Here is a 56,626-nt window from a genome sequence, read left to right as displayed (position 1 = left end):
AAATTCCCTAATGGGGTTCAATATCATGACCTTGATGCTAGAGATGATCAATGCGAACCCGACCCAACCCAACCCATCCCAAAAATGCAAGGGTTTGGGAAAATTGTTTGGACCCAAATCCGATTATGACTCAATTCTTTGGTTTGTAATGGATTTTGGGCAAGTTAAGAATGACATTTTAGTTCAATTTTTGGCCTGAAAAACCCTTTCTTTTTTGGGCACTAAAAGTGGCCCGAAATTTGGCCAACTCCTACTAATAGGCAAGTTTTTAGGATCGGTTCGGCCCGAACCTGACCGTCTTTTGACCACATCTAATTGATGCCAAATCTTAATCACTAGGTTAAACCTAACTCGGTATATTTCTTTTATTTGATTTACACTTTGTTATCATCATAGTCAATGAAAAGAGTGGCCCGGAATTTGGCCGGCCCCGACTAACGGGTAAAGTTTTAGGGGCGGCACGGCTCGAACCTGACTGACTTTTAATCACATCTACTTGTTGTCAAACCTTTATCACTAGGTTAAATCTTACTTGGTATATTTATCTTTATCTAATACACATGCTTTATTATCATCATATGCAAAAGAAAATGTGAAGAATCTATGAGATGAAGATGAAAAATATGAAAGAGAAAAGATAAAAGTATGAGACAACAGTTAAAATGAGTTTTCAACCAAAAAAAGAGTTTAAATAAATATGAAATACAACACATTAGGGTTTGCTTGAACTAAAAGTGTGGGTGATATGTCACATTTATATATAATTTTTAGATGTATTTTGATTGCATTTATAACTCATTTTAGAGCATTTAGGTGCATAATGGCATGAATTACGTAAGTTGTGCTCTTCTACTCCCCGTTTGCGTGTTTTGATCATTTTCAGGTTACTTTGATGCAAATTGATTATGATTACCTAATATCAAGCCTATTAATCATTGAACATGAAGATATCTTGCACAAGGATCATAATGCATCTGTTTGGGACAATTTCGAGTTAGAATGAAGCAAAGAGTTAGTGAAAGAAGTGTCAAAACTAACACCTATTCACTATTTTGATCATAACTTTTGATAGAAAATTGATAATCAAGAAATTCTAGTTGGGTTGGAAACTAGACTTCAAGGGATTTCCAATGATAGGTCACACTCCCCAATCTGACTTATGGTTTGAGAGATACAGCCTTCGCAAGTTGACACAAAATCATAGTTTTTCCGCCCGGTCGACCGGGCGAAATGAAATTTTCACAAGATGCAAGGCATGTTAATTAGCCCGGTCAACCGGGCGAGAAAGGAGCCAAAATTTCTTGTGCGCCCGACAGGACGGATTTGCTAATTCGTCGTAACTTGTCAAACATCGCCGCCCGACCGGGTGGATTTTGTCCGGTCGACCAGGCGGGTTTTTGAGGCGGGTTTTTTAGCCGGCTTTGTAAAAACTATAAATAGGTTTTTAGTATTTTCGATTAGATTATCTTACTTTCTATGTTTTTAGGGTTAAACACTTAGTTTCTCTCTCTAGTTTTGTTTGAACTTTTATATTACAATATTATAGAGATCGTTGATTTCCTTTTCATTGTTCTTCAATCATTCGGTATTCTTCTTTACTTTCTTTAATTTAATGAATTCTTTTACTTTGATCATGTTTGTTGAGTTTATTATATCATGAGTGAGTAGTCTATTTCTAGGGTTTAGAGAGGGAAGCCATGTTTATACCTTTTTTATTGTGGTTTGATGTTCTTCAATAATTGGATTGAATTAGAATAATTCCTTTGATTTGTTATTCTTGTTTAATTCATGTAATTGCGCAATATCATGAGTTATGTTTAGCTAATAAGAATTAGAATCGAAAGATCGTATTCATTAGAGGCTTGTTACAATAGGTAGATTTGATTATGTTGAGCGACCGTACTGGCATATGTTAATCTAGAGAGTTGTTAATGCCTGACCAAGGATTAAGAAATACCATTTATTCGAACCTCAATCCAAGTGTTGTTGAACTATATTAATTGATTAAATTGGTATAAGCATGGTGGACCGATCGATTGCCCTAGGCTTTTAATTATTTGATAAATTCCCTTTTCTGTGTTTATGTTTATTAGTTTAGTTATTAATTCTCAATCATTTCCTCTCTGAAGTAGTTAGATAATTGAGGACAAATCTGTAGAACTCCTCTCCCTGTGGATCGACCCGTATTTGCCAGTTTCTGCTAAACAGACACCGTGCACTTGCGGTATATTTTAAAACACATCAGTGGGGCAGTCACATTTAAAAACAATATTTAAAATAATTTGTAGATTAAGAAAATCATTACAAGAAAAAAAGTTTATAGATTAAAATTAACAGAGGAAATAATTTTAAGATTAATGGTTTCAAGATTAATAAAATCACAAGTAAGCCTACGACCTAGTTCTTTTGGGCTAAAATTTGTTAAACTAAACTAAATTATAATGGAGCAAAACTAAATTGAATCCGGACCGACTTGAATGGGGATGAGGGGATCAGTTGAAGAGGTCTAGAAAAACAAGGCTAGGGGGAGCTCCAATACCTATTATATTGTCGTTTCGTGTTAGTTTTTGTTAGCTCAACATAAAAAAAATAATAATTAAATAGTACTTTTTTAAAAACCCATCAGTAAGAAGAATGTTCTTCTATGCTACTCTCGAATAATCCCCAACCCCCCACCCTAACATTGAAATTTGTTTCCACCAAGATTTAGACATTGGTCTTTCATGTGAGATATAAGAAGGCACACCATTCTACTCAAAGGTCGTTGGTAAAATGAGGCAATATAAAGAGAGATAATTTCACTTCATAAGGCCAACCAGGTTCCACCTTAAAACATTACCCTTATTTGAGTTATAAATCCGACAATCCCCTATCCTTATATTGATATACATATAACGAATATAGGTTGACCTAGTTAGTTGGAAGTCGTCCTTTCATTATTATGACATGTGTTTAATTTGCCCTTACAAAATAGAATCCATAATTTCTCCCCATTGTATCCCACCTATTTTATCCCCATAATTGTTATCCAACATACCAAAATCATGGTATAGAGCTTGATAATAGGATTTTATGGAAAATAAAAGAAAGTCAATGAATATTGTTTGGGTGATTGAATGAATAAGATTTTTGTATTTTTTACTTTTTTGGGTAATAAAATGAACAGGGTTTAGTTCTCGTGAAAAACCAAAAACTTCTTACTACTAGTATTAGGCTATGTTTAGTTTACCTGAAATTTTCTGATCTGAACTTATTTGATCTGAACTTATTTGATCTGAACTTATTTTTTCTGATCTGATCTGAACTTATTTTTTCTGAACTGATCTGATTACAAGATCTTATCTTTTAGATTTCTCTCAATATATAAGAAAAAATATAGTCATGTGGAGTCTTGTTTGATTCGTCTCAATGAGTACTTTATTAATATTCAATTATTATAATTTTTACTAATATGTAATGAAAGATATTTAATAGTAAAAATGAATTTTTAAAACTGACTGATCTGATCTGAACTTATTTTTTCTGATCTGATCTGATCTGATTAGATCTGAAATAAGCAAAAATAAGCTGAACTGAACATAGCCTTAGTTTCTCTAGAAAAACTCCAATAAATAAGCAACGGTATTAAAAGGGGGTGTGGAGTAGAGTATTAAATTAGGGGAAAAAAGAGTATTAAATATTTATAATGTGTTGTGACCTTATGTGGGGGAGTGGGCCCTAAAATCTTAGGCTCAAGTCCCTATATGGCTATATCATAAATATACTAATGGAGGGCCTCGACCTCGGTACGGTGCAACATGCAGAAAAAGATAGTCTTCTCCAATTGCGTGGCATTTCATAAACATAAAAAATATAAATCATATAGTTATATTTAATAAAATAAAGGGTTTTTCTACGCTGTGCCCTTATGTTAACAAAATTCTTCGTTGTACTTATTTTTTGAGCTTTTCCCATTGTATTCTTAAACTTTTAAAATATCACACAAAATATTTTTATTAGTAGAAAATCCTACTCCAAATCTCACTTAACCTTCAATTTCTCATATCATATTCCAAACCTTACTCGATTAATAAGGGTAAAAAATCCTACTCAAAAAGTAAGAAAGTACCAAAACCGACTGTTTGATATTATGTATAAGGATATTTTGTATAATGTTTATAAAGGTTAGGGTATAACATGGAAATTTCAAAAAGATAAGATACTCCATCCGTCTCAATTTAGTTGCTACATTTTGACCATAGGCACTATTTACGTCATAATTTTGATTAACTTTTACTCCATATATATAAGAAAAAACATAGTTAGGGCCTGTTCTCTTCGGCATAAAACAGCTGAACTGAACTGAACTGAACTTATCAAAGCTGAACTGAACTGAACTGAACTTATCGGAGCTGAACTGAACTGAACTTATCAGAGCTGAACTGAACTGAACTGAACTGAACTGAACTGAACTGAATTGAATTGAATTAAATTGAATTGAATTATATTACATTGAAATAAATTGAATGTAATAATAATAAATAATATTTTAAACAATAATAATATGAATATTAATATAATTATAATGATAAGTAATAAATAATGAATAATAATAAGTAGTATTTTGAATATCTTTAAATGATAGTTATAAATAAATAATATTAATAATCATAAATTAATAATAATAATAATAATTAATGATAGTAATGATAATTAATAATAATTATTTTATATTATTTTTATTAATATATTAATACTTGACGATGATATATAATAACAATAATATCTAAAAAGTAAATTAATATTACTATTTTAATAATTAGATTTAATAATTTAAAAATATTTAGTAATAAAAATAATGATTGGGTTGGACCGCGAAAATTACATCATAAACCGTCTTGACGCGATTTGATTGGTTTATGGGCTAAAAAAGGTGGGTTTATTTGTGCTTTGACCTAAACCATGTTCCTCCTAATAATAATAGTAATAATAATTAGTAAACTATAATAAAAAAATATATAGAAACAACAACAACAATAATAATAATAATAAAATAATATATAATACTTAATAGTAATGATATATATTAAATAATAATAATATAATAATAATAATAGTAATTAGTAAAATAAATTATACCAACATAATAATAATAATAATTAACAAAATGGTTATAAAAGAATAGAGCTGAACTGAACTGAACTGATCTGAACTGAACTGAACTGAACTTATTGGAGCTGAACTGAACTGAACTGAACTTATTGGAGCTGAACTGAACTGAACTGAACTTATTAGAGCTGAACTGAACTGAACTGAACTGAACTGAAAATAAGCTGGGGAGAACAGGCCCTTATGTTGGATTTTGGGCCTGTTCTCTTCGGCATAAAACAGCTGAACTGAACTGAACTGAACTGAACTGAACTTATCAAAGCTGAACTGAACTGAACTGAACTTATGGAAGCTGAACTGAACTGAACTGAACTTATCAGAGCTGAACTGAACTGAACTGAACTGAACTGAACTGAACTGAACTGAACTGAATTAAATTGAATTGAATTATATTACATTGAAATAAATTGAATGTAATAAATATATAAATAATATTTTAAATAATAATAATATGAATATTAAATAATAATTATAATGATAAGTAATAATAATGAATAATAATAATAGTAGTATTTTGAATATCTTTAAATGATAGTTATAAATAAATAATATTAATAATCATAAATTAATAATAATAATAATTAATGATAGTAATGATAATTAATAATAATTATTTAATATTATTTGTATTAATATATTAATACTTGACGGTGATATATAATAACAATAATATCTAAGAAGTATAATTATATACTATTTTAATAATTAGATTTAATAATTTAAAAATATTTAGTAATAAAAATAATGATTGGGTTGGACCGCGAAATTACATCATAAACCGTCTTGACGCGATTTGATTGGTTTATGGGCTAAAAAAAGTGGGTTTATTTGTGCTTTGACCTAAACCATGTTCCTCCTAATAATAAAGTAATAATAATTAGTAAAGCTATAATAAAAAAAATATATAGAAACAACAACAACAACAACAATAATAATAATAATAATAATAATAATAATAATAATAATAATAATACTTAATAGTAATGATATATATTTAAATAATAATAATAATAATATAATAATAATAATAGTAATTAGTAAAATAAATTATACCAACATAATAATAATATTTAACAAAATGGTTATAAAAGAATAGAGCTGAACTGAACTGAACTGAACTGAACTGAACTGATCTGAACTGAACTGAACTTATTGGAGCTGAACTGAACTGAACTGAACTTATTGGAGCTGAACTGAACTGAACTGAACTTATTAGAGCTGAACTGAACTGAACTGAACTGAAAATAAGCTGGGGAGAACAGGCCCTTTGTTTGATTCATCCCAATTTGTATTTTCAAAATATATAAGTTTTACTCATATATGTAACTCAAGTTATTGGTGTTTGAAGTTGTATCTCGTAAACAATAATAAAGCAAATGTAGCAATTAAATTGAGACAGAGAGAGTACACATATAATTCCGTAAAACATAAGGGTTGTACATGGAAAAACCCTAATATAAAATAAAGGTAAAAATTTTTAATCACAAGTTGACATAAACATCGCAATTATGTCACAGAGAGCACTGAAGAAAGAGATAGAGATACAATCTTTTAAAGAGAGAAAAAAATAAAATAAAAAGAGTACTTTTTGCAAAATGGTGAGAATGTTGGAAGCATGGAAGCAAAGTAAAGGCTAAAAATGGCGGCAACTATTTCCTTACTTTCTTCTATTTATTAAATCTTCTTTCATCTACAAAAATTTACTCCACACCCAAAAAAAAAAAGAGAGAAAAAGCAAAATTTCTTTATTTGTTTCCTTTTATAGTTTACTTCTTCAAGTGGGTTGTGACCAATTATAAGCAAAAGATAAACAAAAAGCAAGAATTTAAAAAAAAAAATTAGTGGGTGTTTTTTTTTTCTTTCTAATTTAAGAAAAAACACAATTTTTAAGGATGAAAAAGAATACTACTGGAAATAGCATTAGTAATGAAAATGGCGTTTCAAGGAAGAAATTCCAAGATGGTCAAGTTGTTGTAGTTGAGTTGGGTTTAAAGTTGCAGCAACAACAGCAAGATCAGAGCCGTTCATTTTTGTGTAATCAAAGTAGTAGAGCTGTTGATGTTGTTGTTGATGATGATGATGATGATGATCATGATCATAATAATCATGATGATGTTGATGTAAATGGTGGGTCCACATGTAATGTGTATAACAATATGATCAGTGATAATAATATTAATCCTATATCATATTCTGTTGTTGGTGATTCTTCTTCTACAACAACAACAACAACAACAACTTCTGTAAGAGGTTTACAGCCTTTTGATGTTTCTTCATATTACACTTCTGCAAATCCTTTCTTCAAATCTTCAGGTACTTTTTTTTTTTTTTTTTTTTTTTAAATTTTCCATATTTATTTTGTTATTTTTGTTGAAAAGATAACTACTTTAGAATGTTTTATGCATTTTTTTGTTCACATTTACATTAAAGATTACAACTTTATAATACCCACTAGTTTAAATTACATTATTATTAATGTGGTGTTAATAAATTATTATGTTATATGTATGTTCTTCAAGATCAAGGTTTTATATAGGTGCTTAAACCAACACAAGATCTAATTTTTTTTAATTGTTTCTCACTTCTCAAGATCAGATAATTTTAATTAGTAGCACTCCTTTTTGAAAAATCAATTTTCTATTCTACAACTATGTCCCTATTCACTTCAATATTTTATTTTTTTTTTTTTTTTTTTGAAAGAGAAATTTCATTAATTGAAGGCCAAACGGCATCTACAATAGATATTAAAGAAAAACAAGATACAATTAACAAGATTAAATCAAATTCGTCTTCAAAGAAACTATAATGAACCAAATCGAGCAATACAGCGCAGCCCCCTTGTATTTGCTGAATCAAACAGCTATTGATGAGGAAGTCTATCATTCTGACATAGTTTGGGAAGAACATTCTTGATGAACCATGTTAACCGTATCCGAGATTCCAATACCTTCATGTTGAGTCTCGAACTTCAACCAATAAGAACAATTTCTCATACCTAAAAACAAAAAAACTACACTCACAACTCCCATAGGGGAGAAGGAGATCTCCACAACGGAGACTAAAAACCCCATAACAGGGTTTGAAGATATCTCATAAAGAGATACTAATTTATTCAACAAAACAAAAAATGAAATAAAAACTGAAAATAAAAGCGGAAAAGGGGCTTACCATGGATGAAAGCATCCATGGCAGCCCCTAACGGATGAAAAAGGGGTAGAGGAGGCTAGGGTTTTAGAGAGAAAAAAAAAGAGAGGGTTAGGGTTTTTTTTACTTCTAGCGAGTCATGAGATATTTAGTTATCCACTTCAATATTTTATCATAATATCCTTTTTGCTTAGAAAAATGAGAACTTTACAACTTTTTTGTCTCCTCTAAAAGATGAAAACATTGTACTAAAAAACAGAGCAATTCTACAACCTACATTAGGTATTTTTAGTACTTACAAGTTACATGTTCATGTTAAAAAGGTAGAAATTTTTGTTGTTTTTTTTTTTTAATTTTCAAAAGAATTTATAATTTTTACTTATATATATGTACTTGTGTTATATTTATTTTGGGTGTGGTGGGTGCAGGTGGAATGGCTACAACAACAATGGGATTTCCATTTACAGCAGCACAATGGAAAGAGTTGGAAAGACAAGCAATGATTTATAAGTACATGATGGCTTCTCTTCCTGTTCCTCCTGATCTCCTCTATTCTGCTTTCGCCACTAATTTCTCACCTCCTTCCACTTTTACCCCTGCCTCATATTGTATGTCACTTCTATCTTATCTTTATTTGCATGTTTATTTTGTGTGTATGACAGTACGAGTGAGGTTGAGATGGTGGAGTAGTGGTATCGCTTTTCATCTCATATCCCTCGTGTCTAGGGATATGAACCATTTTTTGTGCGTGTCGTTAATATAATAGTATACACTAATGTTGTATATTGAAATCAAAATTTCGCCATCTTAATTTAGCTTGTACCTTGATTTTTATATACAACATTTGTGATTAAGTATACAATCCAAAGATGTTATGGTAAAAATGTTCATAAGAGTTGTGATTAAGTAGATTTTTGTAGTAGAAAACTAACATATTGTTATTTTTTGGGTTGTGAATTGATTGGAAGGGCAGTTTTGGGAAAGTATGGGAGTGGAATAAGCATGAGATGGAGTGGAAATAGCAAAGATGCAGAACCAGGGAGGTGTAGAAGAACAGATGGAAAGAAATGGAGGTGCTCAAGGGATGTGGCGCCTAACCAAAAGTACTGTGAGCGTCACATGCATAGAGGACGTCCCCGTTCAAGAAAGCATGTGGAACTTCAACAACAACAACAACAACAACAACAACAACAACAGCAACAACATCAGCAACAACATCAGCAACAACAGCAACAACATCAGCAACACCAACAGCATCATCATTCTGTGTCCATCAACAACAAAGACAATGACAATAATGCCCCTACTAAGAAGACTCGTTTGACTGATTCATCCCCTTCAAACCCTCAATGTGTTGGATCTTCTGTTCAACCTTCTACAAAAGCTTCCATCTTTAATCATCATTTGGTCTCTAATTCTAACCCTTTTGAAGATTCCAGGTGGGTTTTCTATGTTTTTGAATATGGGTATCTTAAATAGGGCATTTCACTAATGTGGTGTTTGAATTAGGTTTTTATGCTATATCAGTAATTTGATTGGAATAAAAAAAGAGAGTTTTCTTGCAAATTATTGTTCTTTTTTTTTTTTGATGGGTGTGTTTGACTTAAGTTTCTATGCTAAGTCAGTAATTCAATTGGAATAATGGGTGGTTAGAGGGGAAAAAATCATGAGTTTTCTTGCAAATTATTGTTCTGTTTTTGTGTTTTGATGGGTGTGTTTGACTTAGATTTTCAACCATCTACTATTTTTAGGGATAGAAGTGATGTTAAAATAGTGATTTAAGTGTAGTAAATGGGTGATCAAAGGAAACAAATCATGATTTTCCTTGCAAATTAGTTGTTCTGTTTTGATGGTTGATTTTGAGAGTTTTTGGTGTTTTAGGAACTTGGGTTGGAGTGATGAGCAACAATGGAGTCAAATGGTGCAGACAAACATGAATTCCTCAGTTTTCCAGCACCAATTTAATGGGGAGCCATTGAATTTGAATTCACATGCTGGTTTCAATCCTAAATCTGATGACTTGGGCTTGCTCGAAAGGCCCTTGATTGATGCTTGGAGCAATGGTGGTAATGGTAATGAACTTTCTCTTGCCTCCTCAAATGGAGGAAACTCCAATTCCATTGATGAAGAAATGTGCCAAATCCATATGGGCCTTGGGCTTATTGACTCATGGGTTACTTCCACCACCACTCCTGGAGGCCCATTAGCCGAAGTTTTAAGGCCTGGTAATCCAGCAATGTCAGATGTGAGTGAGATCGAGTTTATCACTCCACCAGCCACAGCAGTCTCGTCTCCTTCTGGGGTTCTTCAGAAAACTCTTGCTACATTTTCTGATAGCAGTGAGAGCAATAGTCCTATTACATGCCATAATAACTCCAAGGCAAACTCAGATATGCCATTTCACTGGTTGAATTAGTATGTTTCTTTTTTCTCATGAAGCACATTGTGTTGTTTAAAGCTTCAGTAAGAATTGGTAGATAAATCCAGGATTAGGTGGCTGTTTCTTGCAACTAATAGCTGGAAATTTTGTATGCTTTTGTATGTTCTTTTGATGTGTATGATTTCCAACTGTGTAGTAGAATTTTGATATTCTGTTGCTGGAAGAGCAGAAATATTAGTTAGTATGTTGAGTTTGAAGGTGTCTAGATGTGGTTGCTGTATGAATAACACTAAACACTGAAGCATTTGGTGGTGAACAACAGAATGCAAGGATATTAGTACCTTATTTACTACCTTGTTTAGCACCAAACGGTTTGGTGTTTTTCTGCCTCTTGCTTATGAACTCTATAATCTGCTTTTTAAAATGTCAGAGTTTGTGAAGCGAAAATGTGAAACTTTCAAGTCAGGCTAAACATTGGAAGATGTTACTATTGAAGGATCACTGGGTAAACCGTCAAACTATCAAGGACTAAGTTCTAGAGAGTTTGTCAAATAAGTACTATACAAGAGTTATAATTAGACTTCACATTTCAATACAAAGGTTACAATTAGATTTATTATCTCTGCACTCTTGGAGTATTTCTGCAAGATGGTGAAGCTACCTCTTCCGAGGAACCAAAAAGCAAGCGCTTCTTTGCATATCCTGCGCCTTCTCTCTCAGGTGTAGAAGGTTTTTGTTCTCTAGGCACACTTTGTGACCGAATACGAGCTTTAGCAGATGCAGTTTCTGCCATGTAACTCGGCACTGCAGCGTTGTTTCTATAAGAGCTGGCCAAGCGCGGTGTCTGAGACTTCCGGTAGATTGATGATTCCTCTTCTCTAAGGCATCGCGGGCTAGCAGAATGAACTCTTAGATGTTTGAGTTCGGGTTGGTGTGTTTTGATGGGTGTTTGGAAATATGAGTATGCGCTAGAATTGATTTGTTGGTGAGGATTTCCCTCTCTGAGTTTGAGATAGCTTGACAGTAACCTGTGGTTTGCACTTTCTACTTGAAGTATTCTGATGGGGGTTCTTTGGTCACAAGAATATCTGCCTGGTCTTTCCCATTGAGTTTCTTCCCTCCAATCTACAGCATTATCTAGTTTCGCTTCTGATTCGGCCTCCATGTGGGATTTCCATATCTGCCCATGAAACAATAGTCACAGATTATCAGTGGTTGGATTGATTGGTTTCGAAAGATTTGTAGGCAAAGAAAAGGGTGAATGTAGTAAATATTTATCTCGATTATAACATGATTCTCCATTATCTTCAACAAAGGCACAAGATTAATGGTGTTCTGTTGAACGTATGAAGTTTCTATTTCTTATGTTGTATTATGTAAACCAAACCAATACTTGGAAAAATGAATAAAAAGGATAACCTTGTCAGAGAAGGCACAAGCAAGATCTCTTTCAGAGTTCCAACCAGCTTTCTGAGTTATTCCAAGCATTGAGATCGAGTCGATTTCTTTTTCGACACTCTGATTTTCATCCCAATCTCCTTCCTTTGACTGCATTACGACACAGTCAGTAATAATACGCAAGAAACAGAGATAACTCTGAAGTTAAACTGGTAGATTACGCTGCAGAATTCTCGACATACCAGGGGAATTTTGTCAGTGAAAGAACTAGAACTAAGGCTTCCCCCGTGTGAGATTGAATGTCTGCGACGTTGATCACAAACTCTCGCTTGAACACGAAAGAGAGCTTGCATTCGCGTCAAGGTTAATGTTGTTCTCTTCCTTACATTGTGCCCTCTTACTAATGCTTGCAGCTTTACCAGCCCTTTCAGTGCCCTTAGTGCTCTTCTTGCCTTTAAAAAATTCACACCAGTTGAATTTGCATTTCAAACTTGTATCTGAATTACACTGTCAAAAAGCTAATAATGCATGATACTATAATGCTCAAAGATTTTATTTCTTCTCATCTTTGAGGAACATTATCAACACAAGGCCGAAAGCATAGAAAATCATCAAGAATCAATTTAATCAGTCTTGGTTCAGTAAAATCAGGTGAGGAAAATATAACCTTTAGTATTAGTCCTGTGAATGCCATCAGGTAGTATAAGTGTGTAACATTGGTTAAAAGAATTAGCCTAAGCCATAGTAAAACCACATTATTAGTAATTCTAATGATTCAACCACATTATTAGTGTAAGTGTGTAACATTGGCCTGTGAACACGAAGGAGAGCTTGCATTCGCGTCAGGGGAGTTATATAGGGAGTTAGGGACACAACCTACCAGATATCCTCTGAATGTTTTCTGAATGGTAATAGCAGCTTGGCTTTCTTCTCGGATCAATATGCATGGCCTAGTCATCCTAATAAACTCCACAGCTGCCTGAGCTGTCGCGACAGCAGCCTCAGCAGCTGCTGCAGTCGCTATTGCTACCTCGAGTGCATGCCTTTTGTCCTTCTCCACAACCAAATCTTGTGCTCCACAACCAGCATTTTCACTAACATGACTTACATTGTTAGTAGTTTTTGTCACGTAATTTGGATCCTTGGTATTTAAGGATTTTCCAAAAATCCATCTACGCTTTCCTCTTCTCTGCATAAAACAATCCAACTCTCAAAAACATTAGTATAACAAATTTAAGAACAATGTAGTAGTGATTAGAACCTATGAAGCACGGAAACCTCTGAAAACACCGCGATTTTCATGCTAATGAATCCTGAAAATGGCTCGAACATATATTAAGAAAACTACTAACTATGAATGAAAATGATCACCTTTTCTTGTTCTTGTTGTTCAGAATCTTCACTTCTACAACTTCTTTTGTCACTGTTATTCTGCTTATCTTTGCTAGGTGACATAAATGCCTTCTTTACTGCACTTAACCATGTTGAACTTCCTCCACTTTTCCTCATAATTTTGAGCACTTTGGTTTCCTGATGTAAGGAAATGAGCAAGATTTGTAACTCTAAAGTTTATGTTATACTATAGTATAGTCTATAGTAGATATGCTTTGGATGCTTTTGAGTTTAAATTGTTAGTGCTATTAAAATGTAAAAGTTGGTACAGAGGAATAATTGGGGATATCATATATTATAAAAATATCATAAAATAATAATGTGTGTTAGTGAAAATGTGATGTCTTTGTATACTAAAATTAGGATGAAGTAGATTGGTACTTGCAATATATGCCTAATGTTTAAAACAACTTCTGCAAAACAAAAAAGTGTACAAGTTACTCTGTCGGGGGCATTGTTACTTGCAACAGTGAATCAAAGATTAAAGAGGTTATAGTAGACAGTAGTTGAATTGAACTTTAAAATTCAGTAAGTTCTGTCCAATGACTACAAAAAAAATAGTTCATGTGAAGAAAAAGTTATAATTTACTCTTGTAATATAAATGCTTACTGTAGTACTATTTTTGGGACACAAGACCAAGTGCATTTTGTTTTCTTGAGAAGAAATTTCCCTAAAAATGATTAATATGGTTCCCCCATAGTAATATATTGGCCTTTACTAGCTCCCCTTATATATCAACTCTAATTTTATCTCAAAATATATACGTTAATACAAATCATACAATCATACCTTTCAATTTTTTTTTCTTGTTTTATAAAATAAATCTAGAGATGTGTTGTTTGAGTTGTAACATAATGTAGTGTTGGGTATATGGTAGTATATGAAGCTCATGGAGGTGTATGGGTGTGGAGATGAGGTTGCGTAGAAGAAAAACGTCATTTGGGACATAAGACCAACTTTGAATGGACATATCTTTCAATCTATAAATGATTTTGAGGTGATTCAAAGTGGAGGTGATAGCTTGTTCCGAGAGCTTTCCAATGATAGGTCATACGTCCAATTCCGGTGAGAAACGAGAAAGTTATGACGATTTTACGAAGAACTGACAAAACTGACGGGTTCTGTCCGCCCGCGGGTTGTCGAGCGCGACCGCGGGGTGTCGAACCGCAAAGCCTAATTTTTTCCGGTTTTTGGTATTAATGAGGGTATAAATATAAACCCTAATTATGTTTATTCATTATTCATCATCTTTAAACACATAGTTTGAGAGAGAGAAAGCTTTAGAGAGAGCTCTTGAGTGCTTTTGTAATCTCTATCAAACATTCATCGATTCCTAGTGCAGATTCGTGGTTTTTTCTCCCAGTTCTTGGGTTTCCACGTAAAATTTCTGGTGTGTTCTTTCCTGCTTTATTATTTGATATTCTATTATTGTTTGCTATTATTCTTAGATTGATAGTCAATAGAACTTACAAGTGGTATCAAGAGCTAGGTTTGATTATTGTCTAGATCTAGAATAATTAACAATGGAGGATTCAAAGATTAGAATTGAGAAGTTTGATGGGACAGATTTTGGATATTGGAAGATGCAAATAGAGACATCTTATATCAGAAAAATCTTATCAACCTTTGTCTGAAAAGCCTGCTGAGATGGAGGAGGCTAAGTGGAAAGTACTGGACAGACAGGCACTAGCGGTGGTGCGTTTGACATTGGCTCGGACTGTGGCGTTCAATGTCAAGGATATCAAAACAACGGCTGGATTGATCAAAGCACTGTCAGATATGTATGAAAAGCCCTCTGCAATGAATAAGGTATATCTGATGCGCCGTTTGTTTGGTTTAGAGATGAATAATGGTAGTTCTGCTGCTGAACATATTAATGAATTTAATTCATTAATAAGTCAGTTATCTTCGGTTAATATTGCCTTTGAGGATGAAGTGAAAGCCCTAATTTTGTTGTCCTCTTTACCTACTGCTTGGGAAACTGTTGTAACTGCTGTTAGTAATTCCTCTGGTAAAGAGAAATTGGTTTATGATGTTGTCCGTGATCTGATTTTGAGTGAGAGCATTCGAAGGAAGGAGAGTGGAGAATCATCTGGAGCATACAGTGCAGAAGGTAGAGGGAGGGGAAAAGGGAGGAACTTTCAGGGAAAATCGGAGTCAAAGGGGGACCGGAGTAAGTCAAAAGGCAGAGCTAGTGTTACTTGCTGGGGGTGTGGTAATGAAGGACATTTAAAGAGAGATTGTCCTAAGAAAGTGAATGGGAAAGGGAAGAAGAAGGTTCAAGAAAGTGATGATGAAGAAGAAGCATCAACTAACTTGTTTCTGAGTACGATTCCGATGCTTTGATGGTAAGCATGGATGATCAGGAAGATGGTTGGGTGCTCGGGATCATGGGTCTTGGATTCGGGTTCTTCTCATCATTCCTCACCATGCAAGGAGTTGTTTCGGAATTTCAAACCGGAAAACTTGAAAAGGTCTACCTTGCGGATGGCAAGGCAGTGGAAGTCATGGGGAAAGGTGATGTGAGTGTGAAACTCACTCATGGTGGCTCGTTGGAGTTGAAGAATGTCAAGTTTATCCCAAGGTTGAAGAAAAGCTTGATATCGTAGCCCAACTTGCTACATCGGGTTACAAGGTTGTGTTTGATGGTGGTTCTTGGAAAATTGTCAAGGGAGCAATGATCATAGCTCGTGGGGCAAGGACTGGAACACTTTACACCATGAGGAGCACAACAAAGGGACCGGGATTGGGATGAGAACTTCATGTAAGGTGTCGTTTGGTCGGAAAACTATCGATAGTGGGCCAAGGGATGAGAACCGTGGTGAAGCGGTATCCCGGTGGCAAATTGACCGGTAAGCGAACAAGGTGAAGACGGCACACAAGCATGTAGTGCCGGAAATCCTAAGTGGAACAAAGGGTGTATTGTTCGAGTGGGAGCAATGTGAGTTTGTTTTCATAACAATGAGAAGCTTCTTTGGCTTAGGTGGTAATTGGTTTTATTGAAGTTTGATGAGACTTCAATGTGCTTCTTTGGTTGGAGAGGAAGTGATTATCTTCTTTAGTTGTTAGGAAGGGATCTTCATTTGGTTGTGCTTGTCTCTAAGGTGATCCGACCTCCGGGGTAGGAGGGTGTGTAGGTTCATGGAGTGATGGTGCAATGATTTGGAGTTTAGTGATTAAGAATACAAATCGGTGTAGACTTTGATATCTTTTGAATTGGAGTTGGTGCAAACTTCAATGTTAGTTTCCTTGGTGTAGAGGAGATGTTGTCATGGGATGCTTGATGTATGTCATGGTTTGGACACGACTCAGATTGCTTTTGCAGTGGGAGTTGTGTGTAGGAAGATGAATGAGAGGATGATGAAGGTATGAAGTTTTCTTCACTTACACCTATCTCCAAGTGGGAGATTGTTGGGTATATGGTAGTATATGAAGCTCATGGAGGTGTATGGGTGTGGAGATGAGGTTGCGTAGAAGAAAAACGTCATTTGGGACATAAGCCAACTTTGAATGGACATATCTTTCAATCTATAAATGATTTTGAGGTGATTCAAAGTGGAGGTGATAGCTTGTTCCGAGAGCTTTCCAATGATAGGTCATACGTCCAATTCCGGTGAGAAACGAGAAAGTTATGACGATTTTACGAAGAACTGACAAAACTGACGGGTTCTGTCCGCCCGCGGGTTGTCGAGCGCGCCGCGGGGTGTCGAACCGCAAAGCCTAATTTTTTCCGGTTTTTGGTATTAATGAGGGTATAAATATAAACCCTAATTATGTTTATTCATTATTCATCATCTTTAAACACATAGTTTGAGAAGAGAAAGCTTTAGAGAGAGCTCTTGAGTGCTTTTGTAATCTCTATCAAACATTCATCGATTCCTAGTGCAGATTCGTGGTTTTTCTCCAAGTTCTTGGGTTTCCACGTAAAATTTCTGGTGTGTTCTTTCCTGCTTTATTATTTGATATTCTATTATTGTTTGCTATTATTCTTAGATTGATAGTCAATAGAACTTACATGTAGTACACTCTTGTAGCTGGTCGTCAATATTTAAATAGATTTCTAAACAAATAAAAAGAGTAAAAAACTATAGATAAGAAAAGAAATTCTATCGAACAAAGAGGAACATTTGATATGCACGATGCGTCTACACCTAAGTGACTAACAAATTTATCTCTCTTGATATGTTTATTAGAGAATAGTCCTTCATATACCATGATTCATATCCAAATACTAAAAGAATTACAAAGACGTTTTTCTTGTGACGAGGATCCATTCACTTAGTGAATGGTAAACCCCGGGCTACATGGGTGAAACCCACACCCCATGTAACCAGGTCAGTCTAGAGGGTAAGGAGGAAGCAACTACCACATGAATACATTGTTATGGTGATAAGTGTCGAAGACGAAACTTGATGTATCACATGTGGCGTTCAAACCATCTTGTTATGGTCAGGAGGGTAATTACCAAGACTTTACATACATGCAACTATGCAAGTATGTGGAGGGAGCAATAGAAATATTGATAGTGAGACAAAATGTTGTTTGTTTCAAAAGCAGAAAATATTTTTTACCTAAAGAAAGAAAAAAGAACAGCCAGGCCAGTATACTCCTAAGAATGAGTGTGTGAGAGTTAAAGGTACCTCGAGAGCACTGAAGGCTGAATAAAGAAGGAAAGAAAAGAGAAAGAGAAAGAGAAGGGGAGAGATAGTGAGAGAAGAGAGTAGTGAGCTTTAATTTCCTTTTATAAAAGGTATATACTATTAGTGATGTCTGAGAAAACTCTCATGGTTTCACGTGTAGTTTTCTTTAGTAGGACTAGTATTTTTAATGGTACATGGCTTGATATTTGTATGGAGTACTATGAAGTATGAACCAAGAAAAGGACAATTATTTGAGGTTGTATCAGCATTGAAGTACCATTTCTTTTGTCTTTTTACATTGTTAGTTTGGTGAGTGACATGCTAGCTGTAGGACTCAGTTGCTCAGATTGCTTTCTTGTAGATGGTGGCCTGCACTGGTGGGTGTGGAATGTGGATGCTTCAGCCTTCATGTTAGATCATACTTTATTGGTTTCGCAAAGATTATTCGTTTTGTTTATTGTAATTAGGAGTATACAAATTCTGGTATGAGCTAGTTACATGTAATAAAGTGCACAACCAACTAGTACATGTTCGTCGAGTGGTTTGGTTTGTATCTCACAAACTTGAGGTTGTGGGATCAAACTCCATTAGAGGCACTTTGGAGGTGGCAATTTTACTTTACCATTCCCCCTACTCCCAAGGAGCCTTGTCTGCAAACCTGGATCAGGTTGACCTGTGCGAGGTTCCTATCCGATTAGGACGCCTTCTCCTTACCTTTGAAAAAAATGTAATAAAGTGCAAAATCTATTTTAGAGGGAGTACCGAACTATAAATATTGGCTGGTTCTTAATACTTCACATTTCTCTCAGAAAACTCTCACATAAAATATATAATTATTTTACTTATTTTAGAATAAAGGACAAGGCCGTTTTTAGATTTTTGTGGCCTTATTCTTATAACAAAATGTAGCCCCTATTATAAGTAGAAGGGTGACTTGCGAAACTTTGGAAAAAAAGGTATCAGTAATAATATAAAAGAGAGAAAGGAGTATTCATTGTACGTAATTGAGAAAAATATCATATCTTTTTCTAGTTGGGCTTAACATTAATATTTGGCCCTTAGAAAATGTGCTCATGTGTTGTAGACCTTTATGCACATGCCAAAATTCGACCTTGATATAGGAAGTATATAAGTGCACAACTTTAATCTTGACTGCACGTAAACCTTTTAGAAACTAGAAGCTAATAACACACAAACTTAGTGAATAACCCAGTAGCAGTCTTGTGTTAAAAGAGAGTTTGGCTAAATATAAATTTCTCCAAAGAATACTGTTGAGATTAATATTATTAATATATATTTATTTTCAGCTTGTATGTACAGCTGGCACAAGTTAGTTGCAAGATAGTTATAAGTTGTTAGAAGGTTGTTACACTCTTTGTATATATATGATTCTTTCTTCATTGAGAAGATCAGATTCTGGAAAAATAAAAACACAACTTCTTTCTTGCAATCTCTCTATTCTATTTCTCTCTCTAATTTCACAATTGACATTGATGAAATTCTTCATGGTATCAGAGCTACGGAGCTCTAAGTCAGTGTTTCCGCATTTTTTACACTGATTCTTCTTGAATTCTCCTTTCTTCTAAATTTCTCTATCTTCTTTCTTCTTCTTTTCTATCAAATAATGGCAAATTCTTCTGATTCTGTATCAAAATCAAGTTCAGAAAATGTTGTATCCAGCTACAACGATCCTTATTTTCTGTCAAATAGTGATAATACTAATCATTCTATCACAAATCATACGTTTAATGGCAATAATTTCATCAATTGGAATCGTGCTGTTAGAATTGCTTTGATTGCAAGAAATAAACTCGGATTTCTTGATGGCACATTACAGAAACCTGCTATTGATTCTGCTGATTATCAAAAATGGATTCGAAATGATCATATGGTCATGTCATGGCTTTCCAATTCTATGGAGAAATCAATTGCTGAAAATTTCCTATTTGCTGATTCTACTTTTCAGTTCTGGAATGAAGTAGTGGAAAGGTATGGACACACAAACGTTCCTCAATTATATAATCTTCACAAAACTTTGGTGAAAGTTGAACAAGGAAAACAATCCATTGCTGAATATTACAGTAAAATGAAAAGAGTTTGGGATGAAATTAATGTTTTAGAAGGTTTTCCTGATTGTTCTTGTGGTGCAATTGCAACATGTAGTTGTAATTTGTTGAAGAGAATTTTAGAAGCTGATCAACGTATGAAACTCATTCAATTTGTTTCTGGATTGAATGAATCTTATGACTTATCTAGTCAGAATTTACTAAGTAGTGATCCATTACCTACTGTAAACCGAGCTTTTCATATCCTTCAACAAGTAGAAAGACAAAACATGAACAATTTCAAGGTTGACAAGGTTGAAATGAGTGCATTATTAGCATCTCAAACTTCTACTGGTCAGAATTATGGTGGTCAAAATGGTCAGAATTCTGGTAGCCAGAGATTTCCTGGAAAAAGAGATTTTAAGAGGATGAAAACTGATAGGCTGTGTGATCATTGTAAGATGAGAGGCCATACCATTGACAGTTGTTTTAAGCTTGTTGGATATCCAGAATGGTATTCCACTTTGAAAGGGAAATCTCAGCCTAAGCTGGCTGCTCATGTTCAAGAGGCAGGTGTTTTAGGACATTCTCCTCTGGAGTTTGACACTTATGATCATACTGGAGCTGTTTCTAATACTGGTGGCATGGATTCTGCTGTAATGAAGAACATGTTTCAAGAATTTGTCAAAATGATGCAGACCAAGTCAGGAGACTCTTCTTCTCAGCATTATACTGCAGTTAATTTTGCAGGTATTACTTATGTTTCTAATGCAGCTTGTTTAGCACATGATTTTGATTCAACATCTTGGATCATAGACACTGGTGCTACTGATCATATGGCAGCAAATCAGCATTTATTTGCATCTATTCATGCATTAAAACATCCAATCAAAGTTGGTTTGCCTGATGGTTCTCAAAAACTTGTTAAACATGCTGGAACAGTTCATCTCACTTCACATATTATCTTGAATAATGTCCTATTTCTTCCTGAGTTTAAACACAATTTACTTTATGTTGGAAAATTACTTGATCAAAATAAATTGGTAGCTCAATTTGATCAAGATCAATGTGTTTTTCAGGACCTTCACACTAGACAAATAAAAGGATCTGGCAAGAGATATTCTGGACTTTACAAATTTCATGCTGTTTCTACTGCTCATGATGTTTCTACTACTGTTGCTAGCTATAACTCTTTTGTAAATACTAGCTATAGCAATCCTAGCTTACCTATTGTTCACAGCAGATTAGGACATCCTTCTATTCATACTTTGAAACATTTACAATTACCATATGATGGCAATAAATTGGATGCTTTTGATTGTGAATCTTGCATATTTGCTAAACATCATAAAATGCCATTTCCTATTTCATCAAGTATAGCTGAATGTTCTTTTGATCTTGTGCATATTGATCTTTGGGGTCCCTATAAAACCCCTTGCTTATCTGGAGCTACATACTTCCTTACAATTCTTGATGATCATACAAGAGTGACTTGGACACACCTTCTTCATTCTAAAACACAAGTTCCTGGCATCATATCTGGTTTCTTGGCATATATACATACTCAGTTTGGCAGAGAAGCTAAATCCATTAGAAGTGATAATGGTACAGAAATCATTCAAGCCTCTTGTACATCCTTGTTTATTGAAAAAGGCATTATTCATCAGAGAAGTATCCCTGGTAATCCACAGCAAAATGGCCGAGTTGAACGCAAGCATAGACACTTATTAGAAACTGCTAGAGCTATTCAGTTTCATGCTTCTCTTCCTACAAAATTCTGGGGTGATTGTCTACTTGCTGCCACTTACCTCATAAATCTTCTTCCTAGTTCAGTGTTACATTGGCAAACTCCCTATGAAGTCTTAATGAAGAAACCTCCTTCCTATGCTCATCTCAGGACCATAGGTTGTCTTTGTTACCCTGCTCTTAAAACACATGACAAATTTGCTCCTAGATCCAAAAGATGTATTTTCCTTGGATATCCCTATGCTCAAAAGGGCTACAAACTTTATGATCTTGCTTCTCACAAGATTATTCTTAGTAGAGATGTGATATTTTTTTGAAGATCAATTTCCTTTTCACACTTCTAGTTCCACATCTCCCATTTCTACTTCTTCTTGTCCTCTTACTACTATCATGGATGTTCCTTTTGATACTACTCCATCTAATATTCCTCCTTTTCAAAATGATTCTACTGTTCAACCTGTTATTTCTCCTTCTTCTTCACCCTCAGTTAATATACCTACTACTTCTTCTCCTATTCATTCTTCTTCTTCTATACTAGATACTAATGCTACTTCTTCCCCTACTCCACCTATTCTCATTCCTTCTTCTTCTACTATTCCTGTGAGACAGTCTTCTAGAATTTCTAAAATTCCTGACAAATTTCAGGATTTCATTGTAACTTTGCCTACTTCCTTATCTGCTTCTCATGAATCTTCCTCTGATTCCTTGGCTTTTAAAGTTTCTTCTTAACCTACTCTAGCTCATTTAGATGGTTCTTCCATTCAAAGTCTTTCTAATATGCTCTCTACTACTGAACCTTCATGTTACAATCAAGCTAAAGATGATCCTCAGTGGATTGATGCCATGAACACAGAAATTAAAGCCCTTGAAGAAAATGATACTTGTGATCTTACTTCCCTTCCTTCAGATAAATCTGCTATAGGGTGTAAATGGGTTTACAAAGTCAAGTTTAAACCTGATGGTTCAATTGAAAGGTGTAAGGCTCGTTTGGTTGCTAGAGGGGACAAACAAGTTTATGGCAAGGATTTTAAGTATACTTTCAGTCCTGTTGCAAGGTTCATGATGTGTTTTAAAATATACCGCAAGTGCACGGTGTCTGTTTGGCAGAAACTGGCAAATACGGGTCGATCCACAGGGAGAGGAGTTCTACAGATTTAAGTTCAATTATCTAACTACTTCCAGAGAGGAAAAATAATTGAGGAATTAATAACTAAACTAGACAAACTAGAACGCAGAAAAATGGAAATTTATCAAATAATTAAAAACCTAGGGCAATCGATCAGTCCACCATGCTTATACCAGTTTAATCAATATAATATAGTTCAACAACACTTGGATTGAGGTTCGAATAAATGAAATATTTCGCTAATCCTTGGTCAGGCATTAACAACTCCTAGATTAACATATGCCAGTACGGTCGCTCAACATAATCAAATCTACCTATTATAACAAGCCTCTAATGAATATGATCTTTCGATTCTAATTCTTATTAGCTAAACATAACTCATGATATTGCGCAATTACATGAATTAAACAAGTATAACAAATCAATAGGAATTATTCTAATTCAATAATTATTGAAGAACATCAAATCACAATCAAAAAGGTATAAACATGGCTTCCCTCTCTAAACCCTAGAAATAGACTACTCACTCATGATGATATTGAAACATAAACATAATCAAAGTAAAAGAATTCATGAAATTAAACTAAGTAGAGAAGAATACCAAATGATTGAAGAACGATGGAAAAGGAAATCGACGATCTATATAATCTTCCAATGTAAAAGTTCAACAAAAGTAGAGAGAATAAACTAAGTGTTTGGCCCTAAAAACGTAGAAAATGAGATAGGTTCACGAAAATACTAAAAACCTATTTATACTAATACAAAACCGGCTAAAAAACCCGAAAAATCGCGTCCTGAGAGTCCCCGGTCGACCGGGCGAAATCCGCCCGGTCGGGCGACGGTGATGCAAACTTACGACAAAAAAATCCGCCCGGTCAACCGGGCGAAATCCGCCGTCGGGCGCGTAACGATTTTGGCTCTTTCTCGCCCGGTTGACCGGGCTAATTTGCCTTGCATTGTAGAGAAATTTTGATTTCGCCCGGTCGGGCGGATCCGCCCGGTCGACCGGCGCGAAGAAACTGCAATTTTGCGTCAACTTGCGAAGGCTGTATCTCTCAAACCAGAAGTCGGATTTGGGCGTGTGACCTATCATTGGAAAGCCCTTGAAGTCTAGTTTCCAACCCAACTGGAATTTCTTGATTATCAATTTTTATCAAAAGTTATGATCAAAATAGTGAACAATGTCAGTTTTGACACTTCTTTCACCAACTTTTGCTTCATTCTAACTCGAAATTGTCCCGAAATGATGCATTGTGATCCTTGTGCAAGATATCTTCATCTTCAATGATTAATAGGCTTGATCTTAGGTAATCATAATCAATTTGCATCAAAGTAACCTGAAAATGATCAAAACACGCAAACGGGGAGTAGTAGAGCACAACTTACGTAATTCATTCCATTATACCCCTAAATGCTCTAAAAGGAGTTCTAAATGCAATCAAAATGCATCTAAAAACTATATATATATGTGACATATCAAACTCCCCCAAGTTAAACCTTTGCTTGTCCTCAAGCAAATAAGACATGAACATGAATATGATTGCTTCACCCCTTTATATATGAAAACAGAGATTTAAATCTTTTGTAAAGCTCATAAATCTTTCAAGCAGGCACAATTCAAGTTCAACTGTTCAGATTACTCTATTTACCAATCGCCCAAATAACCATCAATGCAGCTGCCTTATATGACATACAAATCTCGAAAAGGCACTCACTGGGTGTCACTCCTCTCGACATTTTTGTGGCAGACAAAAGATGTGCCCGATCACTCACCATCCCAACCATAATAACCCTTCCCACTCACACTCTCATGTGTTTAGAAAGGTGATAATGCCACTCATCCTAACCATGTCGACTCAAGTAGCGAACGTACTCTTTAACCTTGACAAACTGACCACATCAATCTGATAGACAATGTAAGCGCAAGCTCAAGAGGACTTTTTCAGGGTTGTAATGGGCTTAGGTATGGGTATGGATTATGTATGGGAAATGTGGTGGAAAAACCAAGAATAGGGGAGCACAAGTTACTAGAAGTATCAACCTGAATATAGCCAATAACAGTGTCCCAATTCTATAATCACAAAATTTTCAATAAACTCATCCTTGAAGCAGTGTGATGAATTTTTTTTTCTTTGCAAGCACTTGTAAAAGAAAGAATTTTTGACTTTTTGTTCGTTTCTTCTTTTTCAATCTTTCTTTTTCTTTCTCTTTGCATTTTTTTCAATCCCATAATCACATGTATTTCATTTTGCTCATTCTTTTCTTTTTCTCAACTTTTGTACCTTAATCAATCATCTCCATCCAAAGTAACTCATAAAAACTATCTCAGATACTAACTCAAACATATGCTCCCCCAAGCTAGGCTTGGGATTAATATCAAAATAAGGGCCATGGGCATGTAATGAGGTTTAGTAACCTGAAATAGTCATTAGGCTCAGCGGGGCTAAGGAGGATAAAAGTATATCACAAAAATCACTTTAAGGCTCAAAAAGCAGACAAAAGAACGCCTCTATCACAACAATTGCCACAAGTCATCAGATATCAATGCGTACGATGTCAAAGTCAAGATCAGTCAGCTAATGAGGAACTAACACACAAGAAAACAGAATGGATATAGAAATGAATCCATTGGCAAGAATGAATCCTCACAGTCTAACCAATTCAAGTATGCAGTCAAGATAAGCGCTTTATTATCAAAACTCATTGAGGGTCAAGGCATTTAGAGTTCACATTCCAGCATCACAATCTCAAGTGCCCAACTATCCAGATAAAGAGCCCAAATATACTTTCAAAGAACATCATGGGGCACAGGGAAGCAATCACACCAATCCAGTCAAATCGTATTTTTTTATTTTTTCAGCAATATTTTTTTTTTTTTTTTGTTTGAAAGCAAATAAATCTGGCCTAAGAAAGAAAAAAAAATCTACACTAAAAGGTAGTAAAAGAGAGAAAATACATACAAAAAAATCCTCCCCCAAGCTGAACGTGGCAATGTCCTCAGTGCCGCAAGATGAACTATAGGACTATGCTTAGAGGAAAAATTAAGTTAGTACGCTCCCTCTCTCACTCTCTAAAAGGGAAAAAATGAAAAAAATAATAAGAAAAAAAAGATAAGAGAAAAAAACTACGGGTTGCCTCCCGCTTAGCGCTGGTTTATAAAGGTCCCGCACGACCATATTACCTCCTCAATCTCAAATCGGAGGGGCTTGGCAATGAGTGCCCCCTCATCAAACATTTTCCTCCTGCAGCAATTTTGCTCAAGCATAGGAGACTTAACAGCATTGGTTAGTTTAAAAGTGACATTATCATCACCAACACTCAAAGTTAAAGACCCAGACTTGACATCTATAACAGCACCAGCTGTACACAAAAACGGCCTACCAAGAATAATAGGAATTTGGGCATCCTCCTCCATATCAAGCACCACAAAATCAACAGGAATATAAAACTTTCCCACCCTAACAGGGACGTCTTCTAAAACACCTAGAGGGTATTTTATAGAACGATCGGCCATTTGCAAAGTAATTTGAGTGCACTTAAGTGCTCCCATATTCAGTTTCTTATAAACAGATAAAGGCATGACAGACACAGAAGCACCTAAATCACACAATGCCTTATCTATAAATAACGCACCTACATGGCAAGGGATGGAAAAACTACCAGGATCCTTCAACTTAGTGGGGTTCTATTTTGTAAAACAGCACTACACTCTTCAGTTAGAGCGACTCGATCTACCCCACCAAAGTCTTTCTTTTTAGTAATCATGTCTTTCAAAAACTTAGCATAAACAGGCACTTGAGAAATAAGTTCAGTAAAAGGAATTGTTACCTCAAGGTTCTTGACCATAGTCAAGAACTTACCAAGTTGTTGATCGACCTTCGACTTCTGCATCCTATGGGGAAAAGGTAGCCTTGGTGTAATAGGCGTTTCAGAAACCTTTTCCCTCCGCTTTCCTGTCTGATCTTCCTTAGCTAGTTCGACCTCAGACATCGAATTCTTTCCGCTTCTTCTCTACCACCATTTTCTCCTTGCTAGGAGCATCATCATCAATGGGCATGGGAGGAGCATCATAAACAGTGCCGCTACGAAGTGTAACGGCATTGACAGTCTCCTTTGGGATGGGTTGTCCCGGCAGATGACCTGGTTGCCTCTGTGCATTATTTTCCGCCACCTGAGCAAGTTGAGTCTCCAAATGCTTGGTGGTGTTCTTCAGCTCCTTGATGCTCTCCTCATGATTTTTCTGCATAGAAACCATCATTTTCATTAGATCAGACATAGTAGGTCTTGAGAGCTGGTATTATGAGGAGTTTGCTGCTGATAGCCTTGGGGTGAAGGCCTATTGAAACCAGGAGGGGGTTTTGAGGAGCCCCTTGATAATATGTTGTCTAGCAGCATGTTGTGGTGGGTTTTGATGTGGTGGTTGGTAGGAAGATTGTGGTGGAGGTTGAGGATTTTGAACATTGTTGTTCTTGTAGGAAAAATTAGGATGTTCTCTCCAACCTGGGTTGTGTGTGTTAGAGTATGGGTTGGTGGAGGTCTTTGCTGAAAAACATTTGCATGCGCCATTGATTCGGATCAGGTTGATTGTAGCAACAATCATGACCAAAGTGGCCTTGAACACCACACACTTCACAAAAGGAAGAAGTAATAGGAGCCATGGAAGACATTGCATTAATACTCATAGGAGGAATACTAGACTGCAAAGATTTCAGTGAGTCCATCTTCATGCTCAACTGGGCTACTTGTGAAGACAACAAGGCATATGCATCAACATCCAACTTTTTCTTTGTAATAGTCCTGGAAGAACTATGATCATTCTCTGCTAAGTTGGCCAGAAAATTATACCCTTCATCCACCTCCTTATCTAAGAAGACTCCCCCGCAGATGAATCAACTGTACTCTTGATATGGGGTTGTAGACCATTGTAGAATGCTTGGGTGATGAACCACTTATCCAGATTGTGGTGTGGGCATTCTCTCTGCAGATCCTTGAATCTATTCCATGCTTCCTTCAGTGTTTCATCGGGTTCTTGTTGGAAGGTGGCAAGCTTGTGCTTATTTCTGCAGTTTTGGTGGGAGGGTAGTACTCTTTCAGGAATGCTTCAGATATAGCACTCCACTCAGTTTCATTAACATCATTCAGCCACTTCTGTGCCTTGTCCTTTAGTGAAAATTCAAAGACCATGACCTTCAACTGATCAGGAGTGACCCCTTGGTGCTTAACGGTACGACAAGCTGTTGAAACCGTTGTAAATGATTTGCAGGGTCTTCAGATGGATGCCACCAAACTGATTCTGCTGGATCATGTTGATGAGGCCAGGCTTGATTTCGAAGTTGACTGCTTGTATATCAGGCATAGTAGGGCCTGTGGGAACATTGCCAGGAGAAGGTACCCCATAAGATTTCAGCGACTTAGGAGGCATAATTGGTTCAGTTGGTTCTTCTCGTGGCTTTTTCTGATTAGCAGACTGCTTTTTCTTCTTTTGTGTCTTCTTGAGCTGCCGGATGGTTTTCTCAAGATCAGGATCAGTCTGAACTGGAGAACCTGTTCTTTTAGACCTGGGCATAAAAGAAACAAAGAAAAATGTGCAGTGAATGGCCTCAATTGAAACTTGAAGTTCCGATGAGACAGCAATAATAGTCAAATAATTAATCAAAAAGCTATAGAAACTAGCCGTCTCCCCGGCAATGGCGCCAAAAACTTGATGGTTTTAAAATATACCGCAAGTGCACGGTGTCTGTTTGCAGAAACTGGCAAATACGGGTCGATCCACAGGGAGAGGAGTTCTACAGATTTAGTTCAATTATCTAACTACTTCCAGAGAGGAAAATAATTGAGAATTAATAACTAAACTAGAAAAACTAGAACGCAGAAAAATGGAATTTATCAAATAATTAAAACCTAGGGCAATCGATCAGTCCACCATGCTTATACCAGTTTAATCAATATAATATAGTTCAACAACACTTGGATTGAGGTTCGAATAAATGAAATATTTCGCTAATCCTTGGTCAGGCATTAACAACTCCTAGATTAACATATGCCAGTACGGTCGCTCAACATAATCAAATCTACCTATTGTAACAAGCCTCTAATGAATATGATCTTTCGATTCTAATTCTTATTAGCTAAACATAACTCATGATATTGCGCAATTACATGAATTAAACAAGTATAACAAATCAATAGGAATTATTCTAATTCAATCAATTATTGAAGAACATCAAATCACAATCAAAAAGGTATAAACATGGCTTCCCTCTCTAAACCCTAGAAATAGACTACTCACTCATGATGATATTGAAAACGATAAACATAATCAAAGTAAAAGAATTCATGAAATTAAACTAAGTAGAGAAGAATACCAAATGATTGAAGAACGATGGAAAAGGAAATCGACGATCTATATAATCTTCCAATGTAAAAGTTCAACAAAAGTAGAGAGAATAAACTAAGTGTTTGGCCCTAAAAACGTAGAAAATGAGATAGGTTCACGAAAATACTAAAAACCTATTTATACTAATACAAAACCGGCTAAAAAACCCGAAAAATCGCGTCCTGAGAGTCCCCCGGTCGACCGGGCGAAATCCGCCCGGTCGGGCGACGGTGATCGCAAACTTACGACGAAGGAAAAATTCCGCCCGGTCAACCGGGCGAAATCCGCCCGGTCGGCGCGTAAACGATTTTGGCTCTTTTCTCGCCCGGTTGACCGGGCTAATTTCCTTGCATTGTAGAGAAATTTGATTTCGCCCGGTCGGGCGATCCGCCCGGTCGACCGGGCGAAGAAACTGAATTTTGCGTCAACTTGCGAAGGCTGTATCTCTCAAACCAGAAGTCGGATTTGGGCGTGTGACCTATCATTGGAAAGCCCTTGAAGTCTAGTTTCCAACCCAACGGAATTTTCTTGATTATCAATTTTTATCAAAAGTTATGATCAAAATAGTGAACAAGTGTCAGTTTTGACACTTCTTTACCAACTCTTTGCTTCATTCTAACTCGAAATTGTCCCGAAATGATGCATTGTGATCCTTGTGCAAGATATCTTCATCTTCAATGATTAATAGGCTTGATCTTAGGTAATCATAATCAATTTGCATCAAAGTAACCTGAAAATGATCAAAACACGCAAACGGGGAGTAGTAGAGCACAACTTACGTAATTCATTCCATTATACACCTAAATGCTCTAAAAGGAGTTCTAAATGCAATCAAAATGCATCTAAAAACTATATATATATGTGACATATCAGTTCACTACAGTGAGAGTTATCATAGCTTTGGCAGCTGCTATGAACTGGAATCTACAGCAACTTGACATCAATAATGCCTTCTTACATGGCTATATTGATGAAGAACTTTATATGCATCCTCCACCTGGCTACTCCAAGGCTTTACCAGGTCAGGTATGCAAGTTGAAGCGTTCTCTCTATGGTCTTAGACAGGCCAGCAGACAATGGAATATTGAGCTCAGCAAGTTTTTGATAAGTCTTGGTTTTGTTCAATCAAAACAAGATTACTCTATGTTTACTAGACATGATGGTTCTGATTTTACTGTTATAGTTGCCTATGTGGATGATCTATTGGTTACTGGCAGCAATCTACCTCTTATTAATGAAGTGAAACAAGCTTTGCACAAAGCTTTCACTATTAAAGATCTTGGTAACCTCAAATACTTCCTTGGTATTGAGGTCACCAGATCTTCTTCTGGAATCCTACTTAATCAGAGGAAATATATCCTAGACTTACTCAGTGCTACCAAGATGGAAAATTGCAAGGTTGCACCATTTCCTCTACCCAAGGGTCTCAAGTTAAGTACTGTTGAAGGGTCTCTTTTAGCAGATCCTGAAGTTTACAGAAGAATTGTTGGCAAACTCTTATATTTGAACATGACTAGACCAGACATATCCTATGCTGTTCAACAGCTTTCTCAATTCTTATCTGCTCCTAGGACTCCACATTTTGCTGCTGCTCTTCATGTTCTTAAGTATCTCAAGGGTACTATTAATCATGGTTTATTTTATGCTTCCAATAATTCTCTTCTTCTTAAAGCATACAGTGCTGCAGATTGGGGTACATGTGCTTATACTGGAAGGTCTCTCACTGGTTTTTGTGTTTTTCTTGGAGATTCTTTAATCTCTTGGAAAACTAAGAAACAAAAGGTTGTCTCTAAAAGTTCCACAGAAGCTGAGTATAGATCTATGAGTCAGACAACCAGTGAGATTGTATGGATTGAAGGGTTGCTTCAAGATTTACTGGTTCATGTTTCTACTCCTATTACCTTGTTTTGTGACAACAAATCTGCTCAATATATAGCAGAAAACACAGTGTTTCAGGAGAGAACAAAGCATCTTAAGTTGGATTGTCATTACATAAGAGAACATGTGGATTCCAAGTTCCTTTCCTTAAGTCATGTTCAGTCATCTCTTCAACTTGCAGACATTATGACTAAGCCTTTGGCTGCTGATCAACATCATTTCCTTTCTGCCAAGATTGGTCTGGTTACTCAACCTCCTGCCAGTCCATCTTGAGGGGGGGCTGTTGAGATTAATATTATTAATATATATTTATTTTCAGCTTGTATGTACAGCTGGCACAAGTTAGTTGCAAGATAGTTATAAGTTGTTAGAAGGTTGTTACACTCTTTGTATATATATGATTCTTTCTTCATTGAGAAGATCAGATTCTGGAAAAATAAAAACACAACTTCTTTCTTGCAATCTCTCTATTCTATTTCTCTCTCTAATTTCACAATTGACATTGATGAAATTCTTCAAATACTAACATGTAATCATCATTATCTCAGTGGCGGAGCCATAGTTGAATATGAAAAGGAAATTCTTATAAAATTAGGGATTTTTCATGTTTTTACTTAAAAATTGAATCAATTAACCCCAAAGGGGAATAATCAACTTTGCGAGGTCATAAATACATGATTATTTGTGAGCTAAAATAGGTTTAAGTGATTATTTGTGAGCTAAAATAGGTTTAAGTGATTATGTTAGTCAAAGAAAAATGTTGACTTTTTGTCATATTTTAGATCTTGCTAGAGCTATGGATTTCTGTTTGCTTCTCAAAGTGATTCGTCAGCAAGTTTAAAAAACGCATGATATAATCATGTCTCAAATATGCGCTAGTATTTGTTCCCAATTCTATCTTATTTTTGTTTTTAGGTTTGTTTCTTTTTTTCTACTCATGTCAACAAAAAAAAAAGAATTGACTTGCGGGATGTAGGCCTTTTAAGCTTAAGAACAACAAGAGATCAAGTAACATATTATCACATATGCATATTCTCATAATTTCGTGGTCTAACCTCACCTCACAAAAAAAAAAAAAAAATCACGGAAGAAAAGAAAGACGGAAAATAAATATAAAGTTACATAACATATGTAGTGAGCTTAGATCTGGCCGCCACTTCCATTTCCCTAGGAGTCATCCAGTGGCATTTGGAGCTCAGGCCTCGGGAAAGTCTTAAAGCGTGTATTATAAGCTTCAATTTTGGCTGTTTTTAGGACATTTTTTTGACTTCTCTGGGACTGCTCATATTTTCTCCCGAAACATTCCTAGGAGTGCCTATGTGACTTGTAATATTGCGCGGATGCTTGACACAGTTTGCATTTCGATGCTTGACACAGTTTGCATTTCCTCGAAAAGCCTCTGAATACCCCATTTGTTCATTTCTCGTGAAACTCAAAATTGCCTCGAAATAAACGTAAATGCATCCATATATTCATTCCAAGTCACATGACTTGTTACCAATGACCTCACATGTCCCTAGGAGGCATACCGTGGCGTCTGTAGGTCGGATCCGGGGAATGTCCGAAAGCGTGTATTATAACCTTCACTTTTGGCTGTTTTTGGGACATGTTTGGACTTCTCCAGGCATGGCCATATTTTCTTCCCAAATGTTTCTAGGAAAGCTGACGTGACTTGTGATGTTGTGCGGGTGCTTGGCACCATTTATGTTGCCTCGAAAAGTCTCTGAATACCCCATTTGTTCATTTATCGTGAAACTCAAAATTATCTCGAAATGAACATAAAGACATCCATATATTTGTTCAAAGCCACATAACTTCTTTCCAATGACCTCCCAGGTCCGTAGGAGGCATCCCATGGCGTTCGGAGCTCTGGCCCCGGGAAAGTCCGAAAGCGTGTATTATAACCTTCAATATTGGCTGGTTTTGGGACATTTTTAGACTTCTTCGGGCATGGTCATATTTTCTTGAAACGTTCCTAGGAAAGGCGACATGACTTGTAACGTTTCACGGGTATTTCTCACCATTTGCATTGCCTCGAAAAGTTGTTGAACACGCACCACATTTGTTCATTTATAGTGAAACCCAAATTTGCCTAAAAATGAACGTGAATGCATCCATATATTCGTTCCAAGCCACTTGACTCCTTTTCAATGACATCCCATGTCCCTAGAAGGCACCCCGTGCCATCCGGATCTTGGGCCACATTAAAGTATGAAAGCATGTATTATAACCTTCAATTTTGGGTGTTTTTGGGACATTTTTTGACTTCTCTAGGCCTAGTCATATTTTTTCTCCCGAAAAATTCCTAGAAAAGCCTATGTGACTTGTAATATTGCGTGGGTGCTTGACACATTTGTGTTGCCTCGAAAAAGATTTTGAACACCCCATTTGTTCATTTCCGTGAAACCCAAAATTTAGGTTGAAACAACTATTGTTGCATAGAAATCTATTGTAGTTTTGTTTATTACCGGCAGATGATGTATATAATAGAGCATAGATTATATAGTTAGGTTTTTTTTTTCATAATGCAAAGCAGTGGCCTCCGAGTTTATTTTTACCAAGAGAGTTGGTTCTCTGGCGGCTTCTTATTGTATTATATTTGTCTTTTCCTAGATTGTAATTTAAATTTTTATTGTGGACACTTAAAGCACGATTAAAAGTTGGTTGAGATGGTAATTGTGTCATGTTATATAAGCAAGAGGCCGGTCACGAGTTCAAATCTTGTTGCAAGCTAATTTTACTTTTGTTAATCGACATGACTTATGTACACATTGGACAATTCTAGTGAAGTAATAGAAGAGAATATAGACATGAGTTTGTCTAATTTTATGTTAAAATTAGACTGCATATTCTAATAATTTGTGATAAAATAAAGAGTTAATTTCAAGGCAAAAGTACTATATAAATACTTTACTAAATATTATTTTTGAGAAATCCTATTACTCTTTCTAATTTCCTTAATTCCCATGAAAAATGAGAAATGAGCGTTATATTATATGACTGAGAGAGTATTAGAATGTTTCTTAACATTAATTTGCATTTAAAATCATCACTTCACTAATTAAATTCGTGGTTAAAAGTGGATAATTAGTAAAAAAAAAAAAAAAAGTTCATGGATTTGAAGATGATAATTATTCGTTAATAAACTAATTGTCAAGTCAGGTAAGATAAACAACTTTTTCAAGTACCATTAGTTACAACTGTCAAATAAATGCCGAGGCTTCCAGAACAAAAAAGAGAAAGCTAGAACTTCATGAAACGACACCGTAACATCCATTTCTTAACTCCAACTCAGCGATCACACGCAGTATCTCCAGAAACTTCACAATTGCACTCAAACCTTCCTGATATTTCTCAGCAAATTAAATTAAACACACTGTTCATCTTCTTCATCTCTATAAATACATACATACAAAAATTAACAATATCCAAAAAAATAACAAGTCAAAACATAAAAGTTACTACTTAAAATTTGAGTAAGGAAAGAATTTGCTTTTCTTAAGGAAAATTTTTGTAGAGAAAAAATGGCAAGCAAGGTATTAACATGCAGTAATTCTCCATTTGTTGTTACAAGCAAAGGTTGTTCTAACAAACTAAGTGGTGGTTTAGGCCCATGTTCAGTGGTTTTTCCAGTACTTAAACAACCTTGTTTACGATCACGTATGCGTATGGTGGTAAATGCGCAACAAGGTAATACTGGTGGAGAGAATCAAGAGGGTAGTAATAATGTTGATGTTCATGTGCAAATGAGCAACAACCAACAGTCCAATGCCGTCAACCGCCGCCCTCGAAGGCTTGCACTAGACATCTCTCCTTTTGGTATGTCAAATGAGCTCATTCTTGTATTTAATTGTCTCACAATAACTTCAACATAATGATATAGGTACGATTATGAAACTGTCATGTTATTGTTTGGTTTCGTGTCGATTTTGAGGTTTTTACAAAAATATGGCACATAGCTTATGATATTTATAAGGTAAAATTGGTCTCAACATCATAAAGTATCACCTATCTAATATCACAGATTTGACTAGTAGGTTACTATATCTCTGTACCTTTGACGTCATTCATAACACATTAACATGTACTCCGTACTAAGTTAAATCGATAGTTTGTGATTTTTTGGTTACAGTTAAAGTTTGAAGTGTTGGATGCACTCAAGTCAAATCTTAATGTGTGATATTGGTAAATTTTGCCTATTTATAAGAGCATAACCAATGGTTAGATCAATTTTAGGGGTTATCAATTATTTTATTACTTTTTTTTTCCTCCACCTTATTTATGCCCAACTTACCCAAAAACCCTTATTTTTTTACTCCCAATGGTTAGCCTGATTTAAAAGATTATTAAACTCTCTCTCCTACTATTTACCATATCCCAAAAAATTAAAACTAAATTAACTAACCCAATATATTCTTGCCACATGTCCACCTTTATATAACTTTGGCTGACAAGTTTTTGGGATGAACGGTCCATCCCAATTCCCAGTTCATCTTCTTCTCTCTCCTCTTTGTACTCTCTCTCCTATTTTTTATTATTACTTTATCCCTCTCTCTCTTCATGAACTCTCAAGAGTCCAACCACTGGGTATGCTCTAAATGTAAACTAGCATATGGCTTTAGGCGTTGCTTTGTGTTGTTATTGTTTTTCGAATTTGAATCACGCATTTATTACTTCAAATAATGTGAAATTTTGTCATAAATTCATGAATTGTTTCCATTTGAAGATAAGTATTTAATGCTTATATGTAGTCCTTAGGCTACATATAACATTACCCTTTTTCTATTCTTATTAAAATATATTAAAATAACTTGATATTTAAAAGATACAAATATAATAATGTGGACACTTAAAATATGATTAAAAGTTGGTTGAGATGGTAATTGTGTTATGTAAATATAATAATAGGAGGTTATTGGTTCAATTCTTGTTACAATCTAATTTTATGTTTGTTAATTAATATGATTTATATACACATTGGATAAATTTAGTGAATTACATTATCACGCATGTCTTTTAATATATTTGTATAAACAGTAAAGATGAAATATGAATTGAAGTTGTGGAAGGTACAACCTTTTAAGTCTTAACTGGGATTTGGGAGGGTTCATATCATCACTAGGTTTTACTTTTCATTACTACATGGACTAGAACAGAGAAAACAGGGGATCTCTGTTACCCTGATGTATACCACAACTATTACTTGTTAAAACTCAACTACTAACTCAACTACTTGCGCAGGACTTATCGACTCAATGTCTCCGATGAGATCAATGCGTCAAATGCTAGACACAATGGACCGCCTCTTCGACGACACAATGACAACCCCAGGTACAATGAGCGAGATGCGGACTCCATGGGACGTCATGGAAGACCAGAATGAGTTCAAGATGAGGTTCGACATGCCAGGACTCTCGAAAGAAGACGTCAAAGTATCGGTCCAAGACGACATGCTTATCATCAAAGGAGAGCAAAAGAAGGATGAAGGAGATGATGATGCATGGGGTAAAAGAAGTTATAGCTCTTATGATACTAGGCTTCAATTGCCTGATAATTGCGAGATGGATAAGATTAAGGCCGAGCTTAAGAATGGTGTGCTTTATATCTCACTTCCTAAGGCTAAGGTTGAACGTAAGGTTATTGACGTGCAAATTCAGTGAACAAAAATGTCTTCAGTAGTTGGATTATCCGAAACTAGATGGAGTTAATATGACTGTGTGTATGTATCGTCAGTATGTATGCAAGTATGTGTAGTAGCTAGTTAATTAAGTTGTACAATATATAATGATAAAATACAAGCATTTTTTAGGATTTGGTACCTAATAAGCTGCTCTGTTGCCTTGTTATGCTAAAACTAGAAGTTAATCTCAAATGCTGAAGATCAACTTTGTTCACAATATATAGATGAAAATGTTTTCTTTTCTTAAAGGAAACATATAAGAATTCTCTGACCCTCACGACCCTCACCGTACCCTAGAGCCCATGGCACCGAAACAAAATGGAGTAATTAAGAAAAGCAATACTTCCTTTGTTTTTTTTTATTTGCAACAGTTTGATTTTCACGTTTGCCAATGTGTAATTTCAACCATCAATAAGTTTAATTATTGATAAATAAAAATTATAAAAAGTATATATTCGGAAAATATACATTCAGACGAATCTAACAAGATCCCACTTGAATATGTTTTTCCTTAATTATGAATCACCAAACATAAACTAAGTAGAGTTGGTGAATAATGTAAAAGTCAAACAGTTGCAAATAAAAAAAAACGGAGGAAGTATAATACAACAATTCAAGATATCCAGATATAGATACTAGGGCCTGTTCTTCCCAACTTATTTTCAGTTCAGATCAGTTCAGTTCAGCTCTTGACAATACTTTTACTCTCACATATCATTATTCATTTCAGTTCAGTTCAATTCAGTTCATATTAGTTCAGATCAGTTCAGTTCAGTTCAATTCAATTCAGTTCAGTTCAATTGTTTTATGCCGAAGAGAACAGTAAGAATTTGCTACGCATGTTTCAAAACACAAAACCGAGAGCATTATTTATTCATATGTATTATACACTACGATAGTTGTTGCATCATAGAGAATGCTGCTTAAATACGAAGTCGTAAAATTCTTAGTGCTCCTTGGTTGCTAAATTAGGTAGATCGATCACATAAGTTAATATATGATGATGCAGTACTAACTGTTATAGTACTTGTTTGCGTGGTCGACTTAATCAGTCATCCATGACCTCAATGTGACAACCAATAGAAGCGGTTTTGTTGCCCTCATCCTGGATTTTAGCAGATACTGCAGCACCTGTATCGTTGTCCCAGTAGCGACTTATGGTCCCAGATGCATTCAACTTATCTTCAATTTCACGCCAACCCATCTTCGAGATCTTATCGAAAGACCCAGCTTCCGCATAGATCTGCAAACAGTTCAAGGAAAGTTTCATGTTGAATATATACTCTTGCCATGATATAAGAAATCCTATAAAATTCATAGTTACTAATAAATTTGCATCTTGCTGCTACAACGAGATTTTCTCATATACAATCGAAGTTGGGTTGTTCTCCTACCTATACGCCTTCCAATGAAATAATATACTTCCTCCGTAATAAAATAGATGTTACACTTTAAAAATTGCACTATTCACCTACTACATTTGACCATATATTTTTTAGTTTTAGATTATTAAATCAATCGTTACTATATGATATGTTGTAATTGGATTCGTCTCAATGTATACTTTCATAATATTAACTTTTTATAACTTTTACTAATACACAATTAAAGTTATGAATGGTCAAAGACTCAAAGTATTGCATCACAAACGTGAAAGTAAAAGTGTAACATCTATTTTGTTACGGAAGAAGTACTTCCTGTGTGTTCTGAAGTAAGTGAAACACGCATTTCCTTCTTTTGCGTGAGAGCTTTTTGAGAAAAGTTGTATGGGGGTTGTATAAGTTCCCTACCGGTCTAGTTAGACCGCCATTGACCGTTATGGTCATCTTAGTCAAAGAATTCCCATTTCGTTGGGTATGTGCTGAGCAAGATGCCGGCGTGTTATGCATGCCGGTTACTTCGATATGTTCTTATCGGCATCTATCAGTTGGGCCACCGTCAAATGAGCCTAGATTGATCCAATACTTACATCATACGTCTATGAGCCTAAAGATAAGTATAAGAAGAGGATAGAAGTGTATCCAACCAATAGGAGCAGTATCCTATCTTACTAAGGACACTGTCGACTCCTATAAATATCCCCCATGATCTGAGTCATAAGGTACGTACACATATACTAATACACTCTACTGGAGACATCCCGTCTTTACCTTTTACTGATTTAGGCATCGGAGGGGTGTTCCTCGGATTAACCCCCAAGGTTAGTTTACGTGTTCTATCTTGCAAGACAACAAACCGGCTTATTAAACACAGGAGATACCGATTCACTCCCTACACATTATTCCATACCGGAACAAAAGTGTATCACTTATTTCAAAACAGAGGAAGTATCAATTATGCTAGATCTATATTTTACGTACGTACCTTACTAGATTCATCAGCATCATCAGGCCTGTACCAAGATAAGAGCCATCCAAGTTGATCACCATCAGATTTCTCGTTCCCAGCTTTGTGAGTATACTTGATTGCAGCCTTGGAGCCTGATGGTGGGGTGGGAACGAATGGAACATGTACACCCTCGTGCACAAACGATGCGTTATCATGTGGAAGGACACTCTGAGGTGGGGGGGTTAGGAATTTTCCTATTTCATAGTTGTGGGTGTCCAATAACACTATTTCCCGCGACTGATCATTACGCAGGACACCTGCGACCTTAGCAGCCTGATCCTGGCTCCCGTTTGCAATTTTGTTCTTGTTTGCAAGAACATTTTTTGCTTCAATGATTGCCTCACCAACCTTTGCTTCCTGCTTGTTATTGAGTTGGGCCACATTACGAACTTGTTTTGCAGAAGACATTGTTGACTAGCAAGCTTCAAGACGTCTACAAACATGAAAATAAAAAACAATTGGCAATCATTCGGTCTCCATATATTACTCTAGTTTCGTCAAAATTTGGTTATTGACTTGTTTCTTTTACACATAATCATTTGAAAACCTTCAAACTAAGGATCTATTCTCTTTGACATAAAATAACTGAACTGAACTAATTGCAACTGTACTGAACTAAATTGAACTATATTGAACTGATTGCAACTAAACTGAAAATAAGTTGGAGAGAACTGACCATAAATGATTTTTGTAATGAAGAACTCGTAATTAGCTAAATATAAGGAAATTTATTTTGCAACTAGGTTTTTTTAACACTTGATAAATAAAACTACCTTTTATAACCAACTTTTTTCAAAAAAACTACCTTTTATAATTTTTCTTTTAAAAAACTACCTTATATAACAAATTTATTTCAATATACTACCATTTTACGTTTATATTTAATAATAATCGATAAATGACAATCATCGTAGTTGTTGCTGCCGGTGGGGTTGCGAGAAAAGAGGAAAGAAACGAGAGGGGCCGGGGGAAAAAAAAAAGCAATTTATGGTGACTCAATTGTTAGTCATTAAACCCCATTAATGGGAAAATGGTAGTATATTGAAAGAAAATTTATTATATAAGGTAGTTTTTTGAAAGAAATATTTTAAAAGGTAGTTTTTTGAAAAAAGTTGATTATAAAAGGCAGTTTTATGAAATTTTTCCTTATTATTATTATTCCTCATCAATTTACTATTGGATATTATTTATTAACCAAGAGTCTTTTAAAGATTTGAAATTCATATAGAAAGGAAATACTAGGACATGAAATGTGACATGTAAATTAAAGTTCCTGTAGTGACATATTAGTATAGATTTCATTTTGTTTAGAAAACATAAGAACTAATAATGTGCTCTTAAAAATAGGGAGTACTAATTTAAAGTCATGCACGAAAATTCGGAATAATGAATTGTTCTTTTATTAAAATATTAGTATAACACAACACTAACAAGCAATATTTTTGTACTATGATTATAATATACTACTATATTGACATATGATGATATTATATTGTATTTCAAATTAAGTATTGGATTTAAAAGAATAGTTGAGTGGTAGAATATAAAAATGCTAGTATAGTAGTATTATAGTAGTGGGGGGAGGGGGAGAGAGAGAGAAATGAGAAAGAGTACCTGAAGTTTAGTAATTAATGAAGGATACACTTAGCTCTCAACTATTTATTGGATTTAAGAGAATAGTTGTGTTGTTAATTTAAGGAAGTTTGAATAACTATTTATTGAGGACTGAGGAGTATCCAGATACAAGAGGAGGTACGTACTCATCCGTACATATAAAAGGCTCCAATAGCAGAGCGCCAGAGACACTACAAAACTATAATAGAATCGATTGAAAAGGAAATAAAATGAATCAGAATAATATGATTTGATAAGGAATCAAAGGATTTCTTTACGTGAAGAATCATAAAGTTTTCCACTCAAAAAAAAAAAAAAAAAATGAAGTTTTTTTTGTTCATACTACCTTTCAAATTAATGGTTATACTTACACTTTTCACGCATGCTGATGCATTACTTTGAGCCTTTATATCTCTAATTTTGTATTTGTAAAAAATATTAAAATTACATATTAATAAAATACATACTAATACGAATCTAACAAGATTCCACATGACTATATTTTTATTCACGTATAAATCACAAACGAGGGTCAAAGTGCAATTTGTGAATAGTGTAAAATGTCAAAGTGTAACAATTAATTTGAAACGGAGGTAGTATTAATTTAAGGAATCAATAATGGCGTATGATCAGTGGCAGAAATATAGTACTCCCTCCGTCCCAATTTAGTTGCTACAATTTTATCATGGACACTATTCATGTCATAACTTTGACTATCTTTTACTCCATATATATAAGAAAAAACATAGTCATGTTGGATCTTGTTTGATTCATCCCAATTTGTATTTTTCAAATATGTAACTTTTTCATATATGTGACTCAAGATATTGGTGTATGAAGTTGCATCTCGTAAAATGTGAAAAAGCAAATGTAGCAACTAAATTGGGACGGAGGGAGTAATATATTACTACATTCATACTTCATTTGGTTCCGAAAGACCCTCCATTTTGACATTTTTCACTATTCACAAATTTTACTTAGACAAACGTTTGTGATTTATACGTAAGGAAAAATATACATTCATCTTGTTAGATTCTTCTTAATTAATATATTATATGTATTTTATAAATAACTTTTTATAATTTTTACAATACATAATTCGAGATATTAGTGCTCAAAATTTTGCATTAGTATACATGAAAAGTGAAAGTGAGTGGATATTTGAAAAATGTTGGAGTACAGGGAGCAAAAGTAATTAAATTTTTTAGTGGGATTTAATGGTCATTTTTCAATTACAAATATCTTTTTCTTTAATTATGAAAAAAAAATCAAAAAATCAAATTTAAATTCAGACTTTTTTTTTCTAACATGGTCATATTCTTTGACCAAGCAATATTGTTTACACTAATTAACGTCAGACAATTTGACTAGTCAATCCTCTTAAATTGATCAAAATCCTAATTGAATTATACTCAATCATCTAGTTACCAAACATGGCCATATTATTTGATCGAAATGAGAGAGAAAAAGTGTTAAATAAAACTAATTAAGACTGCTCTCCAGGCCACTTTTTTTTCTTTCGCTTTTTACTTTCACATTTTTTCTATTCATATCTTAAATTAAAATAAAAAACTGTTGATATTCTACAAATGAATGTCGAGACTGATCCAACTATACACTAAAATATTCTTTTAAGATATTTATATTCCACCTTATCGCTTATTAAGGCTGCTGAAAGGCAACATCAGTTATATGTATAATATTCTTCCTTCGTTATACGAAAATAACATAAAAGAGAAAGGAACCTGTCAAACATTCATTTACTCATATCATCGAATCTAACTCAATCAAAGACTAGAAATGTTCTCTTTTTTTTTTTCTTTCAATTTATTCCTTATGAAAACACAAAGCATTTATTCAATGTTCTTTTGCCTCCATCTATTCGTCGCCTACTCAAAAAAAAATTAAAATAAAAATTAATTTATAGATTAAAATCATACGACATCACCTAAAAAAATCAAAATCAACAAATACATATGAAATTGGGTCAATCAAAATTATATTATGCCAAAATTACGATTGTTGATATGATCGTTGATATATTTTAAGATTGATTGACACCTAAAATATATACAACTAAACTCTTAATTGTACAATTAATAAACTATTCAAATTCTATCTTATTAAGATTAAGTGAAAGTATTGGGTCAGACCGTCTGACCAATACTTACTGTCAGATGGGCAGAGCCCAAAACTCAAACTCTGTACGCACCATTTTCTCTTTTCTCTTCATCTTCTCCCCACTTTGTACTATTGTTGCCATTACCACTACAAGGCCCCATAAATTACTTCTTAAAACTAGCACACCTCCTTTCTCTCTCCTCTTCTTCTCCCCACTCTTATTCATATGGCAGAACCACTAAGACGTCATATAAACAAGATGATAGATCGTAATCTACCAAAATGTCAGATATAAGGTCGTTTCCATATACCACCCAGCAAACGTATATGGTTATAACTTATAAGGAACTCAGTATAGCAAATGGAGAATATAGCATTGAAGAAACTGCTTGGAAAATGCTACTATGAAGCTGTAAATTGGCAAGACAGGCCACCATTCTTAAAGAAAAACATCCTTCCAAACAGAGTACAAGCAGTCCAGCACACAGCAGCCAGAATACTTTTTTTTTCTTCTTTTTGCGGATAGATATTTTTTATATTCAAAATCTGTAGACTCAGCAATTAAATCCTTTTGGTTAGTTTTTGTATTCTTTCAGTTCGTTTTTTATTTCTTTCAGTTGGTCTTTTTATTTTTTCAGTTAGTTCTTTATTTTTTTCAGTTAGTTCTTTATTTCTTTAAGTTAGTTCTTTATTTCTTTCAGTTGGTGTTTTATATGTTTCAGTTGGTGTTTAAAAATATTTGAAACCAACTGAAAAAAAAAGAAGAAGACTAACTGAAAAAAATGAAGACTACCTGAAAAAAAATGAAGACTACCTGAAAAAAATGAAGACAGCCTGAAAAAAAAAAGACCTAAGTTACTTTCATCTAAACCTAAGTTACTTTCAGTTAGACCTAAGTTTCTTTCAGTTAGACCTAAGTTTCTTTCAGTTAGACCTAAGTTACTTTCATTTAGAGGTAACTTATTTTCATTTAGACTAACTGAAAAAAATGAAGACTAACTGAAAAAAACGAAGACTAACTGAAAAAAAATGAAAACTAACTGAAAAAAAAATTAAGACTAACTGAAAAAAAATTGAAACCACCTGAAAGTCGTCCGACCAAAGATTATGGTCGGACGAGTCCGACACAATACTAACTCTAAGATTAATCATATCTCCTACTACTAGATTTCTCACTTGTAGAATAATTGTTTATTGTTGCGATTTCGCCCATACGCAGCAATACATGAGAAGGAAAATTAGCATGTAAAACAATCTATTGCTACGTTTTTTAGGATAAACCGCAGCAACAGATTCATATTATTACTAGAGTTTCTTTTTTTGGACTTCGTTCTACTTCAATACTCAACCCTCCCTCCTCCCTCCTCACTCATCTATTGTCTCTCACTTCTTAATCCTCCCTCCCTCTCAATTCTCTCACTCCTTAATCTATTCAGCATGCCCACTCTTGCAATTGTTTCGGTTTCTCCATCTCCGACTTGAGCTTTTCAATTTCACCGGCACCATTTCCTCTCACTTTGGATTCGTGGTTTCGTCTCTCTTACTTCTTCACCGAATTTTAATTTCCTCTCACTTTAGACGTGAAAGGGCCGGAGGTGAAGACTTTTGAGTTTCTTGGTTTTTCCGGCAAAGGACGTGAGTTCTTGGTTTTCTAGCGAAGGACGCAAACTCGTATTTTCCGCCACCACGCCTCCCTTTCTCACACCACCGTTCTTCGCACAACAGCCACCGCGTTGCGTTCTCCCTCATCACCACCACCTTCGCGATCTCTATTACTATGAGTGGCGCACAACTACCGCGAGAGGTAGCAAACGGGTCATACGAGTCGAGTATGGGTCTGGTCATAATCGGGTCAACTTTGTGTTCGGGTTACATTCGGGTACATCTCAGGTCTATTAAATTTCGGATCAGATCGGGTTGGGTTAAAACGGTTTTTTAATCTAGCAAATAAAAAAAACACATATAAGACCAATAAAATTAAATGAAATAATAAATGGGAGGGGGCTAAGTCATATATAGTATTTCATGACAATTTTTTTCATTAAATTTGTTTAAAAAATAACTAATGTAACAACTTTCGAGGCGGGGCGGGTTCGGGTCAACTTTAGGTTGGGTGCGTTCGGGTTCGAATTATATCCGAGTTTATTTACTTTCGGGTCGGTTGGGTTATTTCGGATTTCAGTCCCGTTTCGGATCATTATTTTCGGGTGAAAACGGGTCTCGTGTCGGGTCAACAAGTATGGTCTATTTGATGGCTATAACTACCACCGCCTTCGCATTTTCCGTCTACCGCCACCGCCGACTGTTGTCGCCGGTGAAGGCAGCAACCGCTATAATAGGCTTTAGTTTTTATTTTTTTAGATTTGATGCAAGGTTGATATGTTTCTTTTTTGTATTTTTCATTTTTATTTTTTTGAATCGGTTTCATTATTATTTTTGTATCTAGTGTTGTTTTTATCTTTTATAATTTTTGTATTAACACATCCTAAGTAACTACTTCCAGTTTTCCTATTGTATGATATTTTTTTTGGTTCATATTCTTATCTTTTATGTTTGATGGAAAAGTGCAATTTTTTTTTTTACCGTACCAGTACCTATTGATGCGGTTTTGGACCACCATCACCGTACCACAACCTATTTAACCTATTGTCTATTGATGTGCCTTGATTTGCGGCGGTGTGAAATCCGGAGTAATAGACCACTTACAAACTGCAGCAAAACACAATTATTTTACTAGTGTCTATTGGTACAGATTATACCATATATGATGCAGGAACATGGGTACGAGGCTTCCAGAGAAGGGTCTACGCCAACAACAGCCTCCACACGGAGTTACTCGGATTTTATTGGGGTCTTAGAGTAGCCTTGGAGTGTGGGATCACCCATGCTAATGTATTCACAGGAGATTGCACGCTGTCATTAACGCTATAAGGAAAATATGGAAAATTCTTTGGGAAATTAATAATATTGTGCTTGATATTAGGACTAATCTCCCCTTGTTTGGGTCCTTTCAGGTACATCATTGCTTTAGGGAAGCTAACAAAGTTGCGGATCTATTGGCTAGCAGGGGTCATAGTTTGGATGGTCTGCAGCTTTTCTACCCGCCTTATGATTTTGATCTTTCCATGTGCGTCCGCAAGGATGTTTTAGGGTGGCCTCCTGATTAAGGGGTCTTCCTAAGTTTCTTTTCCTTATCAAAAAAAAAAAAAAAAAAAAAAATTCACAGCAGATTGCAAAAAAATCATGGATCTCCTCCAACAGCAAACACTAGAATTTTTTGCACGCGATGCGTGTTTGGATTTTTTTTCGAAATAGAAACTCGATTTTCTTTGGCATAAGAGTCGAAATTCGAACATTAGACATACGAACTATAATTGTTTTTAGTTGCAAAATTTGATTGGTTTAGAATTTGTCACTTAAGTCTCTCACCATTCTTTTTGTTTTTTTTTTTTTACTTTTGAAAGTTAAATTCTATGAACAAAATTGAAATTTTAATGAATTTATTTATGATTTATAATATTAGAATTTTTTAGTTGATTTTCGAATTAAGTACAATACTTCATAAATTGTAAAAAAAGTGGACACTTTGATTTCAAGTCAATTTTTTCATAGGTTGTAGTTTGTGATTGATTATTATAATTATATTTTGGTATTTTTGTATGATTCCCCCTTTGATTTGTAATTAAATTTATAATTTAGAATGGAAATGGGGTAACATAGTCTCTTCATTAGGGGACACCATAGCTCTCCCCTTCCCTTATATAATAGAAATATGTTGTACTTTAATTTTTAATGATATTTTATATAAACCTTTTTACCTTGATAATTAATCGCTAGTATATAATAGAAAAAGATAGGTCCAAATATATGTAAAAGTTTTATTATATATAGGAAACACTATAAAAAAAGTAAATAATTTTTTTTTTTTGTCTAATTTCTAACTGATTTCACTACAAATACACCTATTTTTTTTATCATGGCCCACCATTATTTGTTAATGATTCTTGAGAATAGTGATTTGTAAGTAAATTTTTGTAAATGTTTTTGTATGTATTGACGTTCTAGGTTAGTAGTTTTAGTTTGTATGTTAATTTGAATTAGTTTTAATAAAATTTCCTAATTATTTGAGTGATTTGTAAAGTTTCTTCTTTTAAGTGACTTGTGAGTGAGTGTTGTAAATTAATTTTCGTTAGTTTTCTTTGAGTGCCGTTTTTGATTTTGACATTCCTTTTGTAATCTAGAAAGGGAAGAGGGGTAAAATAGGCATTTCAAAAGAGGACACCATTGCTCCTCTTCCCTTATATAATAGAGATATTCAAATCCAATCATTGATAATTTGCTTGTGTTATGCAGGGGTCAAACCCAATGTTTCCAAGGGACGAAGGTCCAATTCTGCCAAGGAAGCTAAACCAAGTCGCGGATAAAATGGCAAAAGAAGAAAGGAAGGACGACAACTTAGAAATGAATGTAACTAGGATTATTCCCTCTCCCCCTAGTTATATTATGAACTTATGGGATGATTTTGTACTAAGGCTTATAGCCACCAACGTTTAATCGCAATAAAAAAAAAAAAAGAAGATGAAACTTTGTTGAGAATGTTTTCGGATGCATTTGCACAAGTGTATAGTGAAATATAAGGAAGGGCTAGATTATTAGAGAACAGGGGTGCAAGCCTGCAACTGTGCAAGTATTATTTGATGTATACTATGATCCTGCTTACTAAATGAGAGTTTAGACTATACTACTGTGTATGTATGCAGGCATGCGCGTGGACTTGCTCGTTAAATAAACTGTATAATATATGACGATATAATTGCAAGCATTTTTTTGGATTGACTATTGAGCATCTCATGACATGTTTCTTTCCTTTTCTTTCGCTAGAAGTTAAGGCTCCGTATGTTAGGGGTAAAATGTTTTCTTGAAAAACTGTTTTCCTCTATTTTTAGTTTTATATTGTTTGGTTGGCAAAGGAGTGTAAAACCATTTTCCCTTGGAGTAAAATTATACTCCCAATGATGGAAAACCATTTTCCCTTCAAAATGAATTAAAGAGAAAATTATTTTCCTTATCTCTCTTACACACTCCTTTCACTACCTCCTTACTTTCCCTTTCATATTTCTTTCATTTTCATTATTTTTCTTACATGGAACCAAAACAATGCAAAACGAATTTTGGAATTGTGTTTTCCATGAAAATCATTTTATACTGAAAATGTTTTATTACGCCCTACCAAACAGAGCCTAAATCTCAAATGATGAAGATTAGCTTTGATTCCAATACAAGATGTATATATGTTTTTCTTAAGATTCATATCTACAAGGTTGCTCTTAAGCTACATTGGCACCCAACTCGTTTAATGCATTCAGTCCAATTTATTTGGTAAGTTGTAGGACTATAATTGCAACTTCATTCTTCACTCACTTTCTTCTGCAACAGGTTGTAGCCTATGTAAACGAGTGGATAGCAGACCAACGTGACTAAACGATTCCTTACTAAACCCCGAGAGCATAGTTTCGACTCTCATTTGATTGGACAAAATTTGTCGAAGTTGTTGTTTTGTTATGATAATTTTGATCCTTACAACTCCATTCTTTGGTTTCGGTATATGATCAGATGATGAAGAAACATACTCTACGTTAGTAGGCTCAAGAATTGTAACATTAAAACATGGAAGAAGGCAATAAATCTTCCCAAGTTTCAACTTATATTCTAGAGGCAAAGGTTGGGTAGCCTCCTTGAATAATCCCACGTAAAAGTTTGGATAGTTTATCAACAAATCCTTCACTTTCATGTGAGTTCTAAACTCCAATATCTTCCCATCATTCACCTTCATAACTTGCATCACTTCATCTTCCTTTGACACCGAGCCTCGAACCGTGCACAAAGCGAACAAGTTCCCCATTGATTTCAGTGTATTGATTACTAGAAGCATGAAAATGGTGAAATTTTGGTGAAATGTAAGATGAAAAGAAAGGTTTATATCATAGAAGAAGTGTGAGGAAATAAAGGGGTTAAACTAAAAAGTCGGGAAGCTTTGTGTGAAGTGGGTTTTTTTTTTTTGGATTTCTAAGTGATCTACTTAAGGTTAAGAAAGACGTGATGTGGTGAGGGTTAGAAAAAGAAGCAGTTATGGCAATACATTTATAGTAGTATAGTAATCCAAATTCAAAATATATGATGTATCATGTAGAAAACAAGAAGGTAAGGGAGAAAAGTGAGGGAGATGGGAGTGTGTACTTGGAATTGTCAAACACGCATGCTAATATGCAACTTAGGCCGGTTTGTGTGGGCCTTTCCTAAGCTATGCTTGGCATTGCTTAAACCCTTCTAAGTCTTTGGGAATTCCATTCATACTATAGTATATTTATTATTTAAGGTGTCAAAATAATTAATTTTAGGTCGGAACATAATCGTGTGATCGATGAGTCATTTATTCTAGATTCAATTTGGCTCGATCTGTTTAGATTGAATTGTAATTCTGTAATGATAATTCAACCTCTTATTCGAACATTCAAATTGTTTTGTGGTTAATTTTCATATTGAGTTATTTCATCTCATATGATCCATTCGTCTTATAATATAGTACCTTTTTTTTTTTCTCATTTTTCACTGGAATTAGAAAAGGTAGGACATGATCGGATGAGGAGTCATTTATTTGGGGGTTTCAGTTTGGCTCTATTCGTTTATGGTGAACTCTAAGTTTGCGTGATGAGAATTCAACTTCTTATTTGAACATTCAAATTGTTTTGTGATTAATTTTCATAAATTGAGCTATTTCATCTCATATAATCTCTTCATCTTATAATATAATACTTGTTTCTCATTTTTGACAGGAATTAGAAAGAGTGGAAAGTATCATGATTTGTATGTAATGCTTTACTTGTATTGGATAGGAAATGGTTTTTGCTTCTCATTAATCGAAAGTACAAAACAATACTAATTGAAACTTTTGGCAAATTGTGCTAAATGTTTCAACTAATAAAATTAATTTAGATCAAAAAAATAAACAGGACTGCAACGAAAAGAAACAATTTAAGTACAAAGATTTCAAATAGAATCAATTTTTAGGGACATGCAAAAGGAATTACAAGTAATACTATCACCATTTTTTTAGTTACATCATTTTGACTTTTAACACTATTCGCAATATCTATTTTGATCATCTTGTAATATATATACATAAGAAAAATCGTAGACGCGTAAATTATGTAGGATCTTTTTGAATTAATCTTAATATATATTTTTAAAATATAATATTTATAATTTCTACTTATACTTAATTAAAAATATCATTATTTAAATTATGCGTTCACAGATGTGCAAAAAGTAAATAGAAAAACTAAAACACCAAGGTAGCACCGCACGTAGGGAATACCTTTACGGCCCGTTTGGTTAGTGGTTATAAATAGTGGTAATGGTAATGAAATTTAGTGTAAATTTGTAAAGATTTTCACATGTCCATAACCATGGGAATGAAACTTTATCACAAAACATGGATTTTCCTTTATAAATTTTCATTACCACCTAATACCACATTCCCAAGTGGTAATGGATAGTAATGAGATTTTAGGAAGAAATGGATATCTTGTGAATTAAGTAGCATTACCATTGGTAATGACATTGGATTTTTAGTACAAATTTACACTATAATGCATTACCATTCCCACCATTTATAACCTCTTACCAAACGGGCCGTTAAAGTTTGCTCTAGTGATGTAATTCGAGTGAGTGGATAAAGTAGTTTTGTCAAGTCTAGCTTCAATTAGGGGTGTAAGTTCGGTTTTTGGTTTGTTTTAAGGTCAAAACCAAACCAAACCGAAATAAATTCGGTTTTGAAATTTCCAAACCAAATCCAAACCGAAATTCGACTCAATCCAAAGCAAACCAAACCATACCAAACCAAACCGGATTTTTTTTATCTTTCAAAATCCAAACCAAAACAAACCAATTTTTTTTCATATTCCAAAATCCAAACCAAACCGAAATGAAATTAAATCAAACCAAGATAAAAACCAAACCGAATCTAAACCAAATTTTTTGATAATTTGTATTTCAAGTAACAATATTTTTGTATTTTCGTAATTAATATTAAAAAAAACACAAAAAAATAATAGACAAAATTCGTATGTTAAGTGACAATAATTCGGTTTTTTCGATTTTTTCGGTTTTCCAAAACCAAAACCAATCCAAACCGAAAAACCGAAAAAATAAATTTTTTTAAGTTATAGCTCTTATGATACTAGACTTCAATTGCCTGATAATTGCGAGATGGATAAGATTAAGGCCGAGCTTAAGAATGGCGTGCTTTATATCTCACTTCCTAAGGCTAAGGTTGAACGTAAGGTTATTGACGTGCAAATTCAGTGAAAAAAATGTGTTCAATAATTGGATTATCCGAAACTAGATGGAGTAAGCACTAAATCTAGTACAATATATGACTGTATGCATGTCATCAGTATATATATGCATGTATGTGTAGTAGCTATTAAAATGTAGTAAATAAGAAAAACAATATTACCTTTGTTAGTTGTAATATTTGATATATTTTAATACAATAATAAAAAAGATAAATGTTGCACCTAGAACAAACGGATTAAGCATAATGCAACAATTGCAAGATCGATAATCAGATATGGGTAATAAGAATTTAACACATGTTCCAAAACACAAAACCAAGAGGGCATTTTTATTCATAAGTATATTATACATTAGGATAGTAGTTGCATCATAGAGAACGATGCTAAGTATGAAGTTGTAAACATCTTAGTGCTTCTTGGCTGCTAAATTAGGTAGATCGATCACATAAGTTAATATATGACGATACAGTACTGTTATAGTACTTATTTGAGTGGCCGACTTAATTAGGAGAACTATTTATGATCTCAAAGTCACAACCAATAAAAGCAATTTTGTTGCCCTCGTCCTCGATTCTAGCAGATGCTGCAGCAGGTGTATCGCTGTCCCAGTAACGACTTGTGTTCCCAGATGCATTAAGCTTTTCTTCAATTTCAGGCCAACCCATCTTTGAGATCTTATCAAAGGACCCAGCTTCCACATAGATCTGCAAACAATTTACAGGAGAGCTTCATACTGAATACTCTTTTCACAAATTCTTGCGTGTAAGAGCATCTACAATGGCTTAGTTTTAGCTTGGTTTAGCAAATAGTAAAACTAGTTTTACTTGGTTTTGTTGTTGGGGAATTTGGCTCTTTGGCTTGGTTGGTCTGGAAATCCAGACCATATGAGCATGGGATGAAGTGCACAAGAGGCATCACGGTGTGACGCGTGGCAAAGCAGCTCTGAAAAAAAAAATGGTATAACAACCCCCAAAGCACAACTTCTTTTATACAAAAATTAAATGACATGAGATTTATATCATTAATTATATAGTCCATGTTATTCTTGTTGGAGTCTATGTCATTATGCATGTTAAAGATAAGTTATGGTATAATATGTTTACACCAAAAAACACGCATACTTCTTGTTCATAGTGGGTAGATTACTCGGTTGATCGTTACATGTATTCTTCTACCAGCTAGCTAGGGTTTGTTATAATTACATGGAAATATTCGAGGACATTAGGATTCTGTCTCGTTTAAGTCCCAACTGGAGGATCCAAAGTTGCATAAACATTCAAAACATAAGATATCCTAAAAATTTCATAGTCGTTACTATATTTGCATCTTGGTGCTTCCACGAGATTTTCTTATGTACAATCGAAGTTGGGTTATCCTCCTACATATACACCTTGATTCCAATGAAGTAATATATTTTCTCTTTCCCAAAATAAGTGAAACATTTCTCTCAAAAAACGGAGGACGTATCAATTATGCTAGATTTAAATTTTACTAATACGTACCTTACTAGATTTTTCAGCATCCAAAGGCTTGTACCAAGCTAAGAGCCATCCAAGTTCACCATCAGAATTCTCATTCGAAGCTTTGTGAGTATACTTGATTGCAGCCTTGGAGACTGCTGGTGGAGTCGGATCAAATGGAAGAAGTACACCCTCGTGCACAAACGCAGCGTTATCAAGTGGAAGGATACCCTGAGGTGGTCTGGCTGCAAACTTTCCTAGATAGTCGTGGGTGTCCAATAACATTATTGGCCGCGACTGATCATTATGCACGATTCCTGCGACCTTAGCGAGCTGATCCTGGCTCGAGTTTGCAATTTGGTTCTTGTTTGCAAGAACCTTTTTTGCCTCAATGATTGCCTTAGCAACCTTTGCTTTCTGCTTGTCATTGAGTTGGGCTATGTTACGACCTTGTTGTGCAGAAGCCATTCTTGACTAGCAAGCTTGAAGATGTCTACAAACATGAAAGTGAAAAAATTCCATTCAAAATCAATTGGCAATCATATTGTCTCCATAAATATATTACTCTACTTTCATCAAAAAAATTCTTATTTCTTTTACACATAATCATTTCAAAACTAAGTGTTAAATATGGGTCTGGGCCGCACCCATCACAAGGAGAGAGAGTCCACTTCACAACACAAAGGAGGTTCCACCTAAAAACCATATGGCAATAAGGGGAGTAACCCCTTTGCATTATGAAGTGAACTCATCTATCTTATTTAATCAATGTGGGACACTCATTCAATTGGCCCAGAGTAATTAACGGTCCCAGTCGTGGGCCTGGCTCTAATACCATGTTAAATATGGGTCTGGGCCGCACCCATCACAAGGAGAGAGAGTCCACTTCACAACACAAAGGAGGTTCCACCTTAAAACCATATGGCAATAAGGGGAGTAACCCCTTTACATTATGAAGTGAACCCATCTCTCTTATTTAATCAATGTGGGACACTTACATGTGGTGTGCGCTATATATCATAGCTTCAACACTAACCCTTCAAACTAAATGATTTTTGTATTGTAATGAAGAAATCGTAACTAGGTGATGTATGGGTAGCACCCAAGTCTGCTAGCGGACATGAATTCTAGCCAATTCCAGGTAGGTCTGAGATGGTGGTCTCGGACACCTAATAAGACAAAATAAGGGAATCTTCCCTCCAGTCAGACTCATCTTAGTCGTACACGTGTTAATAGATTATACGCCTTGTAAGAGGAATAATAATCGTATAAATAGCCAAATTAAATGTTACTATTCTCGAGGTACATTATAAACACTACTACTTTTTTCACTCTCTAAATCCTTAACGGACACATACGGGATTGAGCGTCGAAGGAGAATTATTTCCTCGCATCCTCAAGTTAGTTTACTTTTACTTTTGTTTCCTTACCCCTTCCACTCACGGACGCCCCCACAATTACTGACAGACATCTCGGAGTCCACCACCGTTTTATTACTAGATTTTGAACACTTGATAGATAATTAATAACCTGGATATTATTATTACTACTCATCTTTTAAAAGAATTGAATTAAATTCATATAGAAAAGAAAATATTAGGACATGAAATGTGACTTGTAAATTAAAGTGCCTGTAATGGAATACTATTACTCCCTCCGTTTCCTAAAGATCTTCCCTCTTTCCATTTAATGGTGTTTCCAAAAGATCTTCCCTCTTTTGCTTTATTCCTTATTTGGCAAAACAAATTTCTCTGTCCACCATTACATCTCCCTTTCTCTCTCCTACTTTAACCCCTTTTTATTTGTTTATTTATCTTAACCCCTTTCTCTCTCCTACTTTACTCACACCATGCCCCACACAACTTGATTTTCCTTTTTTATCTGTAGGAACAGTAAGTGGGAAGATCTTTAGGAAACGGAGGGAGTAGTAATATAGATCGATTTCATTTTGTTTAGAAAACATAAGAACTAATAAATGCAATGTATACTATTAAAAATAGGGAGTACTAGTTTAAAGTCATGCACGAAATTTCGAAAGAACAGATTGTTCTTTTATTAAAATATTAGTATAACACAACACTGACAAGCAATATTATTGTACTCTGATAAGTGATAATATATATTGATATATGATGATATTATATTGCATTTCAAATTAAGTATCGGATTTAAAAGAACAGTTGAGCGGTAGAATTATAGTAGTGGGGGAGGGGGAGAGATAAATTAAAGAAATGAGAGAGAGTACCTGAACTCCTGAAGTATAGTAAATAATGGAAGGATACACTTTGCTCTCAAGAAAGATTTGTGTTTAATTTAGGGAAGTCTGAATGTCTATTTATAGAGGAGTATGCAGATACAAGAGGTGGTACGTACTCACGCATGCATATAAAAAAAGCTCCAATATCATAGCCACAGTAAGTCTATAATAGAATCGATTGAAAAGGAAATACTATGAATGAGAATAATATGAATTGACTAGGAATCAAAGGATTTCTACACGTGAAGAATCATAAATTTCTTTTGTTCATATTAATTTAATTGGCGTATCAATGGCGGAAATATAGTAATATATTACTATCGTCTAGTTTCGAAAGATTCTTTACTTTGATATTTGTCACTATTCACAAATTTTACTTTGACCATCAATTGAGATTTATATGTAAAGTAAAATACAATCATCTTGTTAGATTCTTCTTTATATATATATATATATATATATATATATATATATATATTATATATATATATATATATATATATAATAAGTAACTAGATATATTGGTATTAAAATTTTGTATTAGTATTCGTGAAAAGTGAAAATGGGATGATATATAAAAAAAATGGAGGAAGTACTAGGTGTAAAACTAATTAATTTTTTTAGTGAGATTTAATTAGAGTCATTTTTTAATTACAAATTTCTGTTTTTTTTATTATAAAAAAAAACAAATTCGAACCGTACCTTTTTTTTTTAACAAACATGGTCATATTCGATCAAAATCCTAATCGAATTATGCCTAATCATCTAGTTTCCAAACATGACCATATTCATTGATCGAAATGAGTGAGAAAATTGTTAAATAACACTAATTAAGATTGATCCCCAACCCCCAGGCCACTTCTTTTTTTCGCTTTTTACTTTCACATTTTTTCTATTCATATCTTAAATTATAATAAAAAAATGTTGATATTCTACAAATGAACGTCAAGACTGATTCAACTATATATTTATAAAATACTCCATCTGTTTTTACTTTATCGCTTGTTAGGGCTGCTGAAAGGCAACATCAGTCATATGTATAAATATTCTCCTCTCATTATACGAAGATAAGATAAAAAGGAAAGAAACCTTTCAAGGATTCTTTTACTCATATCTTAGAATCTATTCCCTCCATTTCGCGTGTTTGGATCCTCTAGAGTTGTAAAATAACTCTACAAGGTAGAGTTTGAGCAACATCAACCATTGAATAAAAAATCAATGGCTCATATATTCTCTTTCCAAAATTTCCCCTATTTTATCTCATCAAAATCCACCCCTAAATCTTTCCATTCCACCAATATGAGCCGTTGATTTTAAAATGTATGGCTCAGATACAACTCTACCTTGTAGAGTTTCACTAAAACTCTAGAGGATCCGGCATTCACGCGTTACGAAAATTTATTTTGACCATAAATATCTCTCATAATATGATAAATAAAAATTATAACACTTTTACCGTTCAATTCGTCTTAAAA

At 34.6% G+C, this 56,626-nt stretch overlaps 5 protein-coding genes and 1 non-coding gene across 6 annotated transcripts; 3 read left to right on the top strand and 3 right to left on the bottom strand.

Moving 5' to 3' along the window:
• Positions 1-6,642: 6,642 nt before the first annotated feature.
• On the top strand, positions 6,643-11,021 carry LOC104883343 (growth-regulating factor 7). The gene is made up of 4 exons (XM_010667847.4): positions 6,643-7,461; positions 8,721-8,900; positions 9,266-9,731; positions 10,174-11,021. The coding sequence occupies exons 1-4, from the start codon at positions 7,041-7,043 to the stop codon at positions 10,706-10,708; spliced, it is 1,602 nt and encodes a 533-aa protein (XP_010666149.1). The 5' UTR covers positions 6,643-7,040; the 3' UTR covers positions 10,709-11,021.
• A 113-nt stretch (positions 11,022-11,134) lies between these two features.
• LOC104883342 (protein IQ-DOMAIN 17) lies at positions 11,135-13,735 on the bottom strand. Its single transcript, XM_010667846.4, has 5 exons — positions 13,442-13,735; positions 12,951-13,259; positions 12,313-12,522; positions 12,092-12,220; positions 11,135-11,852 (listed from the first exon to the last, which is right to left on the bottom strand). The coding sequence occupies exons 1-5, from the start codon at positions 13,577-13,579 to the stop codon at positions 11,289-11,291; spliced, it is 1,350 nt and encodes a 449-aa protein (XP_010666148.3). The 5' UTR covers positions 13,580-13,735; the 3' UTR covers positions 11,135-11,288.
• Positions 13,736-27,975: 14,240 nt separating this feature from the next.
• On the top strand, positions 27,976-28,082 carry LOC125496160 (small nucleolar RNA R71). The gene has a single exon (XR_007272862.2). It is a non-coding gene; the product is annotated as a small nucleolar RNA R71 (small nucleolar RNA).
• A 6,463-nt stretch (positions 28,083-34,545) lies between these two features.
• On the top strand, positions 34,546-37,092 carry LOC104883341 (small heat shock protein, chloroplastic). Its single transcript, XM_010667845.4, has 2 exons — positions 34,546-35,093; positions 36,516-37,092. The coding sequence occupies exons 1-2, from the start codon at positions 34,799-34,801 to the stop codon at positions 36,932-36,934; spliced, it is 714 nt and encodes a 237-aa protein (XP_010666147.1). The 5' UTR covers positions 34,546-34,798; the 3' UTR covers positions 36,935-37,092.
• Positions 37,093-37,796: 704 nt separating this feature from the next.
• On the bottom strand, positions 37,797-41,117 carry LOC104883340 (hypothetical protein). The gene is made up of 3 exons (XM_010667844.4): positions 40,957-41,117; positions 39,319-39,775; positions 37,797-38,197 (listed from the first exon to the last, which is right to left on the bottom strand). The coding sequence occupies exons 2-3, from the start codon at positions 39,748-39,750 to the stop codon at positions 38,003-38,005; spliced, it is 627 nt and encodes a 208-aa protein (XP_010666146.1). The 5' UTR covers positions 39,751-39,775; positions 40,957-41,117; the 3' UTR covers positions 37,797-38,002.
• A 10,622-nt stretch (positions 41,118-51,739) lies between these two features.
• LOC104883339 (hypothetical protein) lies at positions 51,740-55,290 on the bottom strand. The gene is made up of 3 exons (XM_010667841.3): positions 55,140-55,290; positions 52,937-53,387; positions 51,740-52,138 (listed from the first exon to the last, which is right to left on the bottom strand). Exons 2-3 carry the CDS (start codon positions 53,360-53,362, stop codon positions 51,935-51,937), a joined length of 630 nt encoding a protein of 209 aa, XP_010666143.1. The 5' UTR covers positions 53,363-53,387; positions 55,140-55,290; the 3' UTR covers positions 51,740-51,934.
• Positions 55,291-56,626: the final 1,336 nt, after the last annotated feature.

Source organism: Beta vulgaris, chromosome 3 (assembly GCF_026745355.1).
Source record: "Beta vulgaris subsp. vulgaris cultivar EL10 chromosome 3, EL10.2, whole genome shotgun sequence".
Taxonomy (NCBI): domain Eukaryota; kingdom Viridiplantae; phylum Streptophyta; class Magnoliopsida; order Caryophyllales; family Amaranthaceae; genus Beta; species Beta vulgaris.
The sequence above is the reverse complement of the archived record's forward strand: the minus strand, read 5'-3'. Positions and strand labels throughout refer to the sequence as shown.

What these genes read in the sequence shown, in the direction of transcription:
- LOC104883340 (XM_010667844.4), bottom strand. Translation starts at nt 39,750, where the DNA reads ATGTCTTCTGCAAAACAAGTTCGTAATGTGGCCCAACTCAATAACAAG. An exon ending in ATGCTGATGAATCTAGTAAG is followed by an intron (nt 38,198 to 39,318) that starts GTACGTACGTAA and finishes AACTGTTTGCAG; the next exon opens with ATCTATGCGGAAGCTGGGTC.
- LOC104883342 (XM_010667846.4), bottom strand. Translation starts at nt 13,579, where the DNA reads ATGAGGAAAAGTGGAGGAAGTTCAACATGGTTAAGTGCAGTAAAGAAG. An exon ending in TCACTGACAAAATTCCCCTG is followed by an intron (nt 12,221 to 12,312) that starts GTATGTCGAGAA and finishes GTCGTAATGCAG; the next exon opens with TCAAAGGAAGGAGATTGGGA. An exon ending in CTTGTGCCTTCTCTGACAAG is followed by an intron (nt 11,853 to 12,091) that starts GTTATCCTTTTT and finishes TTTCATGGGCAG; the next exon opens with ATATGGAAATCCCACATGGA.
- LOC104883343 (XM_010667847.4), top strand. Translation starts at nt 7,041, where the DNA reads ATGAAAAAGAATACTACTGGAAATAGCATTAGTAATGAAAATGGCGTT. An exon ending in TTTTACCCCTGCCTCATATT is followed by an intron (nt 8,901 to 9,265) that starts GTATGTCACTTC and finishes TTGGAAGGGCAG; the next exon opens with TTTTGGGAAAGTATGGGAGT. An exon ending in AACCCTTTTGAAGATTCCAG is followed by an intron (nt 9,732 to 10,173) that starts GTGGGTTTTCTA and finishes TTGGTGTTTTAG; the next exon opens with GAACTTGGGTTGGAGTGATG.
- LOC104883339 (XM_010667841.3), bottom strand. Translation starts at nt 53,362, where the DNA reads ATGGCTTCTGCACAACAAGGTCGTAACATAGCCCAACTCAATGACAAG. An exon ending in ATGCTGAAAAATCTAGTAAG is followed by an intron (nt 52,139 to 52,936) that starts GTACGTATTAGT and finishes AATTGTTTGCAG; the next exon opens with ATCTATGTGGAAGCTGGGTC.
- LOC104883341 (XM_010667845.4), top strand. Translation starts at nt 34,799, where the DNA reads ATGGCAAGCAAGGTATTAACATGCAGTAATTCTCCATTTGTTGTTACA. An exon ending in ACTAGACATCTCTCCTTTTG is followed by an intron (nt 35,094 to 36,515) that starts GTATGTCAAATG and finishes CTACTTGCGCAG; the next exon opens with GACTTATCGACTCAATGTCT.